The sequence below is a fragment of the Peromyscus leucopus genome, chromosome 9 (genome assembly GCF_004664715.2).
Source record: "Peromyscus leucopus breed LL Stock chromosome 9, UCI_PerLeu_2.1, whole genome shotgun sequence".
Lineage (NCBI taxonomy): Eukaryota > Metazoa > Chordata > Mammalia > Rodentia > Cricetidae > Peromyscus > Peromyscus leucopus.
The window spans coordinates 107058387-107130475 of NC_051070.1; the positions used below are offsets into that span (position 1 = coordinate 107058387).

The window sequence follows — 72089 nt, forward strand, 5'->3', positions numbered from 1 at the left end:
GGACTTCGATGCGGACCCCATGGAGAAGTGCCTGCGGATCTTCAATGAGTCTACCAGTGTGAAGACGGAGGACAAGGGCCGGCTGGCCCGGCAACCCCCCAAGGAAAAGGCCATGGAGAAGGCGCACACAGGCTTGACCACTTTGTTCCCGGGGCAGAAGAGAAGGGTCTCCCACCTCTGTAAGCCAGGCAAGGAGGCAGAGGCCCCAAGGAGGGCCCCCGTGGCTCCCCCAGCCCGGCCCCCGACTGCTCAGGAGGTGTGCTACCGGAGAGCGCAGCAGGGGCAGAAGGACTCTGCCAGCTGGTTACAGGTGGCCCCGAGGCCAACAGACAGGCTCTCCTCCGTGCTTATCTCAGCCCCTGGGAAGAAGAGGAGGATTGCTCATGTACCCAACCCCCTCCTGGCCACCACCCCAAAAGGTGCCAAGAGGCGCTCCCGGCCAGCAGCAGCCAGGTGTCCCACGGTCCTGAACCTGGCACCCAGCCACTGAAGACATGCACGTTGTCAGGGATGGCATCAAAGACCACCACCACTGTCACCCCCAAGCGCATCGCCCACAGGCCATCACTCCAGAGTCTAAAGAAGCCCATTATCCCAAAAGAATTTGGCGGCAAGGTCCCCACTGTGGTTCGTCAGCGCTAACTCAACCTCTTCATCAAGGAATGCCTCAAGTTCTGCCCGTCCAACCAGGAGGCCATCGAGAAGGCACTGAACGAGGAAAAGGTGGCATATGAGCGCAGCTCCAGCAGGAACATATACCTGAACGTCGCTGTGAACACCCTTAAGAAGCTGAGGGGCCGGGCTGGAGAGATGGCTCAGAGGTTAAGAGCACTGACTGCTCTTTCACAGGTCCTGAGTTCAATTCCCAGCAACCACATGGTGGCTCACAACCATCTGTAATGAGATATGGCACCCTCCTCTGTATACATAATAAATAAATAAATCTTTAAAAAAAAAAAAAAAAGAAGCTGAGGGGCCTGGTCCCCAACACCGTGCCCAGCCTCAGCAAAGCCAGTGGCCGCAGAGTTGTGTCCCACGAGGTGGTGCTGGGAGGCAGATTGGCAGCCAAAACCAGCTTCTCACTGAGCCGCCCCAGCAGCCCACGGGTGGAGGAGCTGAAAGGGAACGCCTTGTACAACCGCCTCAGGGAGTACCTGCTCACTCAGGAGCAGCTCAAGGAGAACGGCTACCCCTTCCCCGACCCAGAGCGCCCAGGGGGCGCTGTCATCTTCACAGCTCAGGAAAAGAAGCCCAAGGACCCCTCCTGCAGAACTTGTTGTCGCTGTGGCACAAAGTACCTTGTGTCCTCCTCGGGCCGCTGTGTGCGCAATAAGGAGTGCTACTACCACTGGGGACTGCCGCGGCAGAAACGAGTGGCTGGGGGCTGGGAGACACAGTATAAGTGCTGCTCAGCTGCGGTTGGCTCTGTGGGCTGTCAGGTTGCCAAGCAACACGTGCAGGACGGCCGGAAGGAGAACCTGGAGGGTTTTGTGCGCACCTTCCAGAAGGAGCTGCCCAAGGATTCCCATGCAGGGGTCTTTGCCCTAGACTGTGAGATGTCCTACACTACGTACGGCCTGGAGCTGACCCGCGTCACAGTTGTGGACACAGACATGCAGGTCGTGTATGACACCTTTGTCAAGCCTGACAATGAAGTTGTCGACTACAACACCAGGTTCTCGGGGGTGACGGAGGCTGACCTAGAGGACACAAGTATCACACTTCGGGACGTGCAGGCCGTCTTGCTGAGTATGTTCAGCGCTGACACCATCCTCATCGGACATAGCCTGGAGAGCGACCTGCTGGCCCTCAAGATTATTCATGGCACGGTGGTGGACACATCAGTGCTGTTCCCGCACCGCCTGGGCCTGCCCTACAAACGTGCTCTGCGGAACCTCATGGCGGACTACCTCAGACAGATCATCCAAGACAATGTGGATGGGCACAGCTCCAGTGAGGATGCCAGGGCCTGCATGCACCTTGTCATCTGGAAGATCCAAGAAGACGCCAAGACCAAGCGATGACTCCCCACCCACCACCACCACCATGCCACGCCCCTTTCCTGCAACCCTGACTGCCCTCAGCCCCAATGCCCTCAGCCCTGTTGCCCTCGGCCTCCTTTCAAACTGTAATAAAACATGACAGCTGGTCTGAAACCTGGGACTTATGCAGGGACACTTGGCTCAGTCTGGGAGGAGGGGACTGGACCTGCCTTGACTGAGTCTACCAGGTTGATCTCAGTCCTTGGGGGAGGCTTTGCCCTGGAGGAGGTAGGAATGGGGCGTGGGCTGGGAGGAAAGGGAGGGGGGCAGGAGGGGGGAGAACAAGGGGACCCATGGCTGATATGTAGAACTGAATGGTATTGTAAAATAAAATAAAAGGGAAAAAAAGTGTTAAAAAAAAAAACATGACAGCTGACCATGAGCCTCAGGAGCTCGGGCTACAGGTCTGGAATGGCCCTGAGCTGGGGTTAAGACCGACCCCTGAGCCCAGCCCCTCACAGTCCTACATGTCACCCAGTCCTATCCCCTGTGCCCGGTCAGCCCCCCACTCCTGCTGCTGCACCAGGCAGTGGCCTTACCTTCTGCTCCTTTGCATATAACGCAGCTGACAGGACAAGCCCTCATGGTTTGAGATGGGGGTTGTCTATTTTTTTTAACTTTATACTGTAATTTTTATTAATTTTTAATTTAAACCTGTTGGCCCCACAGTTCCTTCTCAGCAGAGGAGTCCAGCCCTGGTGCCATTGGGATCCAGGGCCTGAACCCCACACAGTCAATACAATGGGTTTGAATGTCTGCTCTGCCTTGTGGGGTGGCTTCCAGAACTCACCCCAACCCACCAAGACTCCCCAGCCTCAGAGCCAAGCCAGCCCCAAGGAAGGCCTAACCTTCTAGGGCCTCTGGGCTGCCTTCCTGGGGGCTGCTGCCTCTCTCCATGGGTAGGAACAGAAAAAAATGTTTGTATGAACTTTAAAAAAAAATTCATGTTACACATTTCTACATTCTTTTTAAGAATTATTACAAACACACACATATAGTCAGGACTAATAGTCTCTGTGATGCTAACACAAGTGTGGAGTAGGAGACTGGGATGGTATCGGTTGGAGTTCACATGTGCTAAAGTGATTGGTTTCCTTAGTCCAAGAAAGACATGGGTATTGACATGCTCAAGAATTCGATGAGGAGAAAGTCGCAGAAATAGGCATGATTGGCTAGGGATAAACATCAGAATCATAAGGCTGAACTGCTTAAACTTTAAATCAACTGCAGAAAACTAAGTCTTTCCCCAGAACCCCTGCACTCCCCCACAAAAGAGAAAAAGACGAATGAAAAATAGTAAAAGGAAAGGAAATTTGAAAGAAATAACTACAACATAAGTACAGTAAATGTAAAGTGAAAGAGTACATTGAGATCTTTGCAATAGACATTCATATTTATTGTGACGGAAGAAGTGGATAAATTGTATTTTACTGAAACTAAGAATGCCTGTGCATCAAATGACATTTTTTAAGAGGACAAATAAAAACAGGGCTGGGGGTTGGAGAGATGGCTCAGCCTTTAAGAGCATTTGCTGTTATTCTAGAGTGCTGGAATTCAGTTCCTACCACCCACATCAGGCGCCTCACAACTGCTGTATCTGCAGCTCCAAGGTGTCAGCTGCCCTTGGCTTCAGCAGGCACCTGCACTCATGGGCACACAGCAACGCCGGAGCTGTCTGTGCCCCCTTGAGGAGTCACGCTCCGCTTCTGTTTCTCTGCCCTGTTCAGCTATCCTTTCCCTTGTGAACCCATGATCTCTTCCACTAATGCTCTGTTTGGAACTGAGTGTATCCTTTCCTGCCCTGACTCTCCTCCTGCACCGAGTCACATGGATGCACCTTCTAATCTGTCATTTATCCAGAAATCTTCTTATTACCTATGTTAAAACCTGACACACTGTATCAACTAAATTTTAACCAAAGAATTTTAAAATGGTTTGAAAGTAGAAAAATGATCTGTAAATATAATTCACTGTATTAGTTGATCAAAGGAGACAAGTATACAATGATCTAAATTTAAAAAAAAAACTCCTTAGGTCCTTTAAAGCAAAAATAAAAAAAATTCTTTGTCTTGGGGCTAACAAGAAGATGCAAACTGGTATTATTTCCACACCAATTGATTATCTGAATAGAAAGCAACAGAATCAATACATAAAAACAAAATATTGGAGGTCTAAGCTACATAATTGAATATAAACCACTGTATAAAGTATTTTCTCTTATAAACAAATTCAAAGGAGATTCAAATTTTAAGATTCCATTCACAATAGCAACCTAATTCATAGTCTAGAAATGTCCTTGATGGAAATGGCTCAATGACGCTCCCTGGTGGTTTAGTGATTGGCTTCTGTACTCTTGCCGCTGTGACAGGGGTTCAACTCCTGATCCTTGAAGTCTTTGTCCTAAGCTGAACATGGTGACCCACACCTGTAATCCCAGCACTCCAGATAGAGTGATCAAGGGTTCAAGGCTAACCTTGACCACCTAGAAAGTTCTTGGGCTACAAGGGACCCCATCATGTTATTTGTCAAAAAAAAAGTGGGGAAAAGTCATTTATAGAGACTCATCAATCTTCCATGTTGACATTCAAGAAAACCTCAATAAATTCAATGGCCATCATATCTATAAGTTGAACAGCTGATGACATGGCAGTTCTCTGAAACTGCATGGAAGGGCTCAAAACACAGACAGGAGCAATTCAAAAGACCTCTGTGCCCCTTAAGATCTTAAACCTTATGTAGAAGACACAACTCCTGACTACCTAAGAGACTGCCTTAAAACAGTGCTAAGCGGGTGGGGTGGGGATGAGCCTTGCTGGTGCACTCGTCCTACCCAGTTGTGGTGATGACTTCATATTCGCCATGGTTCTTTGTTGCCCTGTCTCCCTCCTGCATCTGTAAGCTCTGAGAGACAGCAGTCTGTTTGCTTTTGAGGAATACCTTTGCATGTTTTCAGTGTGAGTCTGCTGGTAATGTTCTCTATCTATCTATCTATCTATCCATCTATCTATCTATCTATCTATCTATCTATCTATCTATCTACCTATCTATATCTATATCTCTCCCCTCATCTTCCCCCCCTCCTCTAAAAAATGTCTTTGTATCATACTTTCATGTGTGGAGAATATTTTTGCTAGATACCATTAGAATTAGAAACAGGTTATTTCCCTTTACTACTTAAAATATTTTATCAATTCATTTATTTTTTTTAAAAAATCACTTCTCATTCATGAATGACGAAGACTTTGTATAGTATCAAGATAGTAAAAATGTAGGTGAGTGGTTTTTTATTATTTTTTTCTTTTTTTTTATGTGCATTGCTGTTTTGCCATGTGTGTCGGGTCCCCTGAAACTGGAGTCACAGACAGGTGTGAGCTGCTATGTGGGTGCTGGGATTTGAACCCAGGTCCATCTAGAAGAGCAGCTAGTGCCCTTAACCACTGAGCCATCTCTTCAGCCCCAGTTAAGTGGTTTAAAATAAAAACAGGACTGGAGAGATGGCTCAAGGGTCAGGTCATGAGTTCAGATCTCCTGAACCCATGTGAAGACATGCTCAGTAGCATACATGTACTCCCTCACTCCTACAGGAAGACAGGAGGCAGACAGGAGGATCCCCTGGGCTCATGAGCCAGCAGCAAACAATAAGAGACCCTGTCTCAAATGAGGCAGAAAGCAATAACCAACACCATGCATTGTACTCTGACCTTTACACACATATCCCGATATGAGTGTGCACATTCACCCGTGAACACACATGATTTAAAAATAATGAAATTTAAATTAAAAAAGAATACAAAGTAACTGATAAAATTAGGTTCAAAAGTTAATATTTATTTAAAATGAGATAAAACCACAGAAAATTACAAATTATTAAGAAATGAGAACACAGAACATGAAAGTCTCTAGAAACTGTGTGACTATTTTCGTCAACTGCCTAACAAAACTGTACGTGGCTCTCTTCGGTGCACGTACCTCGTTTTTCTTCACTTAACCATGTTTGTTAGGGCAAAGGTATACATTTCCAGTAATTTGAGTGAACTGTAGGCTTCAGCATTTTTATATATTGTCTATAAAACTTCTTTAGCGTGGGTTTTTATTGTCAATATACAAAGAAGTGTGTATAGTCTTGTAAAGTTGGGAAAGGCATGTCACATTTCTCTCTTATGTAAGCCATGAGATCTGGAAAGAGTTTCATAGGCTAGCTTCTGGATTCTATGCATTTAATAGTTTGTGGTTTTGTTTGGTTCTGTCTACTACCTACATACCTACAAGATATGCCACAAGATAAGCTCCAAACTAAAATATGACCTTCAGTTTCAGAGAGAGGGCTCCATGCTTGCAGAGAGATCATGAAGACCAGAGTTCAGCTCCCAGCACCTGCGTAAGAAGCTGGGCATCCCTTGCATACACAACTGTCGCCTCAGCTCCAAGGGGCCTTGCTGGCTTCCAGTTTTGTTGAGAAAATGGAAGCCTCTGGTTCAGGAAAAGACCCTGCTTAAAGGAATAGTCAGCGAGTGAGTAGACAAGCCCCAATGCCTTCTTCTGACCTCTGGAAATATGCACAGGCACATGAAGAAAAACAAGCAGACATACATGTACATACACACACACACACAAACACACATACACACACAAATAAATCTTAACATAAGGACTTCTTCAACTCACATCTTTGTATCATTGCAACAAGTATTACAAGAACCATAGAAAATCTCTCCTCTAAGAAAATGACAGGTGTGCAGGTGACGATCACAGTCACTTTCTCCAGGATGACAGGTGTGCAGGTGACGATCACAGTCACTTTCTCCAGGATGACAGGTGTGCAGGTGACGATCACAGTCACTTTCTCCAGGTTCTGGTTAGTATTTTTTTCATGAGTCCTTGACACTCAAAAAGTTACAAAACAGCTTGAAGCCTTGGATCTCTCACTAGATCCATGTGGCTATTATCATCTTCTACCTCTTCCTCAGGAGACTCCAACATCTAAACACGGTTTCACAGAGTATGATAAATTAACTGGACCTTGTCCTTTTGAAGGACTTGATGGTCACCATTTTGCTAGGGACTTTCTCTGTGGCATCCTGGCCTGAAACCAAGGGTGTGACCAACAAGTTTTGAATGACGGCCCCTCAAAGCTGTCCATCCCTTTCCTTACCTCGGAACCTCGGATACCTCTAGAAAAAAAAAATCCTGTCCAATTTAAGACTTGTGTTTCTCCTTCTGGATGGAATTCCTACCCTTCCTTGCTTTAGTAGGCCTCTCATATCTCCAAACAGGTGTTTAGAAATAGGTTTTGTATCTAGTTCCTTTGGAAGACAAAAGTATGAAAGACATGGTGTATGTTCCTAAAACCCAAGTCAAATGTGTTGCAATAGATGTCAATATTTGCAACTGTGGCTTCATCTCCAAAGCTCTCTGTGCATGTCATAAACAGACATTTACAAAATCACTGAACAGCTGCTGGAACATTCCAGAAGTCTCATCATTTACATGAATCTAGGTTGATCCAGTCATTGAACTCTTTCAAACTAGAAATTCCAGCCACTCTTCCTCAGCAGTCTTCTGGTGGTAATCCCTTCTCCAGTCTCTAGAAAAACAAGCTAAGATTCCTGAAGTTCAACAACACATAGAATGTACAACCAGCCCCTCAGCTTTGCCTATACTTTCTGTGATTGTGGTGGGCAGTGTTCCTGGATCAGGAGATCCCACCCTTGAAGGACACTTACCCACCCCATGTCCTACATCAGGAGATCCCACCCTTGGAGGACATTCACCCACCCTGTGACCTGCATCAGGAGATTCTACTCCTGGAGGACACTCACCCACCCCATGTCCTGCATCAGGAGATCCCACTCTTGGAGGACACTCATCCACCCCGTGACCTTCATCAGGAATCCCACCCTTGGAGGACACTCACCCACCCCATGACTCTCATCAGGAGACCCTGCCCTTGGAGGACACTCACCCACCCCATGTCCTGCATCAGGAGATCCCACCTTTGGAGGACACTCACCCACCCTGTGACCTGCATCAGGAGATCCCACTCTTGGAGGACACTCATTCATCCCATGTCCTGCATCAGGAGACCTGAACCCATATGCTTTTTTCCCCTGAACTCTCTCTCCACCTATCCATTGCATCTCAGGATGTATACATTTAATTAATTCAGTTTTACTTCCAACCTGTAAAGAGTGGGAGAAGCTTCAGATTTATATGGCGGATAAATAACAGTGGTTTTCCCTGGAGACTCCATCCCGGTGAAAGAGGGTAGCTGTAATTTTCAGCCGTGAGTAATTGTACATAATATAATCCTAAATGATTTTTCTTCTGTAATTTCATTAGAGTTTAGAAATTTAATTAGATTTTGAATCACTCTGAAATAAAGTAGCAAAATACCGAGAGACAGAGAGCAGTGGTTATTCTGTCCTTGGAGGCCACATTCTTGGTCTCAAATTGGCATGTCTTCATTAGGAGGAAGTTTGCAGAACTTCTTGATATATTATTGTCTTTCCGAATGGACTCTGAATAGGTCTTTAGAGAGCATTACAAGAGTACACAATTATTATGCACACTCTTCTTGAGGTTTAAGATCATCTGCCTTGCATATACTTAATAAAAATATGTCTCTGAAGTTGTTTAAGAAACTGTGGAGATAGGAAAGCTGCTCCTTGAATGCCCCAATGCTGTTCCCGGATTATTAGCAACTACCTGTACGTTATGATGCAGTGCGGGGCTGTTTGCTTAACTTTAATGATTGTGTAAGGTTTATGGTTATTTTTATTGCTACAACATATGAACTGTCATGGTGGCTGTAATTAGAGGGAAGCTAAAGTGTTACTGTTACAGTCTTCTGGGAATGAGGAAAGCTACTTCCTCCTTATCAACTTTGCCTCTGTGTGAGAGTTGGGGGGATAAAAAGAATCCAACTGAACGAATAGTCCCCACTTCAAAACAGGGTATGACAGAGAAGAACTGAAAACACGTTAAAACTTTGGTTTGGGAGGAAAGCAATCTTTTGTCCCCTGAAATATCCATGTGTTGGATCCTCTGAAGGGCACTTGCCTTTTCCCGAAGACCATGTGAGTTACAGAGCGGCGGTGGAGATGATCTCCAGGGTGTTCTGTTGCTGCCTCAAGGCAGGCATCCTCGCTGCATCCTCTGCTGAAGGAAAAGGACTGACTGACACAGCTGTCCCTGAGCTGCAGGGGGTGGGGGTAGCGGAGGACAGATGCTCTGAAAGACAAGATGGGGCAGACAATCCAACCTCATCGCCCATCTGAAGACGCTCGCATGGCTAGGTATGAAGCAGGGGACATAATCATGGACCCAGGAAAGCTGAACATCCTGTAGCTCACACACAAGAATCTGTGACAGGCAAGAGGTAAGGTGTCAGGGTTTCTGCACCAAGAAGAAGCTTGGGTGCCCCTAGAGGCACTGTGACTAGGGAACAGGATTCTGGGGCTGGCAGAGCAGAGCCTTCCTGTGCCCAGAAAAACATGTAACAGCTTCTTTTCCACCACTTTGCCAAGTCATCTCCCTTCTTCAGACAGAGGGGTCTGTGTGGAGCAGGAATGTACCTCTATCTATCACCTATCTATCTATCTATCTATCTATCTATCTATCTATCTATCTATCTACCTATCTATCATCTATCTATCTACCTATCTATCATCTATCTATCTATCTATCTATCTATCTGTCTGTCTGTCTGTCTGTCTGTCTGTCTGTCTATCTATCATCTATCTATCTATCTATCTATCATCTATCTATCATCTATCTATCTATCATCTATCTATGTATCTATTTATCTATCATCTCTATCTACTATCTATCTGTCTGTCTGTCTGTCTGTCTGTCTGTCTTACTGTATCTCTCAGGCTCACTGTGTCGTCCAGGCTGACCTCAAACTCATGGCCATCCTCTTGCAGGAGTCTCTGCAGTGCTAGGGTGACAGGTATGTCCTACCATTGAACTGAACTGTTGATTTTTGTTTCCACTGTACCCACACTACAACAGTGCCTGGTAAAAAAGAGGATCTCCAAAGGGTGAGAGAGAGAGAGAGAGAGAGAAGCAAAGAGAAGCCAAAGTCAACACTGAAGGGTAGGATCTGTTTAAGGCTTAATGCTGGTCCACGGCCAGTGTATTAGTTACCTTCTCATTTCTATCTTTAAAAAACACCCAGTAACAGCAGTGTAAGGAGGTCGATTTTAGCCTAGTTTGAGTGTACAGTCATGGTGAGGAAGGCAAGGGCCAGGAGCATGAGGCAGCTGATCACATTGGATCCACTGTCAAGGAACAGAGAGAAATGGGTGCTGATGTTCAGTCTACTTTCTTCTTTTAATTCAGCCTGGGATCACAGTTCACATTCTGGATAGGTCTTCCCTCTTCAGTTAATTAAGCCTTTTTGGAAATGATCTCCGAGATCTAATAGAATGATCTCATAGATGTGTTTCTATGGTAAATCTAAATCCCATCAAGTTGACTATCTTAACCATTACAAACTGCACCACTGTAAGTAGGGTGCCCTTAGGCAGGCCAAGTGCCCATCATTAACAAGTAGGTATGCTCTTTGGCATGCTAAATTTACTTCTGGCGGGGGGGGGGGTGTCTTTTCTAACAAAATACCCCAATGTACAAACATCATTGTAATAGTGGAAACTTCAGCTGGGCACAGTGGGGCATGCTTACAAAACTGTAGAGTCTGAGTGGTTGCTTCAGGGTTCTTGGCTTCTTACTCAGAAATTGAAGTAAGTACCACATTGATTTGCAAAAATTCCAAAGGAGATTTATTTAAAGCAAAACAATAGAAAATATCAGAGGATGCTGCAAAGGAGCAATGAGCCACATGAGTGAAATGCTGAAGGACCCCAATTATTGTTTGGGACTTTCTTTTATGGGGCTTAAGAGAAGGAAGTTACTATAATGACATGGTTATCTGGTTTGATTGCTAGATTAGGTCATATAGTATTTTTTCTACTGTGCATGTCCCTTTCCATAATGCATCTGATTTTAATCATGTGCGTGCCCAATTATGCATAGGTATAAGAAGTCAGTGGAAGATTTTCCCCTTAACATTTACTTGAGGACACAGTTTTTCCTTACTGTGAACACCCAAATCAGTTGAGGCTGCATCAGCCTTTCTATTGTTTATACTTGGGTATACTGGAGCTATATTTGAAAAGAAATTTCCTAAGTTTTATTGTTAGGAGTGGAGAAGTTTATCCCATTGTCCAGAAAGGCTTGTAGGTCCAGCCTAATGCAAGGATAGGTCTGAGCTGCTAGGTGCATTGGGATCTGTGTGTATAGTATGTGTGGGCAAAGGAGCCAGGCAGCCAAGCACATTAGTGGAAGAGGGGAGTGGTCGTGCATAAACCAATCCAAGTTGAATCCCAGACTGCCCAACTATTCCTGATGTCTGCCTGCCTCAATCCAAGCAATAAGGAGGCTAAGGCAGGAGGATTGAGAGAGTTTGAAGCCAGTCTGGAGCATATAGTTCAAGGCTAGCCTGAGTACACGGTAAGACGGTCTCAAAAACAAACGGGATGAGCAAACAGAAACAACTCAGATGTTCAAAGACTCATTATACACATAGCATACAGTACAACTAATAAAGTAGCTTTTACAAAAGTATAACAGGAAGAAAGACCTTTTACAGGTAAAATAGTGTGCCAAACTTGTTAACACAGCATTTCAAATATACATAAAGAAAAAAGGAATGCTATGAAATAAAGCTATGCCAATCACAGGATTGTGCTGTAAGTCTATGCGAGGACTGACATCTCTTCCTTCCCCCAAATTTTCTATATTTTTTAAGCTCTTACTAAGCATCACTGGTCTCACTTGGCACAGTCTCTCTCAGTCCCCACCCAGTGGTGCTGTCTGCAAGTCCAATTGTCCTAGGGACCAGCTGGTCCTGGGGACAATTTTCTAGAGCCATTTCTGGCTTTACCGCCTTTGTGACTTCTGCCTACAAAAACATATTCCTTGAAAAATGGTAGAGATGCTAAGGCACAGGGTTGAGCTCAGCTTTATAGCTGTTCCCTGGCTTTCGAGATTGTATCCCATTTTGCTAACTACAAGTTGCCAGGGCTCCGTTTGTGTCAAGCGTCTGCCTTAGGTCCTCCCTGGGACCATTATCTCCACTGATCTGCACCCTGCTGTCCCTTGCCCTGAAATCGAGTCCTTCCATCACACGCTGCTCTGAGTGTTGCCTGCTCTGAGAAGTTAAGAACAGCTTTTACCAAGTGTCAGATGTCACCTTCCAGCTCTTCTTGTGGCTCTGGGCCCAGAGTTATTCTTTGGTGTCCCCAAAGGTCCTCTGGCCAATGACCTGAGCTCAAAGCTGCAGGGCCCTCTTTGGTCATCTTTGCGAGAAGCTGAGAGACAAGAGCACCTGAGCCGAGGGACCTGGTTGGCAGAATGAGCTCATGAACTGATCATAAGCTCTAATTAAAGTTGGGGGTGGGGGTGCTACGGGAGCACACAGAGCCCAGGATAAAAAAATAAACAGGCAGGAGAAAGTGAGCTGCACAGGCCTGGAGGGGCAGCCTCCTGAATGCCCAGGAAACTAGGCTCTGTCCTGAACTTCTGGCTGATACCCCGGGAACCTGCATTATACCTGAGATCTGAAGCAAGATTCTAAGTTTTGGAGTCCTAAAATGTGGCCCGTGAGTCCTGGCTCCATTCCTGGCCAGCTATGTGTGGGATCTGCCCAGCTCCCTGTGATGCAGGACGGGACAGGGGGATACCACAGCACTGCCATCAGCTGTGTGTGGGATCTGCCCAGCTCCCTGTGATGCAGGACGGGACAGGGGGATACCACAGCACTGCCATCAGCTGTGTGTGGGATCTGCCCAGCTCCCTGTGATGCAGGACGGGACAGAGGGATACTACAGCACTGCCATCAGCTGTGTGTGGGGTCTGCCCAGCTCCCTGTGATGCAGGACGGGACAGGGGATACCACAGCACTGCCATCAGCTGTGTGTGGGATCTGCCCAGCTCCCTGTGATGCAGGACGGGACAGAGGGATACTACAGCACTGCCATCAGCTGTGTGTGGGATCTGCCCAGCTCCCTGTGATGCAGGACGGGACAGGGGGATACCACAGCACTGCCATCAGCTGTGTGTGGGATCTGCCCGGCTCCCTGTGATGCAGGACGGGACAGGGGGATACCACAGCACTGCCATCAGCTGTGTGTGGGATCTGCCCAGCTCCCTGTGATGCAGGACGGGACAGAGGGATACTACAGCACTGCCATCAGCTGTGTGTGGGGTCTGCCCAGCTCCCTGTGATGCAGGACGGGACAGGGGGATACCACAGCACTGCCATCATCAGCTGGGCCAACACACCAGTGGACATATAGCAATGTGGCTAGGAGCTCCATCCATCCCTGAGCTAAGCTTCTCAGGTCCCACACACCCATGCTGTTGATTGGCTTAAACCTTTTCATGAGAACTCCCTGGGCCTCACTGTCCTTGGGATGATGATAAGATCTGTTTGGCACTAACTAAGCTGACATACCTTCAAGATGATTGGGTCCCTGAGTGCCACCACGCATGGAGCATTGCCATGTGACCTAGCGCAGTGTCTGCAGATGTAAAGGACACCCCACAGTGATGCTCCCTGGCCTCAGACCTGACCATTTCCCAAGCACCTGAGCATCAGCACGCCACTGAGCTTCAGTACAATCATCTTTGGTGTGACTCACCCCTGAGCCACCTCCTTCGAAGATGGGGCCTGTGGCTCAGTGATGGTCACCTGGAGCTGTCTGACTTAGTTCTCATCTCCCAGTTTCCTTCCTCTCATGGGGCAGAGATAGGGGTTCATGGACCTCTGAGCCAAGCTTGCTGTGCCCTCAGCACACATGGGCTCCTTTCCAGATACTAACAAGGCCATACTAGCAATAAAAAGTTCAAGATCCCAGTCCCTTCACACGCTTGCTTCACCTGAATCCTATGGCCATAATTGTAGCATCATATGGGGTTTGCAGCTGACTCCACATGGCCATCCACCCTCAGATGGAAGAAGAACATAGCTGCTCACTGGTCCTTCCTCCACTTCATCATCTAAGAAGAGGCTCCTTGCATCACCATGAGGCTGGCACACATTATTCTGTCATGTGTAAGTACTGAGCCAGGTGAAACATGGAATCCAAAAATACATAGATGCAGTCCCCTAAAATTGAGTATGAAAAGGCTATGGCCTTTTCTACTAGGAGATGCTAAAGCTTCTCTTGGGATCCCATAGTCTCATGAGCTTTGTTACTGCCCCAAACATTGTGTATAACATGATGAACTTATCAATCAAAGGCCCTGGAGACTGAAACTCGTTTTTCAGATAAGGAAACTGGCTTCAAGATGCCTTAGTTGGGTTACTGTTGCTATGGTGAAATATCATGACCAAGAGCAATTTGGAGAAGAGATGTTATATTTGGCTTAAGCTTCCATAGTGATAATCCATCACTGAAGGAAGTCAGGACTCAAACAGAGTGGGTGGGAACATGGAGGCAGGCGCTGATGCAGAGGCCATGGAGCGGTGCTGCTTATGGCTTTCTCCCCATGGCTTTCTCAATCTGCTTTCTTATAGGACCACTAGCATAGGGATGACCCCACCCACAGTGGACTGAGCCCTCTCATGTCAATCATCAATTAAGACATGTGTCTACAGGTTTGTCTCCAGCCCAATCTTATGGAGGCATTTTCTCAGTTGAAGTTCCCTCCTCTCAGGTGACTCTAACCTGTGACATAAAATTAGCCAGCACACAAGGTGATAAGCAGTTCACCCAAGGTGAATGAACCTAAAATTAAGATTCTCACACTTATTTTCTTCTCATTCAGAAATGTCATACGATCTTCAAGGGGAGCTATGAAGTTATCCAGAACCAGATCCAGGGGCTATAAAACCCTGCCAGTGCCATTTGGCCACTTGGGCTAAAGTTTGGTATCTAAGTGCTGATTAGGGAAGGAAAAATGGCCTTTGGAATTTACCTCACCACTTACACAACTCCCATCACTAAGCTGAAGTAGCCAAGAACTAAGTGGGTTTCCTGCCAGCTCACACTCTTCCCTGCACAGAAAAGTCTAGATGTCCCTAGTACTGTATTCTTTGTTCCACCCACTGTAGAAAACCCAGGTAACATGTAGTTTCCTGATGTTCTGGTTGAAAACCTTATTCACTTCTCTTTTCATCCTGGGAAGTCTGTTGGAAATGCCGCTGATCAGGCAGAGGGATCGTATAATATATATGGAAACTTGAAAAGGCATTGTGTGGCCATTAGAAACCAGAGTTAATGTCCTCATTGCTGTAACTAAATACCTGACAGCTTAAGAGAGGACAAGTCCATTGTGGCTTCCAGTTTAAGAAATGATAGAGAAAGCATGGTGACAGGAACATGAGGTGTCACATCCCATGAGCAGTCAGGAAGCAGAGAGCAGACAGGAAGTGGACAGCCAGGCTATTAAATCTCCCAATAACCCACTTCCTCCAATGAAGCTTTGTCTCTATTAGGTGCCACAACCTTCCATGACAGTGTCACTGGGGACCAAGTGTTCAAACACATAAGCCTTAGGAAAAGCCTAAGAAAAGACCACAACAACCAGGGAGGATCCTGGGATGCATACACTGTCCACCAGATTCTCAAGGAAGAAAAGTCTCCTTCAAACTCTTCAGTGTTAGTACAAGGGTCAGGCCTTCAGCAGAGGGCACCGCCCCAAAAAGGGAAGTGGGAGGCGATGTGACTCTTAAAACAATTCACCGCATCACCTGTGTGCCTCACAGGGCCTGAAGCCATTTACCTGTAATCTGGTCCTATGTGAGGAATGTTTCATGGAGACTTTGCCGTGCCTTTGTTACTGAGATGGTTGTCAGACGGAGGCGATGGCTATGAATCATGAATCCCGTTACTGGTATGAAGGTGGCAGTCACTGGCTTAGCTTAGTCTCATCATCAGCTAGAGTGCTGCTTCGTGGCCTTCGAGTCAAGTTTGTAGAAACTGCTTTCCAATTCAAAGACAGCCTGGTCTTCATTCCTTTTGAACTCAGGCCAGGCAGTTAGTTATCTGGGCAAGAAAACTAAAAACCTGAGTCTTTGATCAGAAGATTAGAGATCGAACATGAACTCATCACCTCTCGTGAAAATCAATTTCCCCTATTACAAAGAAACTGATAACAGTTTCGTGATGATCTAATGTAAGGCATTGACCAGGATGATTTCATTTGATCACAGTCTTTTTCAGAATATGGAAAATTATACAAAGGGAAAAAATAAAACTATCCATGAAGAATTAAGCTTGGGCCAGTTCACTATTGTTTTTGGCCAAAAGCCCGTACAATTTATACTAAAGTGCTCCGATCTTCCCAGTGGCTTGAGGTTATAGGGATCAAATGGGTTTTGGAGTCCAAATAGAAAGATATTTAGCATTTCACCAGCCATTCATAAAAGAGTTCAGCACAGATCCACCATATTGATTTATGTGGGCTGCTGAAAACCTCTTTAGCTTCTTGCTTTATTTTCAAAAAGCCACTACTCTCTGTGGTCCAGAAGCTACCCATATCTGTATCAGCAGTTAGGAACTAGTCTTCTGTGCTGCTTACTGTGAGTGTTGCTTAGAACACTGTCCCCAGGGTAAGAGAGCACCTGAGGATGCACCCCATTCCCTTTAAGGATGGGGGCAATAGCTGTTCTGACTGTCAAGGCTGGGTACAAAAATGCCTGCTAGTTCAAATAGGTCCCTCCTGCAGCACCAAATGCAGAGCCTCCTAATACTTGTTTCCCACTGTACAACAAGGCTCCTCCGCACTTCATCACCCTTGGTATGATTAACTGACTCCCAAATACTTAATGTTCATGAACAGCCTCCCAGGGAAAGATATACATACTGACTAGACAGGAGAAGACCTTAGAGAGCACCTAAGTTCACTCACCTGAAGCAGATAAGCTGCCCAGAGGTAGAAAGGACCCATCCATGTCGTATTGCCACTGACTGGCCCTGATAAAGTACCATTGTTATAGTGTGGGTCAGAGTCTACACCTGCTGAGATTTACAGATTCGTGTGTCCTGGAACGAAGAATTGGACCGGGGACACGTCGATGGTGGAGAACTAGAGACACTTCATTAAGAAAGAGAAAGGCATTCCTGAGAATAGAAGTGGGCTGGATGGTAAGGACAGGTCAAAAAGTCCTGGTCCACAAGCATCCTGGTTCTTGTTTTGTTTGTTTTTAAAGGCAGGGTTTCTCTGTGTAGCTTTGCACCTTCCCTGGATCTTGCTCTGTAGACCAGGCTGGCCTCAAACTCACAAAGATCTAGCCTGCCTTTGCCTCCCAAGTGCTGGGATTAAAGGCGTGTGCCACCACCGCCCGGCTTGCATCCTGGTTCTTTATAGGTCATTTACAAAGCTTTTGGCTTCTCCTGATTCAGACATCTCAGTGCTTCTTTCACACATGTTCTGTTTTGTCATGTGTAGCCATTGGTTGGAGAAGTTTCCAGGTTTCTCTGCCAACCAAGTCAGCTTCCATCATATTTTTGTTCCTTTGTTTGTATGTATGGTTTTTTTTGTTTCAGGCCTTGATGCCTTTCATCTGAAAGCCTTTCTCCATGCTCAGCTCTCCTGCTGCATTGCCCTTCTTAGTTATGTCTTATCAACACTATGGCTGGATGGGGTCCTCTACTTTTGATCAAGGAAAGACAGATTTTTTTCCTCCTAGAGTGAACCATTTGTGTGTGTGGCAGCGGGGGGTGGGGGGGTGGGGATGGGGGGGTGGGGGGGTGGTAGCAAATGTTCCCTTAGAGCCAACCTAGAAAATTGAGTGAGTGGTTACAGTAAAAGGCAAACCAATTAAAGAACCTTTCCTACAATTTCCTTGTGATCGTCTTAGTCCCCTAGACTTCACTTCCACAGAAGTCACACTCAGAAAACAGTCTTCATTGCACTAGAATTGGCTTGCAGATTTGCCCTCCATCCATCTGGTCTACCTCTCAGGATTCACTGGTGTGGAGAAGTTGTACTCTTTCTCTCCTTTCCATCCATAGTCCTGAACTCACTTTCTGTTTGTTTTCGGTCCCTAAATATTACAAGCTTAATTGGAGAGACAAGTGGGCTTTTAAAAAAAATAAAGAGTTACTGTCTTGGTGGCACTTTGATCTCTAGTCCTTCACCAGTGAGCAGACACCTAGTGCCCAAAATCTGACAATGCAGGAACTGGAACTGAGCTTTGTTTAGCTCCCCCATTGGTCAGAAACAAGCTGAAGCCCTGGGAGGAAGGCACTAAACTCTTATGATCTTTGCTCAAACCCTGACCTCATCTCAGGATGCACGGGTGAGGAGAAAGGCCTAAGGCATGGGGTGCAGAGGGAGGGTGGGGTGCTGAGTTCCTTCAAGGGGCCAGGTTTTGTGTTACCACTCTGTGGTAGACTCTGTCAACGTCTCACTCTCGGTCAACTTGGGCATCTTCAATTTTAACCACACAACTCAATGCAGCCCAAGGTGTACATCTTGGGTGGCTTTGATTCTCTGCTTCTGATCTTTCTCTTAAGATAAAGCAGCCAATCTGGGAGAGTCAGATTTTTGGCAACTCAGACAGAAAGGGATGGGATGCAGTGAATATTCAGCTACTGAGGGAAATTCTCTAGGGCTCTTTTCAGAGAATTCTGAACTCCACCCCTCTAGTCTATGGAGCCCTTTTTTCTAATAAACATCTGAGGGGCTTTTCTCTGCTTTACCCCTACTACTGTGTGGTTTCAGTTCCCAGGAGACTTTTTTGCACCCAAGAATGTCTTCTAGTGAACTCCCGGGACATCAGAATTCAGGCTTTTCTGGTATGTAGGATGAGGGGTAAACCCCTTGAACTTGGCCACTGAGTTCTTCCTCCCCATATGACTCATCTGAAATTTTGCCATGGTGCTGAAAGGCTCCAGACACAGATTTCAGGATATGGCTGCACAGGTACTGATCCAAGTTAATATGAGGAGCAACCAAGACCCAAGTAGGGAAATATATGTCTTTAAAACCTGTGTTTTCCACAGTGTCTTGGTGCATAATTGGAGATACTGTGAAGGAAGTCTGTGGAAGAGTGAATCCGAGAACACTGTGTTTCTGGGTGTTTCGGGAAGAGCAGTTGGAATGGAGCATTATTTCCATGCTGTATTTCCAAGCATGCTGCTAACAATTTGGCCACTTTAGCTCTTCATGGTTCCTGAAATAGCCCTTGATGCCTTCTCTATTAATTGCTGGTCGAGAAAACGAGAGCTGAAGTGTCTGGCAAATGCAGAAATAAAGCCAAATAGCTGTTGAGACTCGATTAGGGCTGAGACAGAGAGGAGCTCATACCTCTGGTCCCATGAACTTGCTTGAGCTAAATAAAATCCTCTCTCCTCTAAAGTGGGTCATCAACATACCTAGCAGGTGGGCTCAGGGTTGTGGCTCTGAGTGCATGCTGCTGTGTACACCAAGGGGGTCCAATCTGAGTCTTCAACACTAGGTAACTGAATCTTGTGTCACCTGTCATTAGCATATCTTAGGCACACCCCCAATGACCTAAATACTCCCACTCGGTCCTGTCTCTTAAAGGTCCCAGAGCATCTCGCAATAGCATCACCCTCGAGACCAAGCCTTTAACAAACAACCCTTGGAGAGACACATACCCAAACTGTAGCTTCTTCCTTCAGCAACACAGCTAAAGAAGGAAAGGATAGTGGAGCTGGGCTGTGGACCCAGGTGATCTGATCTAAATGCTCTGTCTTTTCTCAGCTAGGGGTACCGTTCGATGGTGGGTAATGTCATGACTAATGCCATTCTCACCCGCCTGAGAACGGTGAATGTTTCTAGAAGAGCATTTCTCCACCAAAATATCTTACTCATTTGGGCAGCTAGAAGAGAACACCACAAACCATGTGGTTGTAAAGAATAGACATCTGTTTCTTACAGTTCTGGAGGCTGAGAAGTTCAAGACAAAGCTATCAGCTGATGTGGAGCCTGGGAAGGGCTCACTCCCTTATTCATATTGCTGTCTTGTTTTATCATCATGTGGTAGAATGAAGGAAGGCAGCTCTCTGGGGCCTCTTTGTGAAGACACTAATCCCATCCATGAGGGATCCATCTTTTCCAAGGGACCATGTAACAGCTCCACTTAGGGAGTATCGTTTGAACATTGGAAGGGAGGCACAGATTTGAAACTTACCACTGAACAGTTTCTGATAAATGGCTTCTGATGTCTACTGTCCAGAGAACAAGAGAAGGAAGTGGATGCGTGGCTACATGAGATTGAAGGCCACCAGGGCCATGGAGGAACACATGTTGCTGCTTTTGAGAACTGGAGAGTTCTTATCCAAAGTCTACAGGCTGAGGTCACCAGCCATTTTTGACCAGTCTCTAGATTGGAGCAAGAACAGACCTAAAGGGGCCTGTCCATTGAATAGGATGAATATCAAAAAAAAATAGCAGTCACATATATCTATGTAGAACTTTGGGGAACCAAAGATAAATTAGACAATACTTTAAATAAGCCAGAGAAAGACATGTTACCTCTAAGAGCACATCTATGTGCCCATACCAAATGTGGACTTATTGCTAGAAATGATGGGAACCTACAGATAATGGAATCACATCTTCCATGTTCTAAGGGACAGTCAACTGCAGACTTAGAATTCCATAACTAAAGAAAAAAGACCCGCCAGGCAGGGGTGGCACACACCTTTAATCCCAGCACTCAGGAGGCAGAGCCAGGTGGATCTCTGTGAATTCAAGGCCAGTCTGGTCTACAGAGCAAGATCCAGGACAGGCACCAAAACAACACAGAGAAACCTTGTCTCGAAAAAAAAAAGAAAAAAGAAAAAAAGACCCACTACTTTGAAAGCCATAGCAAAATGAAGACATTGTGAGGCAAACAAAATCAGAGAGTACCACCAGCCAGAAAGATTACTAAATGAAATACCAGATTTTCTATTGATAGAAGAACCTGATTCCAGATAGAAGCAGAAATTCAGAAGCTCCAGGAAGGGAAAGCATGCATCAGCTTAAAAATAATTCCTCACTGTGTAAAGCAGTAATGATAATGCCACATGGATTTAAATAGGTATAGAATTGAAATGCATGGTAATAAGAGTGCATAAGACAAGACGGGTAGATGGAGCCAAAGAACAATATCCTTACATTGTACAGGAAGTGATTAGGAAATTAATCCATATTAGGCACTAATAAGTCAGTGATGAATGTTGTAATCTCTAGGGGAGCCATCATAATTAGTAAAATGATATGTGAGAATTGGCTAATAAAGGAAAAAGTAGAGTCATTTTTGAAAAACAAAATCTAAGAATGAGGTAAGGAAGGAATAACAAAAGGCTAATTATAACCTAAATAGACTTGTAAATGCTATGAGTATAACCATTGCAAATATTTCTGTAAAGATACAGGTCATTAGACTAAAGGATGAAAAACCTGCTTATATAGAAGAAAGCAGACTGCTCAAGCCAGGGTAAGCAAGCCAGAAAGCAGCACCCCTCCATGGCTTCTGCCTCAGCTCCTGCCTCCAGCATCCTGCCCAGTTTGTGTTCCTGTCCTGACTTCCTTCAATAATGAACAGCATTATGGAAGTGTAAGTCAAATCAGTCCTTTTCTCTGCCCCACCAAAAGAAATACCTGCTTATAGAAGATGCACTCTGGGTGGCACAAGACTGTTAAAGTAACCTGAGTGGAAAGACATAGGAGAATTTTACCACGTGAAAGAAACCAGCGTGAAAGGGCTATATAATGTCTGAGTCCAATAGCATAACACCTGAAAAGATCAAAACCATTAAGACAATTTATAAAAGACCTATGGTTGCCGGGATCTGAGAAGGTGTGAGAATGAATAGGGAGAGCCCAAAAGACTTTCAGGGCAGAGATGCCGTTTTGTGATCCTTTCCTGTTAGATACACATCATTATAAATTTGCCAAAGCCCACAGAATGGCAATGACAAGAGCAATTCCTACTGAAAACTATCGACTAACATGGTGATAATGGAGAACCTCCACCTGACCCATGAACATGGTCCCTACTCAGCCGGCAGATGTGACTGACTATATATCCCAATACACGAACACACACCTTACCAAACACATGATATGATCCATATCTGGTGCATGATGTAACCACTATCCTGATACCCTACACTCTTGTTGTTTATACATTATCACAGGATGGCCCAAGATACAGGAAATGTAGCACAAGGCCTCTCTGCACATCATCCCAAGCTTTTTTGGGAGAACACAACAGGAGGAACATCTTCAGCCTTGCTCCTTCCACCTCAAACTCTCTTCCTCACTTCAGACTGGAGTCTTTTCAGAGTCTTAGGGAAGGAACCAGAAATGTGAGAGACCAGATTATATCCATGGCTTCCGTTTGAACAGTAGCTCTTGGATGCAGAGACTGGCTTCTTAGCTTTTTGGTTCCACTTCTCAAGCCTCACTATGGTGTAAGGCAGCCTTGTATTTCCTGGATAGTAAACAGAAGAAACTATACACTGAAGAATGACTCCCTATACCCACCCCAATACACAATATCTTGTCTTCTGTGGGGAGTCAGTCCTTCTGGTCTCATGGCTACATCCCCTTTCACCTTATGAAGGGATTTGTTGGCCTGTAGACAGACATTTTTCTGTCCTGACCACTTGCTCCCAAATAACCAACGCAGAGGCTTAATATTATTTATAAATGCACAGCAGATAGCTCAGGCTTGTTACTAGCTAGCTCTTACACTTAAATTAACCCATAATTCTTATCTGTGTTTAGCCATGTAAGTTGGTACCTTTTCTCAGTATGTAGGCAGCACAGTAAAGTTCACCCTTGGTGGTGTGGGTGCAGGAGGGCTAGTCCATCCCTTGCCAGATGCCACAGGTAGGAGATATAGCCTCACCCCTCACTTGGGCAAAGCAGGAGAACTGGTCCTGGGGGCATAGGTGCAGAAGAGTGGGTAGGCTGACCAACTCAGCTACCACCCTGGCCCAGACCCAGGGTTTTGAGTTGGCACACCCCAACATCTACCCCATCCATGAACTGCTGGGTTGCATAAAGGAGTTGGTCCTGCAGGACCAAAGCTGTAGGATCTCCAAGACACAGAGCAACAACATGATATCCCAGAGGAGTCCCAGTGAGGATCCAGTATTGATAGTGTATCAGAAGCAAGAGGCCTCAAACCAGTCTGATAACTCATTGCATGAACATTTGCAAGTAAAGCTCTTGGTTGGTTGGTTGGTTGGTTGGTTGGTTGGTTGGTTGGTTGGTTTTTTGAGACAGGGTTTCTCAGTGTAGTTTTGGTGGTGCCTGTCCTGGATCTCACTCTGTAGACTAGGCTGGCCTTGAACTCACAGAGATCCACCTGGCTCTGCCTCCTGAGTGCTGGGATTAAAGGCGTGTGCCACTGCTGCCTAGCACAAGCTATTTGGACAAAAGGGTATATATACTGTGTGACACACTTCAGCTTCCATGGTTAGATTTTTGTTTGTTTGTTTGCTTGCTTGCTTGTTTCCTTTTGGCAGATATGAAGGTATGGGAAGATGAGTGAGACTGGGGTGCATGATGCAAAATTCACAAAGAATCAATAAAAAGTTTACAAAACAAAGAAGAGCCATCTTGGTTTCCCTTGGCAACCAAACCCAAATCCCTGTGGCTGGGACTATTCTGTTCTCCTAAACAGTTCTTTCCTTACTCTACAAGCTCTTCTCCAACCAGCAACCACAGTCATAAGCATGTCAAAAACACAGAACAGATCATTGTCAAATCCAAATCCCTCACACTCAGTCTATTTATGACACTTTTTCCTGTGATGATGAAACCTTAAAACTTATTTTATTCCACATCTCAGCAACCAAAATTAAATAACTAAACCTGAATATTATCACACTGAATCTGAATTTTAAAATCCTCCTTGGATTTTAAATAAATAAATAAACAATTTAAATAAAATTCCTTCATTTCTATTTTGTGGACCAGCTTGAAAATACTGGCATATAGATCTTTCTTCAAAGTTAGGTAGAGGGCTGGCAAGATGACTCAATGACCAAGTGCTTGAACCCAAACCTGTCAGCCTGCTTAGGTGCCCAGAACACACACAGAGGTGAAGGAAGAACACTGACTCCACAGTGCTGTCATTTGACCTCCACATGTGTGTCATGGCATGCACACCTACACACACACACCATACATATATGATAATAGTAAATATTTTTGTAACTTGATAGAATTTAGCAGTCAATCTGTCAGTCCTGAGTTTTCTTTGTGGAGATACCTTACATTACTGCTTCAGTCTCACTGCTTGGTTTGGATCTGTTTATATTATATCTTCTGGATTTAATTATGTTGGTGGGTAAAACGAATTTAGAAGTTCATCCATTTCTTTTAGGTTCTCCAGTTTTGGAAAATAAAACATTTTCAAAGAACCACCTCTTTGATTGATTCTATACATTGTTCTTTTAGTCTAGTTCACTAATTTATGTCCTGATCTTCATTGTCTTTATCATCTACTGGGTTTGGGTTTGACTTCTTCTTGTTTATCTAGATACTTAGGTTGCATCATTTGGTTCCAGAAGATCTCTCTGATGTTTTAAAATATAGTCACTAAGAGCTGTAAACTTCCCTCTTAGAAATGTCTGAGCTGTGTCCCAGACATATGCTAAGCTGTCATTTTCATTTTCATCCAAGACTTATAAAACTCCATCTATAATTTTGTCACTAAGCTACTGTTTATTCAGTGTACTGGTCTGTCTCCAGGTATTTGTATAGTTTCTGGGCTTTCTCTTGCTGTTAATTTTTATTCTACTCTGGTCCAATAACTTGTAAGGAGTAGTAATCTCACCTTTTTATTTGCTAAGGCTTGCCTTGTGGCCCACTGATTTTAAAGAAAGTTCTATGCGCTGCTGAAAAAAAAATAATATACTTGTCCTGTGAAGCCAGCATTACCCTAAACTGGTCAAAAATGTAACAAAACAGAAAATGGCAAGCCAATTTCCCTAATGAACATAGACACAAATTTCTTCATCAAAATTCTTACACTGAATTCAAGAACACATTAAGAAAATCATATGCCACACTCAGGTGGGTTTCATCCCAGGAATATAAAGTTAGTTCAACATACACAAATCAATAAATTTAATACACCATTTCAATAAACTTAAGGACAGAAATCACATGATCCTCTCAATATTGCAGAAAAAGCATTTGAGAAAGTTTAACATACTTCCATCATAAAAGTCCTAAAGAGATGGATATATAGTTTGGGTATGTTTGTAGAAGGATATGGGAATGGATGGATATGTAGTCTGGGTGTGTAGTAGAAGGGTATGGGAATGGATGGATATGTAGTCTGGGTGTGTAGTAGAAGGGAATGGGAATGGATGGATATGTAGTCTGGGTGTGTAGTAGAAGGGTATGGGAATGGATGGATATGTAGTCTGGGTGTGTATGTAGAAGGGTATGGGAATGGATGAATATATAGTCTGGGTGTGTAGTAGAAGGGTATGGGAATGGATGGATATGTAGTCTGGGTGTGTAGTAGAAGGGAATGGGAATGGATGGATATGTAGTCTGGGTGTGTAGTAGAAGGGTATGGGAATGGATGGATATGTAGTCTGGGTGTGTATGTAGAAGGGTATGGGAATGGATGAATATATAGTCTGGGTGTGTAGTAGAAGGGTATGGGAATGGATGGATATGTAGTCTGGGTGTGTAGTAGAAGGATATGGGAATGGATGGATATGTAGTCTGGGTGTGTAGTAGAAAGATATGGGAATGGATGGATATGTAGTCTGGGTGTGTAGTAGAAGGATATGGGAATGAATGGATATGTAGTCTGGGTGTGTAGTAGAAGGATATGGGAATGAATGGATATGTAGTCTGGGTGTGTAGTAGAAGGGAATGGGAATGGATGGATATGTAGTCTGGGTGTGTAGTAGAAGGAATGGGAATGGATGGATATGTAGTCTGGGTGTGTAGTAGAAGGGAATGGGAATGGATGGATATGTAGTCTGGGTGTGTAGTAGAAGGGAATGGGAATGGATGGATATGTAGTCTGGGTGTGTAGTAGAAGGGAATGGGAATGGATGGATATGTAGTCTGGGTGTGTCGTAGAAGGATATAGGAATGGATGGATATGTAGTCTGGGTGTGTCGTAGAAGGATATAGGAATGGATGGATATGTAGTCTGGGTGTGTAGTAGAAGGGAATGGGAATGGATGGATATATAGTCTGGGTGTGTAGTAGAAGGATATGGGAATGAATGGATATGTAGTCTGGGTGTGTCGTAGGAGGGAATGGGAATGGATGGATATGTAGTCTGGGTGTGTAGTAGAAGGGTATGGGAATGTATGAATGTGTAGTCTGGGTGTGTAGTAGAAGGATATGGGAAAGGATGGATATGTAGTCTGGGTGTGTAGTAGAAGGGAATGGGAATGGATGGATATGTAGTCTGGGTGTGTAGTAGAAGGGTATGGGAATGTATGGATATGTAGTCTGGGTGTGTAGTAGAAGGATATGGGAATGGATGGATATATAGTCTGGGTGTGTATGGATATATAGTCTGGGTGTGTAGTAGAAGGATATGGGAATGTATGAATGTGTAGTCTGGGTGTGTAGTAGAAGGGAATGGGAATGGATGGATATATAGTCTGGGTGTGTAGTAGAAGGGTATGGGAATGGATGGATATGTAGTCTGGGTGTGTATGGATATGTAGTCTGGGTGTGTATGGATATATAGTCTGGGTGTGTAGTAGAAGGGAATGGGAATGTAGAGTGTTTGCTTTGCATTCATGAGGACCTAGCTTAAATCCCCAGCACTGAAACCAACACAAACAAACACCAAAAAACCCTCCCACACTTATTGTGGGCAGCCAAAACAGTTGGGCAGATAGAGGCTACACTGGCAGTGTGTGTGCAAATCTGTCGCTTTCTGCTGTTTCCCTACACTGAACTTCGCAGCCTTCCTGTCTCTTTTTCAATCCTGGGCATCACCTTCTAAGTGATGTTCTGCCTCCCATCTGAGGGTTGCAGAGGGCATTGGTGTGGCTCGGACTTGACAGCCAGGAGCTCCATTGTGACCAGCTCCCACAAATTTGAAGAATTCACAGCCAAGGTCTTTGGTGCTCTGTGGGTCAAGAGGAGAGATGGCCAGTGAACAGGGTTCGGTCACTGGTCAGGTTAACAGTGAGCTGGCTTGAGCTCAAGCTTTCTCTACTATGCGAGACTGAGAAGGGGGTGATACTAATCTTGTCTGTGTAGACTCCGATTTTAGTAAGAGAGCTGACAAAATGGGCCTTAGCCACTCCAGTATCCAGGAGATAATCTGCAGAGTATTTGATACAGTGTACCACGTTAAAACACTCATCTTCAAACAACAGCCAAAACACACTGGTCTTTATGTATTGTTGGCTCTCTTTCTTCAGGGACTCCACACCTGTGGATTCACTCACCCAAGCATTAAAAACAGCTGTACCACCCCTACCCCACATGTTTTTACAGTTACATATGAGGTCAGCCTTCAACTGCTTCGATTCCCATGGGTTACACTGAATTTCATTAGAAAATATTTGAGGAAAAGGCATTTGGACCGAACACACCAGACTGCCACAAGTAAAGGAAAGGGACTTACCTTAGGGCTACTCCACACTACCATCAGGACAGCCCACCTGATATCCGTAACCACACTGAATGCTGGAACCTTTCTTCCAACCTAAGATGCCCCTCCCTTGCCCTCCACTGGGCCTTCCTATCTTTCTCACAAGAAGCATCTTTCTGGGTGGCAAAGCAGTCATTTCCCAGTAGGCCTGGAGCACCAGGTAGCGCGGATCAACCTGCTGGGAAGGAAGAGCAGCTTCCGCTCCAGGAGCGAAGCCATTTGGTTTCAAATTCTCATAAAAGCAGCAATGTTCATTTCCTATATTAGGTTGTATTTCCTAATTACTGTCCCCAAGGAGAACCTAGGAAGGAGGAGAGGGGAAGAAGCCTGCCCCACAGCCTTCGCTTGTACATTTAAATGAAGTGTGATTAAAAAGCACACCCTTCGCGTTTCCTGAAGTACTTACCTTCCATCGGTGGCCGTTGCTTGTGAACTCGAAATGGAACGGCTTGAAAAAAATTATTAGTTCATCTTGAAAGTAATTGCCACTTATTTTGTTTATAAGACAAACTCTGCTGGTGACATCGGATTAGACTTAACTGCATCCTGTTTTGATGGTAACTAATATTTGCCCTAATACTAAGCATAAATAAGTAGGAATTTCTCCTGAGACGCCACAGATAATACATCTTTAATGGGACCTAATAGTCAGAGGCAAGCCAATTGCCCTGCTGTGGGATTATAATTATGTGCGCTCTTTCCCCCCTTTTAAATTTCACAAACAGAAAGAAGTACTCGAAGCCATTAAGCTTTCTCCAGAAATATGGGGTAAAAATAAAACTGGCCATGTGCAAACTCAAGCGTCATCTGTTCCGGAAGGTGGAAGCAGACTTGAATGTGCCCTCAAATGCTTTGCCTTTTCCAAGGCTTCCTGGTACAAGACTGGTGCCACCATCCCTGGAAGGAGGTTGCAGCTGGAGGCATGCCGTCCCCACTGAGGCTGGCAGTGGGATCTTTCTTTCAAGATGTGTTCTGTGACCTCATTGGTGTCTCTGTCCTTGAGCCATTGGTATGCAGGAAAGGTGCCCCCACTCATACCAGGAATTGCACAGCTGTTCTTCTATGTAAGGGTGCTGGTGGTGAGGATCCCCAAGTCCTGGCTCAAAGGACTGTCAACACCTGAATAAATAATGGAAAGCCCTTACCAAGTGTGCATTCAGGTTCCTCATCCAGAGTCTACCCTTCAGCGCTGCCCTACCAAGCCAATAAGAGCCTGGGGCCCAGAGACCAGAAGCATGATGATCTCTTGAGAAAGAGAGAAACACATAAACCAGTAGCTCTCAACCTTCCTAATGCTGCGACCCTTTGATACAGTTCTTCATGCTGTGGTGACCCCAACCATTAAATTATTTTCATTGCTACTTCACAACTGTAATGTTGCTACTGTTATGAACTGTAATATAAATATCTGATCTAAGACCCTCAGTGGGGGGGTCATGACCCACAGATTGAGAACCAGCAACATAAAGGCAGCTGAGAGCAACAGAAGCAGATGATACGATGTAGAGAAGTGTTGGACTCTCAGTCCCAGAGGACCTCACTCACCTCAAACCTGAGAAGCAGTGTACCTGGGGACAGCATCTGCCAGCCTGACAGATTAGAGCTGGGGCAGGAGGGCCAGAGAAAGGCAGCTGCACCCTGGAACGCCTTGCTTTCAAGCCTGTTCCAGAGACAGTGTCCAGGGACAGTGAGCAGTCCTGGAACAAGCCATAGAGCTGTTCCAGCAGGAGCCTGGGGCCAACGGGAGGAGAGTAGAGAGAGGATGATGCTGGTGACTGCTCCTTTCCCTCCACGGCTAGAGTCCCCGGTCTAGCTTGGAAGTGGCTCTGGAGGAGACGATTTTTTATTGTCGGAAGCAAGCTTCCATTTGCCATACTAAAGACTCCTAAAAATGGCCTCTTCTCATCCCTAGACTCTGCTCCCCCTGAGGAGCACAGAAAACCCTTCTTGGATCACCCAGAAGATGGCTTTACGTCAGTACGGCCTGAGACTGTCAATGCTGGTGAGGAACTTACCTATGGTGATATTTTAATTGTACTGAAATGTGATTTTATTTGTATGCTAATAAATAAAGTTGCCTGGGGGTCGGAGCTAATAGCAAGCCATAGCAGAAACTGAGCGGTGGTGGTGCACACCTTTAATCCCAGCTCTTGGGAGGCAGAGCTAGGTGGATCTCTGTGTGTTCAAGGACACAGCCAGCATGAGACACACGCCTTTAATCTCAATACCAACCATAGAAGACCTGGAGGTCTGTATAGACAGGCAGTGACGAGGAGGTCATGTGGTTGGGTTTACAATCAATGAGAAGGCAGAATAGAAAGTCAATAAAAAAGACAAACACACAGGAAATAGGTCTCTTGCTGAAGAGGACAACAGCAGCAGTGAAGGGTAAGGTTTTTAGCTCTGACCTCTTGGGCTTTCATCTCCGCATTGGCTCTGTGTTTCTCATTTAAAAAGACCGTTCATCTACACTTACCAACATCACCGTCCTAGAGCTGTTCCCACCCAGTGAGACCAATGAGAATGGCCAGCCCCTAACAGGCCGCTGGAGCTGGTGTCCCCTAAGGAGCCTGGTACACACATTTTTTTCCACCAATGTCTTGATATTTTGCTGTAAGCAAAAAAATAGAGCCTATTTTATTCAATGTTCAGAGTTTTAAAATACTGAAAACTACAAGGAAAATCACTCCCAGTTCAGAACCCGGAACTGACCTCTGTTGCGTCTTCTCCCTCCCCCATCTGATTTTGTGCTTATAGGCAGTTTTTAAAAAATTTGTACAAGTAATATTTTAAGTCAATGATGGAAAGTTTCAACTATAATTTAAATTCCTTTATCCTCACCTCAAGTTATCTCTCTGAGTTCTGTTCCACCATTAACCTGTGTTTATAGTTGTATAATAACTAAAGGCTTTACATCCATCAACCAACCACAGTGGGGAATGAACTGAACACATACAGATCTACTTTCTTGTTGCTGTTCCCTAAACAGTACAATAGAGCAATGATTTCCATGGCTGACATGGTGCTGGGCATTACAGATCCTGAAGACCAGGCAAAGAGTATGGGAAGATGCTCACAGGCTGGTGCACTCTCTGCACTATTTTATACAAGGAGCTTAAACCATGAGGGATCTGGGAACCCATCCCCCACCAATACTGGAGGATAACTGTATAGATAGATGCCTATATATTCACAGGAAATGGAAATATCAATTAGCACATTTACATATTTATAACTGGCCTGCAAATGAGTTTTCTATACCTACATATTTATTTTTCACTCAGCGTTAGGCTTTTCATATTTGTGCATCAAATCTGACAGCCTCAGATCCTTGTCTTTTGCCTGCTCTACAGTGTGACAATGTTTCAGCCTTCCCCACCCAGGCTGCCTGCAGAGTGTTGCAGTTTATTGTCACAGGAGCTGCTGTTATGAATATCCTGGGCACCTCTCTATGCCCAATCAGTTCTGCTTTCAAGGCTATGAAAGCCACTACCCTGACAAAGATAGCTGTTCCCTGGGAGCTGATACCTAAAGTGAAATTGTTGAGTGACGGGATACATACATTTCAAATCCCTTCTCTCCTGTGAAGAGATTAAACTGGCCACACACATTCCCAAAATAACCCCCTTAGAGTTTAGGAACTTTAACTGTGCTCTCAGGAGTAGTTAGTCAAGGGGCTACCTGGGAAACTAGATTAAAAATCTTCTGCAAGGATAAAGCCATTTGGCCTCTGCTTACTGCTGGTGTGGGCATGAGACTTCACACTTACACATTTATGCTTTTAATTGCAAATACAGTGTAATACTTTATCAACTATGAGCAGAGATGAAACAGCATCCACATGGAATTGGAAAATCCTCACTCAGGATGATTTTTTTTTCTAGTTCCATCCATTTGCTTGCAAACCTCATGATGTCATTGTTTTTCTCTGCTGAGTAGTACCCCATTGTGTATATGTACCACATTTTCTTTATCCATTCTTCAGTTGAGGGGCATCTAGGTTGTTTCCAGGTTCTGGCTATTACAAATAATGCTGCTATGAACATAGTTGAGCATGTGTCCTTGTGGTATGATTGAGCATTCCTTGGGTATATGCCCAAGAGTGGTATAGCTGGGTCTTAAGGGAGATTGATTCCCAATTATCTGGGAAATCCCAGTTTTGTTGTGTCGAGGCAATGAGTATTTTTTTAATTACGTTGTTCAAAAGTAACACACAGAAATTCCCCACATTCATGGGGTACAAGGTAGCATTTGACTCAAGTACATAGTCTGTGATGATCAGATCGGCACATCTGTCTCTTCAGACATACATCATTTCTTTAAGTTACACATTGGAATTTCTCACTCTGAGCTGAATTCACCTATTCAGTTAATCCTTGCCGGCCATACTCTCCTACTGAAGATGAAGAGGAGAGCTGACAGAAAAAAAGAAACATGAAAAATTTTAATCCTGATAAAACAAATCATACGTATAGAAAATGAGGGGAAATTGAACAGAGTGTTCACAATGATACTAAGGAATTCTTGTCCTAACCAACATCATGATCATGACTAAATCCAAATTTCAACACAACTTTCAAAAAAAGAAAGGAAAGGAAACCTAAGGAGTTGATTGATTGAGTTACATATAACTCAACATGTCTATTAGTGCTATTGTTTTCTTGGATATTTAATCATTTCATATTATGACATCAGTAAGACTCATAAAATTACACAAGACACGTGCCCCTTAAAATTAAAAGACAGAAAAACCCAAAGCTAACTGACTTGATAGACCAACAAAAGAAGTGCACTGTGGGTAACAAAGCTACGTGTGTTATGGCCAGAGGAGAGAAAGTTACAAACAGAGAAGGGAAGGGGGAAAGGAGACCGCGCCCTGCAGTGTGAACTGGAAGTAGAGGCACCAGTGTCAGTTTATGATTACATATTTCCTTTATAAATACAACCGCTAAGTAAACCTATGGACACGCACATCTGTGAGTGAGTGTGTACACAAGCATCTCAGCATGTGCAACTGGAAGCAATGACGTCCTCAAAGTAATGAGTATACCAGGACCCAGACCCTAATGCCTACATACCATCACTACTTACAGAACAAAGCAAGCACTACTTAGTAAATGAGTTGATTCCAAGACCAGTATGAGGAATGCACAAGACGAGACTGGAACAAAGTAGGCTAGAAAGTACAGCCAAAAAAAAAAAAGTGTGGTGACATGTCTCAGAGACATTGGGTTAGGTGTGATGTGCTCTTTCTGACGTCATAGCCTGAAATGATTTAACATCCAAGTAAACAAACTGTTGAGCCACAGCCCATTAGTTGAAAGAGAAAGCTCTTCAAGTAGGAAGACAACAAACGTAGCAATCATAACAGCAGTAATGAAGAAATGAAATATAATTGACAAGAACAGGAAAGACATTAATTGTTAATCATCATAATTCATCAGGCAGAATTCATCAACTGATGCTAGAAACTAGTGGGTGAAACGGGAATGACAAGATACTTAGATGCTCGGTGGATCTGACAGATTCCAGGCTGACATTGAGCAGAGTGGACGTTGCTCTTGATGATACAAGTTCAGAGTGTGTATCTCCTGATACACAACGCTAAGAAAATACACAAGCCACTTCCCCAACATTCCTGTGAAATGTGCCTTGCTCAAGTCCAGAAATGAGGAAACATCACAAGTCCCAAGCTGAGCAACAGTCTCCTCTGGTCTTCAAATTTTCAGTAATGTCACAGATGACAGGGAGACTGAGGAAGTATTACTAACTAGAGGAAGCTGAATAAGCCTAATAATTGGATGTAATTATTATTATTTTATGTAAAACATGATTTTGAATTTTTTTCTCAAATAAATACAAACAGGGTCAGAAGGTAAACTGGTCCAGCTACTTTGGGGACTGGTAGGTAAAGCCTTCAAAAATTCAAAATGAAGTCTGAGGAGATGGCTCAGTTAGCAAGATGTTTGCTGTACGAGCATAAGGGTATGAGTTCTGACCCCAGGCACCCACCTAAAAAGCAGGCCCCAGTAACATACCTGTAGCCCCAGTGTCGAGGGGCAGATACAAGATGTTCCCTGGAGCTTGCTGGCCCGCTTGGCAAGCCAATCACTGAGCCCTAGGTGTAAGTGAGAAGGCTTCTCTCAAAAATTAACATGTTAAGCAACTGAGGGACACAACTGACGTCAACCTCTGGCCTCCACCTTCATGCACACATATGAACACCTGCACACGCGCATACAACATACACAAATAAAAACGGAACTTCTGTGTTACCCAGCTCTACCACTTCTGGGTGATTCCTGAAGGAATCTAAATACAATCCAGCACAGCCTGCACACATATGTTTTTGCTCAACTACGTAAAATAGTCAAGATAAGGAGTCATCCTGGATACCCTTCAACAGATGAAAAACGGATTTTAAATGTGTATGTGTTGTGATGGCGAATCTTGATGTAAACTGATAATACTAAGAATCCCTTAGGGAACACGCCTCTAGATGAGAGCTTTCCTGGAGAGGCTGGACTGAAGAAGAAGCTCCGCCATGAATACGGGGTGGCACCATGCAGAAGCTGGGGGCCTGCACCGAATAGGAGAAAGGAAGTTAGCGCCCACATCTGTCTCTCTCTGCCTCTTGGCTGCAGATGCCATGTGACCTCACACTCCCACTGCTATAACTGCAGCTGCTCCTGTTCATGCCCCCCTGCCCGGCAGACTACACGTTCACAGGGAGCCAAAACTGACCTTCCCTTCCTTCCTCTGCACTTCTCAGGCTGTGTCACGGCAATGCGAAAATTAACTAAGATACATTTATAATGAGCTTTGATTCAGCTGTAAAAAAGAATAAAATTGTGGGAGTTTTATAGGAAAGTAGAATGAATTAGAGATCACCATATTAAATGAAATAAGTCAGGCTTTCAAAGATATCATGTGTGTTACTTTTTTTTCATATATGGAATCTAGGATCAGGGAAGGACATGAAATTAAAAGTAGGCTATTAGGGACAAAGGAAAGTGGGGACAGGTGATAACAAGGGAAGACAGAGGGGATGAGTGAGACTGAAGTACATGTGTCCCTGTGTAGGCATGTATAAAAATGTCGTAATGAAGCACAGCATGATGGCTCAGCATATAAAGACACTTGCTGTCAAGCCTGACTACCAGAGTTGGATACCTGGAATGGTATCCACACAATGGAAGGAGTTAACTCCCATAGGCTGCCCTTTGATCTCCACATGCACACCACAGTGCATGTGTGCCTACACACACACACACACACACACACACACACATACACACACACACACACACACACACACACACACACAAAACATGTGGAAAGGAAAAGAAATGTCATTATAAGACCCCTTACTTTGTACAACTTTTTTTGTTTTAAAACTTTTAAATTCATTTAATGTATGTGTATGAGTGTTTGCCTGCATGTACAAATGTTCATCACATGTGTGCCTGGTGCCTGGGGAGATCAGAAGAGTTAGATTCCTTGGAATTGAAGTTAAAGATGATTTTGAGCAGTCAGGTGGATGCTGGGAGTCAAACCTGGATCCTCTGCAAGAAGAGAAAGTATCTTACTACTGCACCATCTTTTAATACCCCTGGTTTTTGTTGTTGTTGTTGTTGTTCTTTGAGACAGAGTCTCACGAAACCCTACCTGGCCTAGCATAGAGGCCCACAAAGGTTTCCTAGTGAGATCTGAGCTTGCTTCACCCAGCAGGACTGCATGAGAGGATTGTTTGACCATGTGTGTGGTTACCAGGTAATTGGAAAGGGTTTGTGGCTGTGCTAGGGGAAGGTCTTTTGCTCTAACCCTTGGCATTCCTATAAATAGCCCTTCAAAAGAGACAGGAGGGGCTGGTGGATAATGATCCAGGCCCTCCCGAGGTTATCCTGTGTTTCTATCTGTTTCTCTCCCCTCTATCCTTCTATCTAAATCTCGTATCCCTCACTCCTCAAGAGTACCCTGGGGTAAAATGTGGGAGCTGGTCTGGGAAGCCAACTGGCTTCCCACAGCCTAAAACTCAATCTGTAGACCAGACTGGCCTCCAAACTTGCAGTAATTCCTCTGCCTCTGCCTCCCAAGTGCTGAGATTATAGGTGTGCACCACTATGCTAGGTCTTATGTGTACCAAATCTAGGGTTTCATGCTGACTACACTGGCACTCTACCAACCAAACTACATCCTCAGCCTGCAATTTTTTTTTGCACACACACACACACACACACACACACACACACACACACACACACAAAAATGCCATAGAGCAAAGTCTGATCAAAGATTATTAAATAATTGTATTGTATCCAGGTCAGCTGTATAATTTGTGGACCCAGGGTGAAATGAAAATTTGAGCTTATTTTTCCAAAATTACGGAGAATTTCAAAGTGTCAACAACAGAGCGTTAAGTCAGACATGGAATCCTTCTGAGTGCCAAGGCATATATGACTGTGCAGATCACAAGACTATGATTATATGGCATTAACTTCCTGGTTGCAACCTGTAGACTGAAGCTATGCAAGAGAATGGCTTCATTTATGTGGAAATATTTGATGTAGATTTAGGGACTTACAAATAGCATGGCTGAAATTGTTGTTGGGGGTCTTTACTATTTTGGGGGACCCACCACTCAACTACTAAATAAATACACAGAGGCTTTTTCTTACTTATGAATGCCCGGCCTTAATTTGGCTTAGTTTCTAGCCAACTTTCCTTAAATTAACCCATCTATCTTTTGCCTCTGGGCTTTTCCTGTTCTCTTACTTCTGCAAATCTTACTCTTACTCTGTGGCTGGTTGTGTAGCTGGGTGACTGGCTCCTGATGTCTTCCTTCTTCTCTGGCTTCTCCTTTTCAATCCCTCTTTCCAGATTTCTCTTTCTATTTATTCTGTCTGCCTACCAGTCCCACCTATCCTTTCTCCTGCCTCCGCTATTTGCGCAGCGATTCACCAGCTCTTTTATTATGCCCTACTTTCAGGTTCCGTGTGTCCCGGAAGTGGTGAGACCACATGTAACATCTAGGGGTTCATGGAGTTAAACAAATGCAACATAAAACGCATAAAGCTAAGACAGCACCATTCAAAATCCCAATTTCCTCGTGCCCAAACAAGAAACTTTATTTTTCACCAATGCTTTGTAATAAAAGTAACATGTTAAAGCAGGTGATGAGGTTGAATTACAGAATGAAGAGGATACATAATTTCTTTGGCTCTATCCGCTTTAGAAGCCTTAACTAAAGACTAGCACGATAATCAAGGTGTCCATCTCTTTCTCTAACTGACCCTTTTCTTTGCTGTCACGGTCAGTGGGAAATCACAGGGAAGCGATATATTTTTTAAAGATACGATCCTCCTGTAAACTATAATTCATTTTTGGCCTAATCGCACTTTTATGACAAAGCTTCCAGGTGTGCGGCATGTATGTGTATGAGGTTTTGTAAATAAATGTCACTATTAGCTAGGTATCTACACGACACGACACACACAACACACACATCACACAACCACACACACGAAAATGAGTCAAATGACTGTCAGAGTTGCTTGCGATTCTGACTAATTCTTTGCTCGTGGTGTACGCATGGGCTCTCGCTACCGTGAGGCGTCCCCAAGGCGGTTACAGTGGCTTGTGTCGGGGGTCGAGCGTGTATCTTCTCGCTTCTTGTCTTGTTTTGAAAATTTTTCATTAATAAAAAATGTTTTGCAGCCATTCTTCAATATCCATCTGCGCTATCATTTTTGCAGGTCCCTTCCCGCGGTCTCTTGGAGTGAGTGCCACCAACTTTTATGTTGTGTGCACCATTAAATACTTGCCCCTCCTGTTCATGCTTTGACTATTCTGCCACGTCTCCTCCTCGATAATGTTGCTTCTTCAAAGCCCCTGGTACTATTAGTTCATTACGCGCAGCCATCCCAAATCATCTTGGGTTGGATTGGTTGTGACTGCCAGCTCGCTTTATGTCGTATCTCAGGATGTGCCTCATGAATCTCGCCTTCCTCTCCTTGAACCAGTTCCCTCTTAGGCAAGATTTACTCTAGTGTAAAATTTGTAAAATTCGAATCATAGGACCGATCCCTCCATTATATGAATCTTGATTAGCTCTCGATTTTGCCGTACTCCCAAATTGCAATTTCCAGAAAAGAATCCCACCAATAAATGGAAAACGGTCCACATAGTGTGTACATATTTTCATTACTCATTATCGCGACAAATAAGCGGTAGGAGTTATGCATTGAATTTGGTTCATGAACTCAGATAAGTTGTCTCGGGGGCTTGCTGTGTTGCATCATCCTACATTCCTCTTTTGTGCACTTGTCTGCTCTCTCACCTGTACTGTTGGGGGGGCCAATGCATACTTCATAATCTGCATCAGAGCTCTGGCTTGAGTTAGGATTGAAAGAATATTACCATCGTTTTTGTGCCGAGCTCGTGTTTGACCGTGCCACATTTATCTGTGAGAGAAACTCCTCAGATGATGGGAGTATGTCAGCATGAACAATGACAGCCAGACGTTTTTGGATTCACCACGTCTCACACCATCCAAGAAGAGCATCGGTGAGGCGATTCATTTGTTATGGAGATCATTTGTGCTCTATCTTTTCTTTTATGATGAACATAAAATATATTGTATAAAAGGCAACAATCGTCGTGCGATGGTAGGTTTTTCGTACCAGAGATGAAAAACGGAACAAATAGAATTCCGAAGTTGTGTCTGCCATATCACCAAAATTAACCAGCTCAAATGGCGATCTGGTCTTTCCCACGCTGCTTCTATTTCAATCAAGTCAAAAAAATACTCACAATGGAAGCTTGAGAAAGTGTTTAGTTAGGGTTAGCCCCTTAAGATATCGAATTTGCACATCCCCTTAGAGCGAAAATGAATTAATATCTATTTCTTCAGGGGAGAAAATTACTATGAAGCTGATGCCTTCCCAGCATGGATATCTAGGTCTCCACTCTAGGAGCCAAAACTTCACTTCCGGCACTGAGTAGAGCCGTGCCCAGACATGGACTCTGTGTCCTGCCACATCAGTGCCCAAGCAAGTCAGTGGTGGGTATTGATCAAATATGTCATGTATGCCTTAAGCCATCGACAAGGTTGTAATCATTTTGATTGTCTGCACCTCACCCACGGCAGCAGTAGCTCTCGTGGAACTCCTAGGGCCGCCTCTGTCCTCCTGCATTCCTGTATCTCCACAATTGCCTTTACCAGGGCACTGTCCGACTTCTCTGGGATCACCAGTGTGTGCAAAGACGTTTTGCTGCTCGGGGATCGAGAGAGCCCTTTCATTTCTTGTTCTGGAGGTGTCTTGATGAACCAGATGGAGACCTCCTCAGAACCAGCAATCCGCTGATTACCCTGCCGGGCTACATCCCACCAGCCAACAATCAGGGTCCTGTCTGGAGTGCACTACCTACCTTCTTGAACTGACTTGCGATACACAATGCTGGATGTTCTTTCCTGTTTCAGTCAGATCTAGTGTGCTGGCACGTGGTAGGTGGTATGCCACTGAGCACACTGTATCGAGTTCGGACACGCAGCTGCTCCGTGCATGGGAAGGATTCTTCTTCACTGAGGGCTGTACAATGCACAGCTTCGTCTCTGTGACCACGAGAAGGAGCAGCAAACAACGATCACTCATACAACTCGAATGCCGTGAAAGAAGTCACATTCATCATCTACTGGTGGATTGTATTGTCTCTGTATAAGTGCAGAAATAGCGCTCATAATGTAGTACATATGATTTAAGGCAGCAGCGTGGAGGACCTCCTGTCCTGGACTCCCTCGGGGCGGGACTCTTTCCTTGCCCCAATATCTACTCCCCTCTCTTGCACACACCGTTCCCCAGCTTCAGCAGGATTGCTGCACCTGTATCTTCGCCTGGGGTTCACAAGCACACCCATCACATGTACTTGCCTGTGTACTACGACTGGCTTGCCTGCTTGAGCCTACCAATCTAGAGGTGAGTGGAAAGTCGATATATTAGCTTTACACCTTAAATAAGTTTTATCCACCTAACCCCTTTTGAACAACATAATGTGTACACCTCTCCTAGAGTCTTGCCCTTTGACGTTTAAGCTTTTTCTGCCTTACTTTCTAGAATTGCCTCCAGACCACTCTCACGCATTTGTCGAAGCTCTTCTCTCTCTTACTAAGAAAAAGCAGCGGCAATTGATTCTCAGGTTTCTGCCTTTAAAGTTCCACACTCAGTCAGTCCTGTTGCAAGAACTCTTTGTGGAAGTTCCTTCTACAACTCGTAGAGCAGCATAACTGTTACAAATTTCGCGCTTTCCATTCAGCTATATGATACCTATGTTCAAGCAAGGAGAAGCGCTCCACCCTCTCCCTTTTGAAGGCAGCTGTGCAGCGGAGAAAGGGGTTACAAACAGAATAAAGAGTATACTTTAACTGGACCTGCCACACTAATAGTCTTTGTTATACCATCTGTTAAGAGGAGGGTTTTGCCCATATTCTAGAGAATTTAAGGCGATGCAAGGAGGCTAACTCTCTGGACTTCGTCCTCCCCTCAGCCTTTTAGTTACCAGCAGAGTGGCTCTAGCTGCCCTCACTGTGGTGTAAGCGGAGAACATGAAAGGAGGCCACCGATGCTAAGCGCGACGGTATGGCGGTGAGAAGAGATTATCGCAAAACATACGAGAATTCAGTGTTTGAAGAACAGAACCAGAATGTTTCTCGTGATGAAAATGTGATCACGCCCTCCGCCAAGCTGCTGAACGAGAGGGTTCCAGCTAGGTTGAAAGGTGTCTAGAGCTATGATCTCTCAGGGGGCAAGAAACCGGTGAAGGTAAAGGCTGTTGTGATCTCATATGTCTGTACATGTCTCTAGCCAAATTACAGGCTCAAGAGTAGATAATGGAGCCATGGCCAAATGTTCTTCGCGCGAGACTTTTATTCTCACCCGGATTGACAATGCAGGAAAGGATGCTTGACACACACTGGTAGCGGGCCATCATGCGAAAGTGGCAAATCTTCTGGAATAGCGCCTAAGCCCGCAATCGACGGCCACTATTCAAGCTCCTGGGATGGCTACACAGTCGGATCCTGTTTCATACAAGAGGATAACCCTGTTGGTTGTGAGTCATGAGAAGAGAGTTGTGGTTGACCCTTGGAACACGGATCGGAGAAAGACTGGCCGTCAAAGGTTTTAATGGTGTAGCATGGTCTAACAAAAGCCACCATTTGGGGACAGACTAGAGAATTCAGGCGTGCAGTGTTTAATCAAACAATTCCACTCAAATTATCTACCAATAATTAATGTACCAACACACCACACACACACAACACCAGGAGAATGGATTGAGAGAGAGTCTGCTGAGAGGCACGTGAAGAGAGAGAGACGAGAGTAGCGCTGTGCGTAACCAACGATGTACACAAGCATATAACATTCAACAAAAATAACCATAGGTAAGAAAGAAGCTGCGAACCTATATTCTCTAACATGCACTTAATGAAAATAAACACAATCACAGTAATACTAAGAACAGGGGAAGTAAATCTATTCCACACATCGGTGGAGACTAGCCCTTAATACCTATGGACCTTACTGAAATTATGTGTGGAAACAATTGTATTTTGCTACAATTGATGGATTCAAGGACTGTAGGAGCGCAAGTTCAATTCTTTAATAGGTGAACCAAGGCTCGTGAGAATGACCTTATCCTGTCAAATCACTAGACCCCATATGGGACCTTGTAGAAATCCACAACTAGGTCCACGAATAAGCTGGGTCCATAGTTCTTGCCAGTAACAGGGCTGCCGTTATCTAGAGACTTAGATTTACTTATGTAGAGACATCAGGTGTTCGTCACAAACTGGCTCATGTCCTGCCAACGATATAAAGAAGGAACACAGAGTCCCCACGCTACACAGAGCCGGACTATTGTCACGAATAGGCCTGATGGGCACTTCTCAGCAGCCGGAGTGTAGGATTCTGCACTATTCCGACTTTGGTGAGCTGGGTGGTGGGACCCAGCACGTGGGTTGGCCGTCAGGCAGCACTTGGTTTGAGGGTAGTCTACACGCGGGGTTAGTTGATATTTGGCTAGAAAAGCTACATGATTGCTTGACAAATACTATCCTGGACTGATGTAGCAAGCCAAGAGATTCGGTTCCGGATTTACACCTGGAACCAAATAAGAACGCAAATCCGAGACGATATGATTTTAAAATGTCGCTCAGAAAGTAAACATAGAGCTAGTATGGCACTCTCTGCTCTCGCAGCTCATAAATGATAAGTGTACCGAACTTCCCCATTACTGGCGTCGGTGCCACTGGTACGAAGCGCTCAGCCGCCTCAATTTGTAGTAGCTATGCTGCTACCTGGAGATCGAGTCTCATAATAATATGTGCTCATTCGGCCTTCAAGGCACGCTCTCTTGATCCAAGCCAAGTAAATTAGCATCTTGTCTCGAGACTGTGAGAAGACACCAATATAGTTTCAGAGACACAGAAATGGTAAATGACAAAGTTATTTTTATAAGCCTTCCTGCCTATCATCATAGAATTCTGTGGTATTGAAGAGTGCAATGAGTTTGCTCTGTTATTTGACTGTAACTAAGTTGAGTGATTTTTCATATATCAATAATTGATCGCAAGTTTTGCGATTATGAGAGGTTTCAATTTATATAATCAACTCAAGATCCTCTCGCCTTATGATGTGTTGTCGTTGAAAAGCCTTCTCAACACAGACCGGGAGTTCTCAATGAAAGAAGTTAATCGGATGGTGACTGTTGCACATGTATTTCCTAGGTCTATTGTCGTGGTTGTTATTAAGAGAGTGAACATGCCTAATTAACTCCTTGCCATTGATAAATTACTTATCAAATGTGGTAGGACAAATGCTGGATTGCTAACCTTGTCTTTTGGAAACTCCACTCTAGTGGAGATCTGTGTGTGTGTGGAGGGAAGCTCCTTAGACCACAGCATAATGTGACAAACTGCATGTTACATAAGAGTGTCTACTATCTATTAATCGTTCTTGATAAGATAAGTTTATATCATCCAAACACCAGCTTTCAATGCATTTGGATCAAGCACGAGAATGTGGCCCCTAATAGTGGATAGGAGTGGCCACCTATATTTCCCATCAGCTCACTTTCCGATCATCCAAATTGGTTGTCAATGGTGAATAGGAAGATGGAGAGAAGGGAATTCTACTGGAGAGAAGAACACAACAGTGAAGAGGGACGAGATTTTGACGCATAGAGAAGAGAGAGGGAGAGGACTAGTTGATGAGCTCAGCGCACAATATGAAGGGCCTTTCCCCAAAAGGCAAGTCGGAGGAGAGTGGGGCTAAGCGTCCGACCACCACTCTGTGAGTAAATTCCACAAGGAAGATAAGATAGGAATGACCTGCTTGAAGGAGAGAAGCACATGGTCCTACCTACCACACATTCTCAGGAGGCAAAGCAGGTTCCCAGCACTGATGCATGGCCACGGGACCTCTCCCTGTTGCTCCCTTTCACCGTATTGGGTTCTCATGAGTATAGTGATGAGTGGAGAATGGATATGAGATTTTGAATAGGTCACCCAAGAGCTGACAGCTCTTTTCATAGTTACATAGGTCTGAGTGAGAAGCTATCCGCCTGGCGGCTTCCCTGAGCATCCTTGCTGGTGCTACACTCTACATACATACCCTAATGAAAGGCACTTCTGGTTTCTTAGAGCCAGGACAATATGCCAGCACAGCTAGATCTCAGATTCTCAACTACTTTGGGGCCTGATGACATGCAGGGCAGCAGGAGAGACCACATCACAGCACCTACATGATCAATGCAATCCTCCACCCTCCCTTTGGCATTCAGGGATTAACGTGGGCTGCTCCAGGTATCAGTGACCCAGCTCACTGTTTTGACATTTCTTCCCTCACTCCAGCCACAGTGGTCTTCCCCCAGCTCCTCCGACAAGCTAAAGCCTCCCCCCTCCCTTGGGGTTCACACTCACTCTTCCCCCCAACCTCTCCCCTGCCCATTCCCTTCTCAGCTGCTTCACTCTCTGGGGTTCTGCCCATGACAACCCACATTTTCACCTCTTTGGCTCACGACCAAATCCATTGCTCCTAAAGTTGTGCCTGCATCATGGTAGTTTCCCAGGGTAACTACCTGTTAGTGAAGAAAACTACGAACAGAAAAATGTGAAAAGATGTCAGAGCAGAGTGGATTCCAACCAGTGTGGCTTATTAACATCTTATTAGTCAGTTTTATGTCATTGTGTAATCGAAATACCTGACCAAAACAACTTAAGGGAGCAAAGATTTGCTTATTCCGGCTCACAGTTCCATACTGGCGTGGTTGGGAGAGACAGGGCATAGTCCTTGAGGTGGGAGAATGTGGGATGCTCCTTACATCACCTATGTCACAGCAAACCAGGATCAGGCACCAGGCTGTCATTTTCAAAGCCCCACCCCCAGGACCTCTTGTACTAGCTACCCACCTCTTAAAGGCACCACAGTTTTCCCAAATAGTGTCACCAGCACACAAAACAAGAGAATGTGGGGGATATTTCCAAGTCAAGCCATGACACCACTTAAGGGAAATTGTGGTGGGTTTAGCCCTTTCCTTTTGCATTTCATTCTTCTGACCACAGGCATGCTCAGGTCGTCTTGAAGCTAAAGAGATTCAGGCCACCACAGTAATTAGAGCTGAGGGTGTTGAGCCAAACCGGCTCCTTTTGATTCCATCAGTGCCTTCACGGCAGCCGGGCTCGGTGCTATCTTCCCAATTGATCACCGAGGACCAGAGTGCTTCAGGACATTAGCAAATCTGCTTAGTATCTGTTCCTGTAAAGTGCACAGCCAGGTTTGGACTCTAAAACCAGCACTCGATCATATTCCAGCAGTTCATTAACTCTGGGGTTCCCCTGGAATGTCACCCAGGCACTGGTGACAGTAGCCCCTCATAGGGTGCCTTCCTGGAAGACTCATAGGTTGATGACAAGCCTGTATGGAATGCACTGTGAAGCTGGTTTGCAGGTCCAGGCAGAGCCAGCAACTCGGACACATAGCTCTGAGCCACCAACGGTGGGTCACCTCGGGCTAGACCACTGGCCTCCCCTGATCCCAGCAACCTCATTTCCAGGCGGGAGAGGATAGCATCTGAAGTCTGCTGACAGCTCGAGTGCTTGGAGAATTAACTAATAAATGATTGGGAAGCACTCAGCAATGTAAAGTGCTATATAAATGCTTAATAGTAACAACCACCCTGTCAGGCATCCAGGACTGCTTCTGAGCCCTGTGGTCCCTGTGTAATGATACCGAACCCTATAATGCTTTACAAATAGTGAATAATTCATTCTCAGGGCACCCCAGGGAAGTGAGAAAGTACTCCTCTTACTTCAGAGGAGTTCAGCTCCAATATTTTCTGGGGATGCTCTGCTAGGAGGCCTTGCTAAGCCAAGTTTGGATCTCTGTGGCCTCTGGGTTAGGCCAGGCTGGGCCCAGCTGCTTCAAGCTGGGAAGGCCAAGCTCAAACCCGGTAGCAAGCCTATGTTCCCTGGGGCTCTGGTCAGGCCTTTGGAGCTGATGCTTGTGGCTTGGAACAATGAGAAGCATGAGAAATGAATGAATGTAGCCTGGAAACAGAACAGGCACACTGGCCTTCTGTTGGCCAGATATACAGTCTCTAGGCAAGATGGGTATATCCAGGCCTTGTGGTAGACAGAGATCAAGGTGAAGAGACTGAAGAATGAGATGGCTGGAGAGAGAATGCAAAGACTTTAAGCACCTCATCTAAGGCGTGGGGGTTTCTTCCCTGTTAGGTCCCTGACCTAACATACGGCCTAAACTTGGCCAGAGTGACAGAGCTTGGGGCAACAGGAGAAGCTCAGGTCCCCAGAACCAGGGCAGAAACTCAGGCCACAAAGAGGCTGCCAAATAGCAGCCCGATCTCAGAGTCTGAGATCAATGGTGGCTTGGACAGAGAAGCTGAATAGAGGCGTCCTAGGGCCTGATCTGGGGGCCTAAGGAACTTGAGGCTCTAGGTCTCTTTGTCTCAGAAAGGCCCAGAACTCTGCTTGGATTCCTTCCTCCTAAAACTGGGGTCCAGACCCCTGCCCAGCCATCCCTAGAAGCAGAAAGACACTTGCAGCTGCAGGTGACTAATGTCTCCCCAGCATCCATGATACTGGAGATGCAGACAAGGGGTCTTAGACCAGAAGATGCCCAGCTTCTCTGAAGTGGGGACCTGAGTTAATTGGAGATATTAATGATTATTTTCCTGTCAGCTTCCTGAAGCATGGGGAGAACTTCTGAGCCTCCCTCTCAACTGTAAAACAAGAATAAGCCCTGCTGTCATGTTGTCACCCCTGCAGGAGGCAGATGCCCTGACATGCCGAGGGCAGTGAGTCACAATGTAGACTAACTTCAGATCTTCACCTCTCCCTCCTCTCCTCCAAATCCGACCCCCCAGTCTCATTCCAAGCTCTGTAGCAGCCTAGCTTTTGTGGCCTCTCCTAACTCTCTGCCCCCATTCCCAGATGACTAAACAGATCCTGGTGGGACACCCTGCTTTTCTTCCTGCTGTGGACCCTTCCAGCCCCACCTCCTACTCCTAGCTTATCCCCATTCCTCAGTGTCTGCTCCCAATAACTAAGAACACATTTTATCAGAACCTCCAGTGCCCATACCTATCAGGATCCCAGAATTTTTTATTAGACCACACATAGCCACCACACTCTCCTTAGCACCAGAGAGGAAACAGAAACCAAGAAAGCAAACACGCACCCAACAAAGACAAGACCAGATATCAGTACCTAGAATTACAATCTTCCCAAACCCAGATGCCTAGATCCACTGTAAAAATCCAATCAATAACACCCAGGACAACGTATCTCCACTACAGGTCAGCAACTCTACCAGAGTAGGCCCTAAGTATTGCAACATAGTTGAACACAAGACAAAGACCTTCAAATAACATTTTTGAATATGATAGAGGTCCTTAAAGAGGAAATTAATGAACCCTTTAAAGAAATTTATGAAACACAAACAGTGGAAGGAATGAATAAAACAGTTCAAGACTTGAAAGTAGAAATAGAATCAATAAAAATAAATAAATCTGGAAATGAAAATTTTAAGAATTCAAATAGGAACCTCAGAGGCAAGCTTCACTAACAGACTACAAGAGATAGAAGGGAGAAACTAGAGCATTGAAGACATGATAGAAAAATGGATACCTCCAGGTGGTGGTGGCACACGCCTTTAATTCCAGCACTCGGGAGGCAGAGGCAGGCAGATCTCTGTGAGTTTGAGGCCAACCTGGGCTACAGAGTGAGTTCCAGGAAAGGCGCAAAGCTACACAAAGAAACTCTGTCTCAAAAAAAAGAAAGAAAGAAAAGAAAGAAAGAAAGAAAGAAAGAAAGAAAGAAAGAAAGAAAGAAAGAAAAGGAAAAAAGAAAAGAAAAGAAAAACGGATACCTTGATCAAAGAAAATGTAAAATCTAAAAAATCCTGACACAAAACATCCAAGAAATATGAGACACTATGAAAAGACCAAACCTAAGAATAAAATGAATAGAGGATGGAGAAGAAACTTAGTTCAAAGGCACAGAAAATTTTCCTCAAAATCATAAAAGAATAATTCTCCAACATAAAGAAGGAGATGCCTATCAAAGTACAACAGCACACAGAATACCAAATAAACTGTTCAAGAAAAGAGATTCCCATAGGCACATAATAATCAAAACACCAAATGTACATTAACAAAGAAAGAATATTAAAAGCCACAAAGGAAAAAGACCAAGTAGCATAGAAAGGCAGATCTATTAGAGTAACAGATGACTTCTCAAAGGAGACTCTAGAAGTCAGAAGGGCCTGAACAGATGTGCTGCCAAAAAATCTAAGAGACCACAGATGCCAGCCCAGACTACTATACCCAGCAAAACTGTCAATCACAATAGATGGAGAAAATAAGACATTCCACAATAAAAACAAATTTAAGTATTATCTATCTACAAGTTCAGCCACACAGAAGGTGCTACAAGGAAAACTCCAGCCTATAGAAGTTAACCATATCTAAGAAAACATAAGGAATAAATAATTTCAGACCTGCAGATCAAAAGAGGGGACACGCATACACACATACCACCACTACTACCACCACCACCACCACCACAACAACAACAACAACAACAAAATAACAGGCATCAGCAAACATGGCTTATTGAGATCTCTCAATATCAGTGGTCTCAATTCCTTAACAAAAGGACACATACTAAAAGACTGGTTGTGAAAACAAGATCCATCCACCTGATGCATCCAAGAAACACCTTAACATCAAGAATAGACATCACCTCAGAGTAAAATGATGAAAAATTTATTCCAAGCAAATGGACCTAAGAAGCAAGCTGGTGTAGCCATTTTAATATCTGACAAAATAGACTTCAAAACAAAATTAATCAAAAGAGATAGGGAAGGACACTACCTACTCATCAAGTGAAAAATTCACCAAGAGGATATTGGAATTCTTAACATCTATGCACCAAATACAAGGGCACCCAAGTTCATAAAAAGAAGCACCACTACAACTTAAATTACATACTGACCCTCACAAACTGATAATGGGAGACTTCAATACCCAACTCTTGCCAAGAGACGGGTCATCCAGACAAAAACTAAACAGAGAAATTATGGAGGTAACTGATGTTATAAGCCAAATGGTATAATAGATGTTTACAGAACATTTCACCCAAACACAAAAGAATATACCTTCTTCTCAGAATCTCATAGAACTTTCTCCAAAGTTGATCACATACTCAAAGCAAGTCTCAACAGACAGAAGAGAACTCAAATAACATCCTTCATTCTGTCTGACCACCACAGATTAAAGCTGTATATCAACAAAACAGAAAGCCTAGGAACTCATGGAAACGGAACAACTCACTACTGAATGAAAAATTGTGTCAAGAAAGAAATTAAAAACTTTCTAGAATTAAAAGAAAATTAGCACACAACATACCCAAACTTATAAGACACAATGAAAGTGGTTCTAAGAAGCAAATTCATAGCACTAGAGACTTACATTTAAAACAAATTGGAGAGATTTCACACTAGTAACTTAACAGCACACCTGAAAGCACTAGAACAAAAAGAAGAAATCACACCCAAGGGGAGTAGATGACAAGAAATAATCAAACTCAGGGCTGAAATCAATAAAACAAAAACAAACAAGCAAACAAAAGACAATGAAGATCAATTAAACAAAAAGTGGGTTCTTTGAGAAAGTCAAGAATGACAAGCCCTTAGTCAAATTAACTAAAAGGTAAAGAGAGACTATCCAAATCAAGAAAACTAGAAATGAAAAGGAGACATAACAGCAGACACTGAAGAAATCCAGAGAATGAGAAGGACATACTTTAAAAACCTATACTCCAACAAATTGGAAAATCTAAAAGAAACGGATAATTTTCTCAATACATACCATTTACTAAAATTAAAGCAAGTTCAGATAATCAATTTAAACAGAGATATAGCCCCTATGAAACAGAAGAAATGACTAAAAGTCTCCCAAACAAACAAAAACTCAGTGCCAGATACTAATGCAGAATTCTATTTAGTGCAGAATTCTACTAGACTTTCAAAGAAGAGTTAATGCCAATACCCCTCAAATTATTCCACAAACTAGAAATAGAAGGAATATTACTCAATTCATTTTATGGAGGCTACAGTTACCCTGGCACCCAAACATGAAGACACAACAAAGAAAGAGACTTACAGACCAATTTCCCTTATGAACATAGATGCAAAATTTTTCAACAAAATACTTGCAAACCAAATCCAAGAACACATTAAGGAGAACATCCACCATGATCAAGTAGGTTTCATCCCAGAGATGCAGGAGTGGTTCAACATACATAAATCAATAAATGTAATTCACCATATAAACAAACTTAAAGAAAAAACCACATGATCATCTCATTTGATGCAATTTAAAAAAAAGGTCTTTGACAAAATCCAACATGCCCTCATAATAAAAGTCTTGGGAAATTTGGGATGCAAGGGACATACCAAAACATAATAAAGGCAGTTTACAGCAAGCCTATAGAGAGAATAGAAAGAAACTCAAAGCAATTCCACTAAAATCAGGAACAAGACAAGGCTGTCTGCTCTCTCCATATCTATTCAATATAGTACTTGAACTCTTGGCTAGAGAAATAAGACAGCTGAAGGAGATTAAGGGTATACCAATTGGAAAGAAGGAAGTCAAAGTGTCTTTATCTGTAGATAATGGGATAATCTACTTAAGTGACTTAAAATTCCACTGGGAAATTCCTACAGCTGATAAATACTTTCAGCAATGTAGCTGGATACAAAATTCACCCACAAAAAATCAGTAGTCCTCCTACATAATATAACACCTTTCACAATATCCTCAAATAATATAAAATATCTTGGGGTAACTCTAACCAAACAAGTGAAAGACTAGGTGATAAAAAAATTAAAACATTAAAGAAACTTAAAAGGATATCATATCAAACAATGGAAAAAAAGATTCATGATCATGGATCAGTAGGATTAATGCAGTAAAAATGGCAATGTTGCTGGGCGGTGGTGACGCAAGCCTTTAATCCCAGCACTCGGGAGGCAGAGCCAGGTGGATCTCTGTGAGTTTGAGACTGGTCTGGTTTACAGATTGAGATCCAGGACAGGCACCAAAACTACACAGAGAAACCCTGTCTCGAAAAACAAAAACAAAACAAAAAGGCCATCTTACTAAAAACAATCTATGGATTCATTGCAATCCCCATCAAAATTCCAACACAATTCTTCACAGACCTTGAAAAGACAGTCTTCAGCTTTATGTGGAAACACAAAAAATTCTGGATAGCTAACACAATCCTGAATAATAAAAGAACTGCTGGAGGTGTCACCATCCCCAATCCCAAGGTGCACTAGAGATCTATAGCAATAAAAACAGCATGGTATTGGCACAAAATGAGAGAATCAAGTGAAGAGGGGAGAGAAGAGAGGGATGAAGTGGGGAATAGAGAGAGAGAGAGCTAAAATTAAGAGCTATTTGAGGGGTAGTATGGAAACCTAATACAGTAGAAACTTCTTAAAATAGATATATATATATTGTAGCACCCACGCTACTACTCATTCACCATGTCCAAGCGAGGGACTGAAGATTAAAACAGAGACAAGACAGCAGGTCATTCGTCTCAGTAGAGCCCTTTATTGAAGGAGAGAAGAGGCCTTAAATACCTTAAATACAGACTTACAGCACAGTGTTAGAACTTGGAAGGGCAAAAGTTCGCTATAGATGTTTTATATTCTAGCATTACACCAATATGCAGGATATGCAAACAAGGAACCTCTAGTAATCTGTTTAGGAGGAATGAAACTGGCAGGGAATTAGCATAGGGAGGACATCTGATCAAGGTCAGCAAGCAAGGCCACAGCTACCCAAGGAACGGGGGTCAGGACCCAACAAATTCCCCCCTTACTAAAAAAAAAAAAAAAAAAAAAAAAAAAAAATTAGCTTCTGTCTTAGGTTGCATGGGACATCAGCACATTACCTTACCCGTCTTTAAGACACCTGCCCAGACCACACAGGCTCCCTGTCTTAGGTCGGTGGGTGCCCCCTAGTCACTACCCATCATTGAATACTCATTATCATACAGACTCAACCATGTTTGAGCTGTAGGATTAACTACTGCCATAGATCTAAAAGTGGCGCTGGGCTTGTAATCTGTGTGTTTGACACAGGAAAGACCAACAGAAGTCCTAACCCACCCGTAGCTAAGGGCAGTTGAGCTATCCCCTTCCTTAACAAGCAAGGTAACAGTTACCCAAGGAACAGGGGTCAGGACCCAACAATATAAGAAGGCTATCTAAATGAAATTGCTAAATAATGGGGGAGTCAGAGGCCCAACTGGCCATCTCCTAACACCAAATGAACCTTTTAGTACCAAGACTGGGTTACATTAATTGAGTTGTTGGCCAAAGGGGTCCCATGGGAATCCCAGGCTCTTGCCAAGACTGTAAGTTGCTCTATACAAACTGACAGCAAGATCCCATTGCTAAAGAAAACACCTGCACAACTCATTGAGCATGGAGAAGTTGACCTGGTGCCTACATAAAGCCTTTACCCCTACATGCTAGTGTCTTTGGTATAGGAAGTTATCCTGCATATGTAAACACCAAACCAGCCCAAACCCAGTGATCTATAATAGTGTCCTGCCTTCAAGGTATGCTAGCGTAATGGTGGCACAAAGTTTGTGGGAATAACCAACCAACATCTGATTTGACTTAAGGCCCATTCCACAAGATGAAACCCATACCTGGCACTGCCTGGGTGACCAAGAACCTGAAACTAGATAGCGCAGAGACCTTGGGTAAAACCAAACGCTACTGTTCTTTAAGAAAAAAATCATGTTGCAGTAAAGTGACACCTAATGACACTTTGCCAAACTCATAGATTAATACCTTTCTCAGTCATTGTGGGAGAAACTTCCTCTGGCAGCAGATGGGAACAAATAGAGAGACCCACAGCCAGACATTATGGCCAAAGTGAAAGACCTTGGAACAGTCAATCCCAAAAGAATGTCTCCACCAAATCCCTCCCTTCAGTGCCCAGAGAACCCTGTGGAAGAGGAGGCAGAAAGAGTGTGAAAGCCAGAAAGCCTAGAGGACACCAAGGAATTATGGTCCTCTAAATAAACATTATTGATAAATGTGGTAGTGTGAATGTAATTGGCCCCCATAATCCCAAAGGGAGTGGCACTATTAAGATGTGTGGCCTTGTTGGAGGAAGTGTGTCCCGGTGGGTGCAGGCTTTGAGGTTTCTTTTGATCAAGCTTCACTCAGTGTGACAGACAGTCCATTTTCTATTGCCTTCTGATCAAGATGTAGCCAGCATCATGTCTGCCTGCACACCGCCATGCTCCCTGCCATGATGATAATGAACTGAACCTCTGAAACTGTAAGCTGCCACCTCAATTAAATGTTTTCTTTATAAGAGTTGCCATGGCCATGGTGTCTCATCACAGCAATAGACTCCCTAACTAAGACAATGAACATATGACCTCACAGAGACTGAGGCATGCACAGGGCCTGCATGGGTCTGCATCAGTTAGGGTCCTAGAGCTGAAAGGAGAGGTGGACACATGCTCCCATCCCTAACCCAGAAGCTATTTCCAACTGATAACCACTTGCAAATGAGAAACTAAACAAAATCAAGGAAACTAGACCTTGTGAGAAAAGTTAGTCAGGTTGAATCAACAAAAGAATCTTGGGCTTTATGCCAAACAGAAAATACCCTTACATAAAGCATCTTGGGACATTTATATAAGAGACACAAAAACCTAAAAGGTAGATACTATGCAATCAAGATTTTAAAATATAGTAAGAAGAGAAACAATGTATATTTAAAAGCTAGTTGGGAGATCTTAACTGATTTGTGAATCATAGAAATCAGATTTGTAACTACAGATTCTTATGGAGTGATAAAACATGGCATTTCAGAGACTGCACATAGAATGTAGAAGCAGAAACACTTATATAATCTTTCCTTATAGCCCTATGTTCACTTATTTTCTGCTTTGTGATAAAAATACCTGGACAAAAGCTACTAATGAAGAAAGGTTTGGTTGTTTTTTGTTTTGTTTTGCTTCAGTTCCAAAGGAGTACAGTCCACCATGGTCGAGAGGATAGGCGGACAGGGAAGGCATGACAGCAAGACCTAGAGCAGGAGGCTGGATGGTCACATTATATCCACACTCAGGAAGCAGAAAATGAAGCAAGTAAGGCCAGCTATGCACCCTCCAGGCCGGACCCCACGGACTCACTTCTTAGCAAGTCTCCACCTACTAAAGGTTTTAGAGTTCCCGAAGAGTGACACCAGGTGGGGTCGAGTGTTGAGACACTTAGCTCTGGGAGACATGTCATAGCCAAACCACAATAATCCTTTTTCTAATTTTGCTTGGGGGCGGGGGGGGGGGGGGGGGACAAGGAGGGAAAGAGAAAGAGACATGGAGAGACAGAGACAGAGAGAGCACACACACATGCCCTGGCACAAGTGGGGAGGCCAGAGAGCAACTTTTGGGAGTAGGTTCTCTTAGGGCAGACTTTTGTTTCTGCCAGCCTGTGTGCTCTGGGCCAGCTGACCTGTGAGCTTCCAGGTAGTTCTCCTGTCTCTGCCTTCCCATCTGCCTTGAGTTCCAGGGACTAAATCAGGTCATCAGGCAGTTTTAGCAAGCACTTTTATCCTCTGAGCCATCTCTACAGGCTTTCAACAATCCTTTTACATAAGTGCTTTAATTATATACTTTAAAACTGAAAGCTAGGGAGCCAGAGAGATGGCTGAATGAGCGAGCAGCTAAAAGCTCTGGCAAACAACCTGAGTTCAACTCCCAGGATACACCTGGGTGGCTCACAAACACCTGTAACTCCAGATCCGGGGGACTTCCAGCTTCCAGGAGTATCTGCACTCATGTGCACACACCCACACACATATGCACACACACACACATAATTGTAAACATTAAAGACCAATGTTAATCAATAGCATGATTAACCAATAAAAATCATAGGAGGCGCTAAGTTGAAATTGTCGAAATAAAAGCAGACATCAATGGCACACGCAAAAAAAGTAGGCAGAGAAGAACCTGCTGGCAGGAAGGGGGTGACAGAGCTGCCTCCAGAAATCTCTGGGAAGGCTGGGGAAGAAAAGAAAGAGGCACACGTGAATTGAAGCAGCCCCCTGCAATGAGACGTATAGAGGAAGGGCCATTGGGGTTGTGAAACTTCACAAGGAAGCTAACCACAGCACGTAAAAGCGTGCATATAAAGCTGGCAAATTTTCTGGGTGGGGGGAATCAAATTATTAAAATCAACTTTAGAAAATTAAGAACCTCAAGTAATAATGATATTCATGTCAAGTTTTTTAAGATTTTTTTTTTCAGAATAACTTTTCAAGAATGTCATATTCAGATGGCTATGCCTACATACCCTTGCATATTTCCCAGAAATAGTCCCCTGGCAAGTAAACCCTACTGGAGGGTGGGATAGGCACTGTGTTGATTTTTTTAATTAACATAAACTTGACATTAAAACTTGACCAATAGCATCCCTGAGATAACTTCAATGTTGTGTTTAAATATAAAAAATTGGGACCAACTTCCTTCTCCTGACCCTGTGCAGAAACACAGGAAGGACTGTGCTTGTTTGAAACTCTGCTGTTACAACCTCGAATTCCTTAATAATGTTTAAACAGGGTTCCCATCTTTTGATTTTGTACAGGGCCCTGAAAAGTATATAGCTAGTCCTGTTGGGTACTAAAAACCAATATCATAGGACAATATGATAATCTCCACCCTGATTGAAATCACTGTTTCTAAGAAATACAAGAGAGCTTAAATACATAACAAATCATTAAATTAAATGCATAGTACAAACATTAAATAAATAGTACATCAACGATTGGATGAAATGTTGATATTAACAGGTACTAAAAAGGCATGGTTGAAACTAAACACAAAGTTGGATTTCCTACAGATTTAAAATATGAATGAGTGGGTCAGGGCATCCAGTCAGTAAAAGTGCTTGCTATGCAAGTGTGGGCGCAGGGATCTGTTGCCCAGCACACACATAAAAAAGCTGCATATGGTGGCACATTCTTGGAATCCCAGCCCTGGGGAGATAGAGAGCCAGGTCCTTAGAGCCTGATGGCCAGCCAGCCTGGCCTGACCAGTGAGCCCCAGGGCCCAGCTCAAGACCCTGCCTCATAAAGCAAGGTGTGGCCAAGCATGGTGGCACACACCTTTAATCACAGCAGTCCATAGGCAGAGACAGGTAGATACCTCTGAATTTGAGGCCATCCTCATTGTGGTGCACACCTGTAGTCCCAGTTACAGGGAGGCCGGGCAGGGGGCATGGTGGTGCACAAACATTGTGGTGCACACCTACAGTTCCAGCTATGGGGAGGCTGGGCAAGGAGATTATGTGAGTCCAAATTTTGAAAGCAGCTTGAGCAACATAGCAAAACCCAGTTTCAAGAAATGAAATGGGGGCAGGGAAAAATGGTTCAGTTGGTAAAGAGCTTTCCAAGCAAGTGTGAGAACCTGAGTTCAGGTTCCCCTGAACCTACACACAAAATTGGGCATCCGTAGCCCTGACACTGGAGGGGGAGAGAGAGACAAGTGCCCGCAGCTCATTGGCGAGCCAGCCTAGCCAAACTGATGAGTGTCAGCTAGAGTGATAGACTCTGTCTCAAAAAATAAAAGAAGGAAGCAAATGAGGACACTGCATGTTGACCTTTAGTCTCCACATGCAGGCATGCACACGTGCACACAGGCACAGTAACAAATACACAACACACACACACACACACACACACACACACACACACACACACACACACCACATATGCACATGTGAAAAAAGAAAAATGAAAGAAAGTGAAAAGAGGCTGTTACCACCATGGTGACAGAGCACAAATGTGTGGTCCAGGCTGGCACAGTATGGCATGGGGAATTGATGCAGGGCACTTCCAGAGGACAAGCTAAGCATTATGTCATTATCGTCAATGTCATTATAAACAACCAAGATGCAACACGACTAACCAATAAATTATAAATCAATAAGATGGTTGAGTACAAAGAGAATAAACGTAAATTAAGAATACCATTCAGCACAAACAATATAATTATTTAAAAGACATGTATGGTAGGGTTTTCATAGCTGTGACAAGATTCACGGGGAAAACAACTGGAAAGGAAGAGTGGTCTGTTTGGGGTCAGTTTCAGAGGCTTCGTGGTTTCTTTTATTTTGTGCGTTGGTGACCAGCACCGTGGGAGTGTATGGCAGAGGCCCTGTGCGGCACGGTGAATGAGCGCTATGAAGCCAGCACAGTAACGAGATGACTACCTCACACAGATTAACAGAGCTCTGCTTTGGTTTCGGTGTTTTGTTTCTGTTTGTTTTGATTTTTGCTTCCAAGCCATGCCCAGGCTGAACTTGAACTCCCAATCCTCCTGCTTTCAGCCTCCTCGCTGCTGAGATACTGACTTGGGCCATCATTACTCGTTTCAGAATAGGTTTTTAAAGCAGGAAAATGACCACGTCGCATGCATGTCGGTAACACAAATAACTGACAAAAGTCAGCAGAATCCATAAGATAATATTTTCACTTATGAAGAAAAGAAATTTCAAGTATATTGCAAAGTTGCCATGGAGTGTCGTTAATAGTCACCAATAGATGAAAATGTGAGTGAGTGCCCACTGTTCTCCAATTACACAGTTAGCAGAATTCCTACCAAGTACCAGTGGAATATTTTAATGAAGCAAGCATTTATAAAATAATTCTAAATTTAAAAAAAAATAAACAAATGAGAAAGGTTGGAAAGCATTTTTCCAACGCAGGAGGAGCTGCTTTGCCAAATTTTAAAGTCTGCTGTGAAGTTCCAACAATGAAGTGTTTTATTGGCAGGAGAGTGTGCAAACAGATCAATAGAACAGCTAAGCATGCACAGAAGGAATGTCAGAAATATGTAAGACTCAGAAGATGATAAAGGGAACATCACACCTGAGGGGGGAGGAGTGGATGAGTCATCAGATAGTATTTTTATTTGTAAAGGAAACCTCAGGAAAAAAAGACATAAACACGTGTCAGTAATTACTGCTACTGGGGTGTGGCCATGCTTTGCAGACTCCACAGCAGAAACAGTACATGGCAAAACACTGACAGACTAATCATGGAATCTCTGTAGATCATGGGCATAGAGAATCAAAACTACGAAGCTTCAAATAAAGATGAGAACATGGGTCCCAGGATGTAGGTCAGAGGTATAGCAGGTGCTTAGCGCCCAGATGGCCTTGGGTTCAATTTCTAACAGCAAAACAAGCCGAAACCATAAAAATGAAAGTGAAAGTCCAGCTAGGACATGTTGGAAAAGAAATATTTTCACACACAAACACAAAAAAGAGTAAATTGTCTTAAAGAACTGTCCCAAGTCATACAAGAACGAACCAAGAATCTAGACATAAGTAGAAATACAGGCTAGACCTGAAGGCAAATGGCCAGTACACCATGAGCAGATCGCAAAATGCCACTGTCCCATCTGAGTCACAGCAGCAATGAGGATGGAGCTGTCTTTGTTCTTGTTTTTGAGGTTGAACATGACAATTCAATAAGACAAGTTCTAGTAGGCAGTGGTGGTGGCACGTGCCTTTTGATCCCAGCACTCAGGAGGCAGAGGCAAAAGGATCTCAGTGAGTTTGGAGCCATAGAGTATTTCAGGTCAGTCAGGGTTACATAATGAGACTCCATCTTCAAAAAAAAAAAAAAAAAAAAAAGTTCTAATGAATGCACAAATTTGGGAGCCTCAGAACATGCCTCTCAACTTAATAATTCCATTTCTTCATATCTAAGGAGTTTTTTTGGGGGGGGGATTGTTTCGAGACAAGGTTTCTTTGTGAAGCAGTCCTGGCTGTCCTGGAACTCACTTTTGTAGACCAGGCTGGCCACGAACGCACAGAGACCCACCTGCTTCTGCCTCCCAAGTGCTGGGATTAAAGGCATGTGCCACCACAGCCTGGTCACATCTAAGTTTTAAAAATATGGGTCCAGCCCCAAAAGATGAGAATCTGGCCACAGACAGCCCAGTACTTCATGTTCCAAATTCCTTCACTGTTGATGATTTAATCCAGTCTTCACCGACTCAGTCCTTTGCACAAGGGCTTGGTTCTAGTTATTTTGTTTCAATGTTTAGGAAATTGAGATTCATATGCAGTGACAAGATATAATACAGAGGAATCCCTGGGTCCTTCACTTCACCTCCCCCAAAGTGTCTACTACAACTATAGTAACTGGGCAGGGGACATGTGACAGATGAGGAAAGAGTTTGGGAGACAACTGCTGTGACGCAGCTCTCACACTTGTAGTGGTGGCAGTCACCTTTCCTGAAGATCAAAGAACAAAGCTTTAGCGCTCTCTCCCCTGGGTCCCTATCCCTCTGGAGAGTGCGCACTCTCCTTGTGCTAGAGCCTGTGAGCAAGAGAGAGCTAGGTGAGACTCTCAGAGAAGGGCTACTGCGTGGGCGTGGTCCCCTAGGCTGTTAGGTGAGCAGGCAGTTCCCTTCCTTGCAGACAGGATTGCAGGTCTTCACATAAGCGCACAGCAAAGCCAGGGTGGACAGGATCCCAAACCAGCTCAGACTGCAATGTGCTGAAGAATCAGCAGGAAGGCTGTGAAAATGCAGATTCCAAAACAAAATGAAATGAAAACAAAAAAATCTCACAGCCAAACAAACAATAGCAAAAATACATGGAATTGACTTTGTGCTGGTCAACTACTCCTGGCATAGGGCCTGCCCTGGAAGTCAATTGATATATCCAGTGACTCTGCACTCGGGAGCACTGCTTGGGACTTAGGAAGACACCCTCACCCCCAGTAACACACCCCCGTTAGGCAAACTGTCTCAGGCCTGGAGGAGTTTAGGTGTTTCACAAAAATGATGGACTTACTCGCTGACGAAGTCAACTTCTGACTTCTTAGTTCTCTGATGCAAGAGGTTTGCTGGGAGCCAAAAGCCTGCTAGTATTGCTGCTTGGGCCATTCCTCCTGGACCCCCACCTCCACCAGGAAGCAGCCACTCAGCACTCCCCCTTCATAGGAGAAAGGCTCACCCCACACACCCAGAGTGGCGTATCCTCAGGAACCCTTTAGCTAAACTAGAAAATGAAGCACTGGTAGACCCAGGAGCCCAAGAGGACCTGGAAGATGCATGGCGGGAGTAGGAGGGCCAGAAAGATTCGGGGAGGGCCGTGGGGGGGTTGTCAGGAAGGTGCATGGGAGGGGCAGGAAGATGCATGGGGGGAAGAGGACCTGGAAGATGCATGGGGAAGAGGGCCTGGAAGATGCATGGGGGAAGAGGACCTGGAGGATACATGGGGAAAGAGGACCTGGAAGATGCATGGGGAAAGAGGACCTGGAAGATGCATGGGGGAAGAGGACCTGGAAGATGCATGGGGGGAAGAGGACCTGGAAGATGCATGGGGGAAGAGGACCTGGAGGATGCATGGGGGAAGGACCTGGAGGATGCATGGGGGAAGAGGACCTGGAGGATACATAGGGGAAGAGGACCTGGAGATGCATGGGGGGAAGAGGACCTGGAAGATGCATGGGGGGGGACATGGAAGATGCATGGGGAGCAGGAAGATTAATAGGGGGAAGAAGACTTTGAAGATGCATGGGGGAGGCGGGAAGACTCCTTTCATGCATAACTTGCTCTAGGATTGAGTCTTTATGTCTAAAGATTTGATTAGCAGTGTTTAAAGGTCTAGTTAGATTTTATTTATGATTCTTTGCTAAAGTAGAATGGATATCTGGCTGAGTGTGACAGGAAGAATGGTGAAGGTAAAGAAACAAAATAATTTTAAACTTTAAAAGTAGATTGGCTATTGCCAGGTTCCCAACAGGCCATTTATTGTCTTGAAAAGGTTAAGACAGACTTTCTTCTCGGGTTAAATCAAATAGAAGAAGCTCTTTCTGAATGATTGCCATAGACCTTGTGTTTTCGGGGGAAAACTGGGGTATGAAGGGATCTGGCAACTTCCTTGAACTTTCAGCTCAGTTATATGGAACTTGGCCTGGGGAACTCCATGTTGACCTGGCCCTCTGCGTCCTGGCTCAGGAGCTCTGTTCACAGCAGTGCTCCCATATGTTGTCCAGCACCGGTGTGGAGCTGCACCGATCACTGCATCACAGGTACCTCGCTGTTCTTGGTAAGTCACGGGCAGATGCGTTCTGCATGGAGGGAAACACACAGACAGCACTGGCTCAGTCCCCACTTCCCCAGTCTATGACAACTTTGATCCGAGGAGCCTGCCACACCCACAGGGTAAACAGTCCCGCTGGGCCTGCTGGAGACCACAAGATCAAAGAACCTCATCACGTCATGCTGGCCACTAATTCTCACAACAGTCCTGCAGGGCAGGTGCTGCTACCGCCACGGGGCACCTGAGAAAACTGAGCTAATGCCATCTTTCAGGGCCTGAAACCAGGACTCAAGTTGTACTACATCTTGTGCCTCTTCCAGGAGCCCCACCCCAGCTTTCTTATGGTGACCAGCACCAGAAGACTCAGCCACCCCCAGGACACAGCTGACCAAATCAGGAACGCCGGAAAACCACAAAGCCCCAGAGGTTGGAAGCAGATGGCCCAGAGGTGCTGAGTCCACACGGCAGAATGCCCATCTCGATGCGCTGGCCAAGCCCTAGACACGAGAGTCTCTGAGAAGGTGCCCACTTCCGCCTGGAGTCCCTGCCACCACAGTGTAAGCCCTCTGTGAGTAACTGCTCTTTGAACAAGAACTCAACTCTTGCCAGGAGTTCTGGGATAGGCTGGGGGCATAGCTTGTCCTGTGGTAGAAGCAGTGGTTGTCTCCACCCACCATCACTCTTTGCTCCCTCGTCATAGAGCTCTGGCTTGTTCAGCCACGAGAAAAGGCAATGTTAAACGTCACTGACCTCTGTCCCTTGCACTTAAGTGGTAGCCACGTAACTGACCGTGACCGACGGAGCTGAAGTGAACTGTGTGTGCTGAGGGAATGCTGCCAAGTCTGTATCCATCCAGAAGAGCAGCCATGATCCCCGCCATCTACCTCCTTCCTTCTGCCAAACCTGTAAGGCAGACTTGATGGCTGGGACTTTGTCACCCAATTTGAACCATAGTGTGACCCTGAAGAAAGCTACTTGAGGGTGCAAAGAAGAAGGAGGAGGAGAAGCTGCTCCACGATGCCTCCGCCAGACTGTTTTCCTATTGCTGGGCTGCCTGAGCCAGGCTTGGTCAAACCACTAAAACGTGCAGTTTCTCTCTTCTGTTGTAGCGGTGGCTGACCCCACATGATCTGACCTTCCTGGTAGTCACCCAGGAAGTGGTATAAGTTGCAGAATTTCCTACTCCCCTGAAGCTATACCTTTGGGGGACTTTAGTAAACTAGAAAGATTCTTCTTCAGGTGCTGTAAACCACCCCCCAAGTGTCCTGGGCATGTGGCCTTCCCTCAAGCAGTGAGAAAGGCGACTGATGTTGGAGATGGAGATGCCTCAGTGATGTCCCATGAACCTGTTGTTCACTTCCCTTCATCTGCTGCCCATGGGAATAAAAAGGCAGAGTTACTAGGTTTGGTGAGTGTGTGCATCTGTGTGTCTGTGTGTTTGCATGCATGTGTGTATGTGTGTGTGTGTGTGTGTGTGTGTGTGTGTGTGTGTGTTGTCTGTGTCTGTGTGAGTGTGTTTGTGTGTGATACTTGCAAGCCCAGTGCCTTCCCACTAAACTGCATTCCCAGCCTCTGAGCTCAATCTTGAAGTAAAACAGAAAAGACATTTTAAGTAATCCTTCTGCCGCTGCTTTCAGTTACAGAAGAATTAGCCGGCATTAATTATGATAGCAATAATTATACAATACATAAAATATACTATGTAGATCAAACATGCAACTAAATAATTACCGTTTTTATAAGCTCATAATGAGCAAGGTTAACTGCAGAGGGAGATGGAAGCTGGTGTTTTGTGCTTTCTCCTCTTCATTCAGGTCAGGATCCCAGCCTATGGGCCGGTACCACCCACAGTCTGGAAGATTCTTCCCACCTCAGGTAGACCTCTCTATAAGCATCCTTCCAGACACGCCCCCAGCTCTGTCTCCTGGATGATTCTACAGTTTCTCAAGCTGCAAATGTGTATTAACCATCTGTGCTTCTTAGATTTTTGGGTTTTTTTAAAGTTTTTGAAACTGGAGCATGTATTTTGTGACTTATTGAAATCCTCAAGATGAACTGGATGCTGTAACAGCTGCTCTCTTGGGTCTAGGTGTTGTTCCTCCACAGAATCCATGTCTGAATCTGCAACAGACAGTTTTTAGGTGACTCATCTGCCCAGTCCCGGTACTGTTTCATCTCTTAGGCTGGGCACTCCAGTTATACTTTCTCTTGCCCTGGCAGGGTAACCACATTTGCCACGGGTCAACTCTGAAGGTGGTAGGTGTTAGAGCCACACTGGCAACACAATGTGTGCATCTTTTGGGGATGCTTTCCAAAGGATGATGTTCCTTTGTCATCTTGCTTCTGCCACAGAGACCAAAAGACCAGAAGAGCTGTGCTACTTAGTTTCTGGTCAACTTGACACAAGCCCGGGGGTTATCTGGGAAGAGAGAACCTCAATTGAGAAAATGCTCTATCAAAATGGACTGTAGGCAAGTCTGTGGAGCATTGTCTTGATTGATGGTTAGTGTGGGAGGGCACAGTGCTCTGTAGGTGGGCGGTTCTGGGTTGCATGCCAAAGCAGGCTGAGCAAGCCATGGAAGCAAACCAGTAAGCAGTGTTCCTCCATGGCCTCTGCTTCAGTTCCTGCCTGCAGGTTCCTACCTTGAGTTCCTTCCCTGACTTCTCTGAAATAAACCTTTTCCTCCTCATGTTCTTGGTCATAGTCTTTAGAAAGTAAACTAAGACACGGTCAGCTTTCCATTACTGTGACAAATGCCTTAGATGAGTCGGTTTACAAAGAGGAAAGCGGTTTCCATGATAGGGCGAATTCACTGGTTTCCGGCCTCCAGTAGGGGTGTGGGATCCCCACATGATACTGGGATCATATGGTGTTGTGAAACTATTCACCTCATGGGTAGGAGGCAAAAAAAAGAAAGAAAGAAAGAAAGAAAGAAAGAAAGAAAGAAAGAAAGAAAGAAAGAAAGAAAGAAAGAAAGAGGGGGAGGAAGGGAGGGAGGGAGGGGGAGAGAGAGAGAGAGGAAGGAAGGAAGGAAGGAAGGAAGGAAAGAAGGAAGGAAGGAAGGAAGGAAGGAAGAGGAAGAAAGGAAGGAAGGAAGGAAGGAAGGAAGGAAGGAAGGAAGGAAGAGGAAGGAAGGAAGGAAGGAAGGAAGGAAGGAAGAGGAAGAAAGGAAGGAAGGAAGGAAGGAAAGGAGGGAGGGAGGGAGGAAAGGAAGGGAGGGAGGGAGGGAGGGAGGGAGGGAGGAAAGGAAGGAAGGAAGGAAAGAAGGAAGAAGGAAGAGGAAGGAAGGAAGGAAGGAAGGAAGGAAGGAAGGAAGAGGAAGAAAGGAAGGAAGGAAGGAAGGAAAGGAGGGAGGGAGGAGGAAAGGAAGGGAGGGAGGGAGGGAGGGAGGGAGGGAGGAAAGGAAGGAAGGAAGGAAAGAAGGAAGGAAGGAAGAGGAAGGAAGGAAGGAAGGAAGGAAGAGGAAGGAAGGAAGAGGAAGGAAGGAAGGAAGGAAGGAAGGAAGGAAGGAAGGAAGGAAGGAAGGAAGGAGCACGAGGGCTGGGGTAAGACAGACTCCAAGGACTAGAAGCCCTCCCACTGGGCTCCACATCTTAGAGTTTCCACTCACACACCCACAACAGTGCTAGCTAGAGGCTAAGACTTTAACACACAGGCCTTTGGGGAGTATTCCAGACCCAAACTTTCTCATGAGGAAGTTTCCAGAGCCTCTACTTCTGGGATCCTACAGTGCTGTTTGGCAGAAATGAAGCCATTTCTTCTAGGACATGGGCTTTGACTTGGGCATCTGAGAAAATGTTTGCCCCAGGACAATAGTGCTCCTGCTTCTTTTTTGAGCTGCCCAGCACTCTTTTCTTCCACCACTCCAAGAAACTTCAGGAATACGTCCAACATTCCATAGGTCATCACAAACGTAAGCCATGCCACTAAACAGAGGGGTTGCCTATGGTTGAAGTTGACCAACTACCCTTTCCTGTCCAGTGCTGTCCCTCAGGAATGAGGAGAATGACACACTCTGATTTCTGCAAACCATATCACCTAGGACCTCCCACACTGGGAAGAGCTGGATTTGATGATCATCAAAAAAAGAAAATAGCCAAGCATGGAGGCCTTTAATCCCAGCACTGGAAAACAAAGACAGGTGGATCTCTGTGAGTTTGATGCCAGCCTGGTCTACTTAGTGAGTAGCCCATACTTAGCCCAACCAGCAGTATATAGTGAGATCCTGTTTCAAAAGAAGGAGGAAGAGGAAAAGGAAGAAGAAGAGGAAGAGGAAGAAGAGGAGAAGGAGGAGGAGGAAATTATTTTGGGGGGAGCTTATTTGTCTAGTTGTTTGCCTGAAATCACGGGGAGACACCAAAGGCCTCAGCGAAACTGTCCTGAGACCCTAGATGTGGGTGTCCACAGGCTTACAGCCAAAGCCTGATGTGGACAGCAGGCCGCTTCACTAGGATGGCCTCAAACTCAGGGCCAAGTATAGTCAACCTGATAGAAAGTCTAGTTCTTCCTCTTGAGACCAGTGACAATCGCCTACCACGGCGACTGCATGAGCTGGGAATTCGGAATGGACTTGAAAGAAACAAATCCGTGCTGGTTTCTATGGGTATGAGTGGGATGGCTGTGGTTTGTAGCAGGTACTGCATGGCTGTCACCCAGATGTTCTTCCCCATTGTTCAGACACAAAGAAAGAGATAGGGGGAGGGGAGGGAGGGAGGGAGTAACCCTTCTAACTCTAGTTGTGCTCTTTATTTTGCATTACAGGCCTTAACTACTTCTTCCTGTCAAATGGGAATATGCCATCACCATTAACAAATATCTATCACCATTAACAACTATATTAAAAACAAATATTAAAAAGTCAACTGCCAGCACCATGTCAATGCTTCTCAGCAGCCTGGCCCTGAAGTGGAGGTCACATCCCATACCACAGAGCATCACTTACCCAGGGACTGCTGGGCCAGGTATGCCCCAGACACCAGAATGGATCAAGACTGAAGTCTTACCTGGTAATGCCTCTGCTAGGCCAACACATAGGAATTTGGAGGACCCTAAGGTACCAGCCACAGACTTGTGCCAGCTCAGCACTCAAGGCCAGTCAGTATCTAGTGGTCACCACATCCTCAACTCTGTTTTCTGGGTGCTCATGCTAAGGAGGTCCTCTTCACCATGGTCCTGGAGTTGTTTACCCTCTAAGCCTCTGAGAGCTACAAGAAGAAAGACTACAGGTAGGTGGTTGACCTGACCAAGGGCATGTACACAGGCTTAGAGGTGTGGGGGCCTCTTAGGAGGCCCTGGGAGGCCTCAGGGGGTCAGCCTCTCCCACAGCCTTTCACTTCATCTCCAAGACCAAAACAGGTACTTCAGATCCTTTGGGTGCAGTTTCAGAGCCATGCCAGGTGTTCAGACACATTTAATCACCATCAGATCATGTGATCAGGAGCCATGGATCAAAAAAAAAAAAACAAAAAACACCGCAATCATGAAAGCATTGCTGATTTTCCATATTTGTTTCTGTAAATGATCATGCATTCTAGAGCAGCTAGTGATCCTGCCAGGGGTATAGCAGAGTGGGTAACAGGGTCCTGGCCCACTCAGTCCTTTCAATCCCAAACAGAATTAAAGCAATGACTTCTTTCAAAAACAAACAAACAAAAATCCAAGTACTTCACCAGGGTCAAGGTTGTGATGACCGAAACTTCCGGGGATACTACAGTGTGCCATCAAGAGCCCTCTCTGAGGAAGGACCTGCTGACCAGCTATTAGGGATGCTGTTGGTGAGCTTCCAAGACTCTGCTCTTTTGAAGGCATCTCCATCCAGTGACTGACACAAGTCCAAGGATGAAGAACTTGTGACCCCGACCCAACCAAGACACTCTGCAGACCATTCCACCACATCTCTCAGGGATGTCGGCCGAGTCTCCACTGGTTAAGATCATAGCTAATTTCTCTCTGTGTCCACATCTGCCCCTTGCCCTTCCTGCCACAGGGTGGTAGTGTGGTTCCAAGGGCCTTCCTTAATAAACATCTGTCCACTCAATCCACCTCAGCATATGAAGTCAGGAAGAGATAATAAAACATTTTTAAACTTTTCCCCATGGAACTAGAGAATCCTTGGCATATATTTTATTTTTTTTAATTGGTTGGGCATTGCATGTATGCATATGTTTTGATCGATGACCCCCCATTCCCTCTCCTCCAACTCCTCCCCTTATACCAACTACCACCATTCCATCCCAACTTCACGTGTTCTCAGGACCCCCGAGGAAGCAAATGAGACCAAGCAAGCTCCTGGCAGTATGAAAAAAACACAGTCAAAGAGATGGGTCTCTTCCACTGCAAGTGGTCTAGAGAGAGCCACGCTGCTTGGAAAGGAGCCTGCTGGCCCCTTCCTTCCCCAGCCGTGAAGTGTAGTCTCAGCAGCCTGCAAGGGGTGCCCACCCCAGACAGAAGCCCAGGTCCCTTTGGGAAGAAAGGATAGAAGAAATCCTGTACCCAAAGGATCTCCGGGCTCCTGTCTACCAGTGTCTGTCACTGGTGAAGGGCGGCGAGCCTCATGATCCCCAGGCCCAGTTGACAACGCCCCAAGTTCCACTGAGCTCTCACAGACTCTGCAGAAGAACCCTTCTCTCCAAACCACTAATGAACTCCTCCCAGCTCCAGGTTTAATTAGTTTTCATTGCAATATTAATGATCCCAACAAACCATTTCAACTTTGCTGGTTCACAGCTGGAATTCCTTTATTTGGCATTTGGTCTCTTTATAAGAGAGTCCCAGGCGCCTCCTCCTCTCCGCTTGCCCCAGCGAGGGGGAACAAGATCACATTCGTACTTTGCTTATCCCTTGGCCAGCCCAGGGACAGTAGCTTTAATAATTTCGAAGCTGGGGGCATTAAACACATCACAAACTGCCATACAAATAACATATAATATAACTCCAGGATTTTAATTACAGTGACTAATATATGTACCAACCCTGAAATCTCTACGGTACCATTAGGCCACACGCGTGGATATTATTGGGAGGCTTAAAATGTGCACAAGGTGTGCCGTTAGTTGATCCAAGGCCTTCCAGGTCTAGAGTTCTCACTTGGGACTTGGAATTCATTTCTTGGGCACTTTGAACCACCCACCAAAGGCCATGTTTCTTTCATTAGTGGCGATGAAAAATGATTAAACTTTGCCTCCAGCTCAGGTCAGCTTGTGTTGAACATTGAGCATGTCTGGACTGCATGGCAGAGCAGTGAGGCTCCTCTGGCTCTCTATTTCCTCTGGGGAGAAGAGCAGCAGCATCTGATATGGAACTGTGGCCCTCCTGAAATGCGCCAGCCTGGGCTTGGTGAAGGTGCTCTGGACTTCCGTGAGAATCCACCCCTGTTCAGTGCAGTGAGAGTTCACGCGATGTTGAGGGCAGCATTCTTCCAGCCACAGGGGAATGTGGCTAGAGATGTTGGATGATGGCTGCCGGGAGCTGAATTAGTCCATTTGGTATTGCTGTAACAATATGCCCGAGGTTGGGTATTTTGTAAAGCAAAGGAGTTTATTCAGCTCACATTTTAGAACCTGAAAGTCTAAGATGGAGTGACTCCAGGTTTGGGCTCTGGTGAGGGCCCCTCTGGGTACAGTGCAGCATGGCAGAAAAGTAGGAAGAGAATCAGCAGTATGCAGAAGGGGCAAAGAACAGGGGTGACCTCACTAGTGACAATGAACTCTCATGAAAACTGAGTCACTTCTTGAAACTGGAACCAATCTTTCCAAGAGTGGAGCCCTAAGGCCTAGTGACCGCCCACCAGACCCAGCGCTTAAGGATTCTACCACCCTGAGGACCAAATATCCAGCACAGACACCATATCCAAACCATAACAACCTCCACTGGGCCTTTCCAGTAAGAGGCCAGCAGTCTCAGCTCCAAGTCTGAAGAGCTTAGAGAGCTGTGGTTTAGCATGGCCAACATCAGCAGTCAGCAGCCATGCTGTGGGGTCATCAGTGAGAAGCTCACAGAGACGGTACAAGTCCAGAGGTGTAATCAGTGGAAGTAAGCCCCCAGCCAGTGTCTGAAAAAGGAGCAGAGCAAGGGAGGCAAACTGGAAGGGGGTGGTCACAGCTCACACTGGGGAGTAGGGCGGACCTCTCCAGAGTCCATTGCCAGCAATTAAAGAGCTTCTTCCACTCTCCCACCAGTAGGAAAGCTTATTGCACAACTCCAATCAGGCCATTGGCATGGCCTCCACAGTAAGACGCCTCCACGCCTGGTGTCCAGGCAGGGACCATGGCCGTGACAAGTCTCCAAGCCAATGTCCCTACCTTGCCTGATTTACATGCCCCATCCTTGGAGCACACACACTCACTGTGGCCAGAAGGTTATTCCTTAAACAGGACCTTCCCTGCAGCCTCTCAAGACCCACAAGAAGGGGCAACCTGGCCCCAGAAACCATCCTAAGAACTGTTTATCTTACTTCCCAGATCTTGGAAATGCCCATAGCTCTTGGCCAGCTCCCAGTAACAGGTCAGAAAGTAGAAGAGGATTAAGGGACCTATGTACAAAATGTTATAAAATATTCATAAATAAAATAACATGAAATGTACAAGACCTGTGTTATTAAATTATTATTTTGATAATAAAATTATTAAATCATTCATTTATTTTATGTGTATGGATGTTTTGCTTGCATATATGTCTATATACCACGTGCATGCCTGGTGCCTGTGGAGGCCAGAAACAGATGTTTGATTCTGTGGAACTGGAGTTACAGATAATTCTGAGCCTCCATGTAGGTGCTGGGAATTGAACGTGGGCCCTCTGGAAGATCTGCCAGTGCTCTTAACCACAAACATCCAAGGAAAAAGAAACCTATCTGACATCGTGGAAAAACAAGCCAAAGCTGACTAGAGATGAAATGATGAAAACCATAAACATCCTTAGAATAGGACTAAGTCACTCCAATTTAAAGCTAGCACCATCCATACAAAGGGAAAAAAATGACACCATAAGCAACATCAAAATTAAAAGCTCCCCATAAAGAGCCTTAAAAGAATAAATGGACATGCAGAAAGCATTCATATATGTAAGAAAGAACTTAAAACTAATACATAAAGAGATTTACTAATATATAAAAAGATTGATATATAAAGAGGTTCCACACTCAGTGAGGAAGCAGGTAACTCAGTCAATGATGGACAGAGGTGCACACGTTCACTTTACCAAGAAGAATGCACCCATAGACCTGCAAATAAGGTCATGAGAAGATATTTGATTTAAGGACCACGAGGGATGTGCAAAGGAAAACCAACTACACACTGTATGAGTGACCAAGATGATGCCGTCTGTAAATGGTGATGGAGAAGATCGGTCCCTCACGTGCCGCCAGGGGGCATAGGAAGTGCTATGGTCTCTTTGAAGTGTCTCCAAAAACTAACTGTTCTCTATAAATATTGATAGAGAGTAGAAACTTATCTGCATACAGAACCCTGTGTACAAGGCAGCCTGATGTAAGGCTTGGGGAGGGTCTGGATAAGATGGAAACTGACCAGTCCCGAAGGGAGTGACTGGAGAGGCACTGCCGAGCTCTGTGGAGAAGGAAGGTACGAGCTTGACATCCATCTCATTCATTTCTTGAACTCATCTAGGTCCATGCCTGGGGACACCATTATAAAGCACCACTGACAGTGTGTGTGTGTGTGTGTGTGTGTGTGTGTGTGTGTGTTCCTATTGCTCAAGTCACTGCTGCCTCAGTGTGTGACAGTTAAGCTCCACTTGCTTCAGGGACTGGATCCTCCCACTTCCTGTCTGAGACATTTTCTGGTTCCAGGGCACCTGGCCACACCTGTGGTTTACACGGAGGACCACTCTTGACTTATAAAAGGGTGGGATCCCGATGATGAACCAGCCTCGGGGCAGGGGTGTGGGGGGGACAACTGTAAATGGTATCGCAAGAAGATTTGTGCCAGATAACACAGCATTCCTACATATTCACTATGGGAAATCTCTCTGCCTGCCTTTCATCTTAAACTCTGCCTCCTCAGACTTTCTCCCAAATGCATGACTTGTCTCCAGCCTTTATCTTGGGCTCTGATGAAGGTACCCAAGATGATATGCCTCATAAGATTTAACAAGTACCAAGAAGGCTGCCCTGTTCCTTGCTGCCTCGTGCTAGAATGAGCCCCCTTGAAGCTACAGGTACCAATGTGAGGAAATACATTGGTGGTGGGAAAGTGGGACTGGGTGCTAAGCTTGGCCAAGATGAACGTAAAATCCAGGTCAGAGATCAAGGACATCAAGTCTGGATGGGAATGACAAGGTGTCACCTCCAAGAGCCAAGGCTAGGTCAGACCATCATGTGAGTGGCAGGTGGAATAACAGAATCAAGTGTGGCTTACAGGAACACTTCTCTGGAAGCTGGGATATGACTAGTCTCCTATCGAGATCCTATCGAAGATCTCTGACCAAGCTGACCCACCCCAGAGCCTTAAGTGACTGGCATTAGTCTTAAATGGCTGACACCTGACATTCAGGGCCCCTGTAGGCCATATAAGAAATACAGGTGGCACTTTGGCTTTGAGAGAAAGAGAAGTAGCTGAGGTCATAGCAGCTGATTTTGTAAGTGAGGGTATGAGCTGGCCTGAAGGCTTTAAGCTGCAGTCAGTCACTCCAGGCCAGAGGGACCCCACAAGGATTTAGTAAGGCTGTGGCTTTCCTGATCCAACAGGCTGCAAATTCACTTTAGGTGGGAAAGAAACTTCTAAAACCTTCCTATACCCTGTTGCACAAGCTGAAACATCATGTGGAAAAAATATAAGTGCTAGCAAACAAACAAAAACAAAAAACAAAAACCACCTAATCCAGGGGCATGAATAGGAACAGGAAAAAAATCTATCACATTTCATGAGCAGCACTGAGAGTCTGGATGAAGTCCAAGGTCAGGAATGACCACTAGTTCATCCAGCCATCCTTCTGCCCATTCAGCTGTATATTCTTTCATTTGCCCATCAGCCTATCTGTCCACCCATCTGACCATCCACTTGCCTCCATCCATCCATCCACCCACCTATCCATCCATTCATATAACCATCCCTTCATTCAGAAGGCCCTTGTAGAGTTCCCCATCTATCCATCCATCATCCATCCATCCATCCACCCATTTATCCATCTGTTTATATTCTCATCCCTTCATTCAGCAGACCCTGGTATAGTTCCCCATCCATTCACCCACCCACCCATCCATCCATCCATTTATATACTCATCTCTTCACTCAACAGACCTTTGCAGAGTTCTGGGAGCCCACGCAGTTCTGGGCCTTGAAAAATACTCATGACTGACACATTTTCATGCTCCTGCAACTCATGGCCTCAGAAGGAATGAAATGCTCTACCCAAGACCCATAGATAGTAAAGTGGCCCCATTTGTGTTCTCAGTGCACCCCACACTTGCCTATCGAACAGTAACACAACTGTTTATTCTGGAGCCTACAAACTCCATGACAGGTTAACATACATAGTGCCACCTTAGAACTCTGTGTGGATTAATGCACAGCCACCTAGATAGGAACTACAGAGCTGAGGAAAAAGACCAGAGAGGTGAGGCAATTTACCTGAGGTCACACAGGAAGCTCAACCTAAATACTTATGCACTTCATCATGACCTTTGTTGTCTATCAGGAGAGCAGGCTGGG

General features: G+C 44.9%; 1 protein-coding gene across 1 annotated transcript in view; it reads left to right on the forward strand.

The window, feature by feature from the left end:
• LOC114699321 (RNA exonuclease 1 homolog) overlaps nucleotides 1-2025 on the forward strand; it is a 3821-nt gene extending 1796 nt beyond the window's left edge. The window contains 3 exon segments of the mRNA XM_028878309.2: nucleotides 1-428; nucleotides 431-821; nucleotides 974-2025. The exon segment at nucleotides 1-428 is cut by the window's left edge and continues 1796 nt beyond it. Coding sequence (XP_028734142.1) covers nucleotides 1-428; nucleotides 431-821; nucleotides 974-2024 — 1870 coding nt within the window. The 3' untranslated portion in view covers nucleotide 2025.
• The last annotated feature ends 70064 nt before the right edge of the window (nucleotides 2026-72089 follow it).